General features: G+C 33.8%; 3 protein-coding genes across 3 annotated transcripts; 2 read left to right on the top strand and 1 right to left on the bottom strand.

The window, feature by feature from the left end:
• Positions 1-6,105: 6,105 nt before the first annotated feature.
• Positions 6,106-7,628, top strand: LOC123562414 (uncharacterized). Its single transcript, XM_045355052.2, has one exon. The coding sequence runs from the start codon at positions 6,347-6,349 to the stop codon at positions 7,070-7,072; it is 726 nt and encodes a 241-aa protein (XP_045210987.2). The 5' UTR covers positions 6,106-6,346; the 3' UTR covers positions 7,073-7,628.
• A 7,649-nt stretch (positions 7,629-15,277) lies between these two features.
• On the bottom strand, positions 15,278-23,240 carry LOC123556608 (abasic site processing protein HMCES-like). Its single transcript, XM_053525400.1, has 5 exons — positions 23,158-23,240; positions 20,852-20,932; positions 20,578-20,643; positions 19,632-19,741; positions 15,278-18,005 (listed from the first exon to the last, which is right to left on the bottom strand). Exons 1-5 carry the CDS (start codon positions 23,191-23,193, stop codon positions 17,897-17,899), a joined length of 402 nt encoding a protein of 133 aa, XP_053381375.1. The 5' UTR covers positions 23,194-23,240; the 3' UTR covers positions 15,278-17,896.
• Positions 23,241-32,906: 9,666 nt separating this feature from the next.
• LOC123562358 (trichohyalin-like) lies at positions 32,907-67,338 on the top strand. The gene is made up of 10 exons (XM_053525399.1): positions 32,907-33,009; positions 38,405-38,473; positions 41,397-41,497; positions 42,240-42,339; positions 43,903-43,944; positions 45,613-45,663; positions 47,048-47,086; positions 55,720-55,752; positions 58,207-58,231; positions 59,513-67,338. The coding sequence occupies exons 1-10, from the start codon at positions 32,950-32,952 to the stop codon at positions 59,527-59,529; spliced, it is 537 nt and encodes a 178-aa protein (XP_053381374.1). The 5' UTR covers positions 32,907-32,949; the 3' UTR covers positions 59,530-67,338.
• The last annotated feature ends 4,751 nt before the right edge of the window (positions 67,339-72,089 follow it).

Below are 72,089 nucleotides of genomic sequence, written 5' to 3'. Positions count from 1 at the left end.
TGGTCGTAATCAAAGCACCCAAAATAGCAGTATAAATGGTGGTAACTAAAGCACCAGGAATAGAGGTGCAAATGGTGGTAATCAAAGCACTAAAAATAGCGGCGCAAATGGTACCTTTCAAAGCATCCAAAAAAGTAGTGCAAATAGTGGTAATCAAAGCACCAAAAATAGTGGTGCAAATGGTGGTGATCAAAGCACCGAAAAAAGCGCTAAAAGTCGTGGTAATCAAAGCACCCAAAATAGCGGTAAAAATGGAGGAAATCAATGCACCCAAAATAGCTGTGCTAATAGTGGTAATCAAAGCACCCAAAATAATTGTGCAAACAATGGTAATCAAAGCACAAAAAATAATGGTGCAAATAGTGACAATCAAAGCAACCAAAATAGTGATGAAAATGGTTGTAATCAAAGCACCCAAAATAGTGGTGCAAATGGTGGTAATCAAAGCACCAGAAATAGTGGTGGTAATAGTGGTAATCAAAGTACCCAAAATCGCGGCAAAAATTGGTGGAAATCAAATCACCCAAAATAGCGGTGCAAATGTTGGTAATAAAATTACCCAAAATAGCGGTGCAAATGGTGGTAATCAAAGCACCCAAAATAGCGGTGCAAATGTTGGTAATCTAAACACCCAAAATAGCGTTGCAAATGGTGGTTATCAAAGCACCCAAAGTAGCGGTGCAAATGGTGTTTATCAAAGCACCCAAAATAGCGGTGCAAATTGTGGTAATCAAAGCTGCCAAAATAGCGGTGAAAATGGTGGTAATCAAAGCACCCAAAATAGCGGTGCAAATGGTGGTAACCAAAACACCCAAAATAGCGGTGAAAATAAGAGTAATCAAAGCACCAAAAATAGCAGTGCAAATGTTGGTAAGCAAAGCACCCAAAATAGCGATAAAAATGGTGGTAATCAAAGCACCCAAAATAGCGTCGCAAATGGTGGTAATCAAAGCACCCAAAATAACGGTGCAATTGGTTGTAATCAAATCTTCCGAAATAGTGGTGCTAATGCTGGCAATCAAAGCACCCAAATTTGCGATTAAAATGGTGGTAATAAAATCACCTAAAATAGCGGTGAAAATGGTGGGAATCAATGCACCCAAAATAGCGGTGCAAATGGTGGAAATCAAAGCACCCAAAATAGTGGTGCAAATTGTTGTAATCAAAGCACCCGAAATAGCAGTGCAAATGGTGGTAATTAAAGCACCCAAAATAGCGATGCAAATGCCGGCAATCAAAGTACCCAAAATAGCGGTGAAAATGGTGGTAATCAAAGCACCCAAAATAGTAGTGAAAATGGTGGTAATAAAAGCACCCAAAATAATGGTGCAAATGGTGATAACCAAAGCACCCAAAATAGCGGTGAAAATGGTGTTATTCACAGCACCCAAAATAGCGGTGAAAATGGTGGTAATCAAAGAACCAAAAATAGCGGTGCAAATGGTGGTAATTAAAGCACCCAAAACAGTGGTGCAAATGGTGGTAATAGTGGCGCCTAAAATGATGCTGCAAATGGGGTTATCATTGTAACAAAACTAGTGGTTCAAATATTGGATATAGTTGCATTGGATAAGAAACAAATAGGAATATTCGTCTTAGAACAAATTGATAGAATTTGTCGAAAATTTGCTTTGAACATTATATGTATATCAGCAATTGTTTAGAAAATGTCTTAGTTGCACAATTAATTTTAAAGCAGTTTTAAAAAATTCCTTTTGGTTCAGATTTTTCAAATATCTCAATATCTATCAAACGTAAGTCTAAAACTGGAAATTCTACTGAAAAAATAAACATATACAGCTTCTTGATGATTTTCACTTTAAAGGGTGGTAATTACTGAAATAAAGACAATAAAGCGTACGTTTCTAATAGGGGTCTATCTCTATGTCATAGACTCATAGACATTTTTGTTCCGTAAATAAATCCCTATCGGAACATAGAAACGGGAAAACAAACCATAAACTGTTTATTATATGAGTTCGACCACCTTAACAGTTAAAAGTGTGACTAAGACGATCTGATATACTACAGCTTTACAAAAAATTTATATGGTGACAAACTTCTAATTTTAACTGATTGTAATACTGGCATGCAAGTAGTCCCCGGACAGAAATCGCATATATTTCGTCCCCAAAAGCTTAAACAATGTCAAAAATAAAAACGATTAACATATATAAATACCTTAGCTCCGGTATTACCAGTTTAGGGGTTTTCCTGTGAAATGACGTCACGTTCGCGGGGAATAAGCGAGGCCCGAAAAGGGGTCTGTAGAACGTCAAATTTTAACATGCTCAATAGTAATGCCCGGACACTATTTTTTCATGAATATATTTATTGGGAATTGCCCATATGAGCTGGAATTATGAAAAAGACAAATGATATTTTATATAACTGTAAAAAGATCGAACGTTTGAGTCAAATTTATTTGTCCGAGCCACACGGAAAATTGCGACAATAAAAATAGAATAATCATGCTTAAGTCACGGGCAATAACTGATTAATCGAACAAATTATGAAATATTTTAGCATATTAGTATTGTTGTCACAAAGAAAATAAGTTTTTTTTAGTTGAACGTGTATGTATCGTCTGCTAGTCGTGAAGTAAAGACATGTAGCCTTAATTTTAAAACCCTCCAGACGGGCCTTTTTTGCGCATGCGCAATAAAAACGGAAGCCCCGCCAGTGAAAATGTAAACAAGTAACCATGCGGAAGGATTTCCACGATTATTATATGCATATGATTACCTATGAAAAAATAAACTTGATAAACTTCTCCAAAACAAACGTCTATATGATTAGGCATAAAAATATGTAGACGAATCGCGAAATTAGAGCGTTGCGGGAACGTGTCCGGTGACTACTGCTGTCCGGGGACTACTCGCGTGCCAGTATATGTGTTTAAAATGGTCGCAATACTATTAAAAATAATTTTACAATTGTTTCAGCAAATGGTAGACTACTACATGGACACTTTTAGCGAATTTAGTATCATGAGAAATATTGAATTCTCTTCATTTTAAAACTGAATTCACAGCATCCTCGATACATGACCATTTTTACAGGTATGGGCATTTTATCTGTCAATGTTTGTTGTACTTATAATCAGTTACAGTTTAGTATATCTTAAATGATAACTTTGATATGAGATATATAGATCTACCACTCTATGAGAATACTTCAAAGTGACTGTACAGACATTTGTACCGTATAATAATATATATATATATATATATATATATATATATATATATATATATATATATATATATATATATATATATTAAACTGATTTAAGAAACTGATCCGTATGGTATTTGTAATAAAAAGTGAAAGCTTTGATAACCCTATCCGACCTATTGAATGCCATCTGTGCAGCTGATATAAATTGGTTAAAATGTTATGAAATGTCTATCAAAAAGCTCTTCAAATTGATTTTAAAGATAGGAAAAGACTTTGACCATGAAACTCAAAGTAAAAGATTCTATTGGATTTCTTTACAGGCCTAATTGATTAAAGACTATGATATGGACATGTGTTTTGGAAACTATAGGTATAGGGTTGGTAAATGTGTCCATACCTACTGAGGTAGTCTGTGAACACGGCTCAGTATCCTGTTACATCTACACTTTACTTAGTAAATGAAACAAACTAATTTCAGTAGTGTATTTAATAATCGACAAAAGTATACTTCAAATTTCCGTACAGGTGTACAATATAAGGAATAAATACTATTAGACATGGTAATGCTCCTAACTGCACATCTGCTAATGAGAATATTGCTATATGGGAAGTTTGGAAAGCCATATAAATATCTCATACCAGATTTATATAGCGACCTTTTCATGGTAAACACGTTCAAAGGCGCTTCACGTATTACAATGTCTGCCATACAGAGTAAGATTCATCCACTGCTAGAAAAGACACAGAGCGATCTGACCATACGGACCCCTGATAATACAGAGAGGGAGAATTCCATCAGACACAGACATGTCCGGCTAACTTAACATTTACAGTCTGGTTTTTTGACGCACCAGGTGAGTAGCTAAGATACACGCAAAGCCGGACCAGTACTGTCGTCTATATAAGGTGGGAGGCACAAGAACATCTAAGAAATTTCCGATGCTTGGAACGGGACTCGAACGCCGGGCCTCTGGACAGACAGTCAACTGTGTTACCACTAGACCACTGGGCCAACTGTGTGCATAGCCAAAGTAGGAAAGGCTAGATGCAACTCCAGTTAATAGTTAAAATAATGATAATTGTATATTCTTCTTACCGTATAATGCATATTTGACACTTTTGTTATTGCAACAGATTGAGGAAACCTTATTTACGCCCTTAAGATTCTGTACCATATCACGGTATTGCTATGTAATAATATGTAGATGGAATATGAGTTCTGCACGAGTTGAAAAATGATATGTTAGAGGATTAGCAAATTGAGTTTATGAAACTAGAAAGTATATACCGTTGTTCACATTTCTTCAATATTTAATCAATATTATTATATACTACAGTGAAGGGGTGTACTTTTTGCGCATTTTCAGATTTTAAAAAGTCTGGAGATTTTGTAAACAGAAGTACTAACAACCAATTGTGTAAGCAGAGCTGCATTTACAAGTATCTTGTAGACTAGTATTAGTCATTTGTTAAAAAAAGGTTATACTGTGGTTAGTTATACATTTACCTACGCAGGTAATAGTGTGCTTTGTGAGCTCATTTACATTCTGAAATGTCTTTTATAGCGAGCTCGAAGAGCAGACCCAAACGGCCGGCTCGAGAATCGAGCTTTACGGTAACATAAGTATACTTTCACTGGCAGTGGATTTAAAAACTTTCGCGCCGGAAGCTTACAAGGCGCCCCTAGCGGACAGGAAGTAGTTCTCTCCGCAGTGAATACAGGACGTAGTTCTCTCCGCAGTGAATACAGAACTTTATTCACCACTCAAAAATCATGATTTCGAGCTCGCTATTATAATTTGACCATCAACCCTTTGAGTGCTAAAGACACTTATTGTCACTGTGTATAGCAGGCCCGGAAAATTCTTTAAAATGATACAAGTTTGAAATGGTGGCCTCTGGAGCACGTTTATGTCTTTATTTTGAGGTAAGAGAGGGTGCCACCTTCATTAGGAGGGAGGTCAAAAAAGTGTGAAATATATGTATTAAATGGTGGTCTCTGGTGCATTTTTGGGTCAGAATTTTGAGAAAATATGCCTTTGTGAATATAGCAATTTTGACGAGTATTGGCCACTTTTCAGTCAACTGAGGGTGGTTGGGATACGGGCCCCCTCGATCCGGCCCTGGATTCGGGCCAGGTGCCTGTCTCCAAAAATTATTATTCACAAAATGTATGGATCTAGATGTAGCCAAATCTTCTATAGCCATTTATAGCTACATGCATGTTCACACTGAAACTGTCAGTAATAAAAACATTAATATTAATACACTTTGAAAAAGGTATCCCAAATATCTAAAAAAAATCGGCGGGGCCATATATCGAAACTTCTTCCCTGCCAACTGAATTATAGTGGTAGAATGTTTGTATAAATTCTATACAGACACACTAATGAAAGCACTCGTTAGTTCTGGTTATCGATAGTTCATATACGTTGCTATTTTATGGTGTTGTTTTTTTGTTTCATCAAACATGTGACTTTAATATGTAAGGGAAAGCTGTGCAAAAATAAAAGTCTACATGGAATAAGTGTTTGAAAAAAAAACAGGCGATGTTGCCTCAGTATACCCAGACGAAACATAGTTATTCAGACGTAATCTTTGGGGGGGGGGGGCGGAAATACCGCAGTAAATCGTTATTTCATCAGAACTGTTCTTGTGAATTCAGGGAACGACTTTTTCTAAACTTTCTCACAGTACAATTAAAACCGAATTCTACATTAAACAATGCATCTACAATTATAGCAGTGGTATCTTTCCGATTTGTTACAGCGAATTTAGGGTTTCTTTTGTGGCAATAATGTAATCTTGAAAATAAAAGATTTAGAATTACTGTTTCAGAATTTGTTTATACAGTCAAAATTACTTAAGAACGTGAACATATTTTATTTTAAATTGATCTAATTTAGACCTTAATCTAACATCTCAAGAAAAACAATTTTAAACATTACTACCCTCATAGTCTGGAACTTAGCTTTGCGCAAACAAGTAATAAGAAATTTCAAGTGAAAACAATTCATATAGTTTTAAATTTTGAAGGCATTCTGTTCTATTTCACTCGATTATATAACATGCTGAGCTTGAATTGAATGCACAAAAACACAAGAAGAAAACAATTTCTGAACTCGAATTAAGTCAATCATTGTTAAAGTGTATAGAACAAGGAGCGATGAAGAAAGGAACTTTGCGTTTCATCCTATTTGCCGTGGTAAATGTGAATATAAATTGTGCTACGTCTTTGGTGGAAAGTAACGGAACCGCCGCCAAAGATATTGACGGGGAAATGTTGTTGAATATTGGGAGAAAGCTTAATAAGCCGATGATAACATTGCTTGGAATGGCGATACGGAATCTTGAAAACCTTCATCCTTGCGATGACTGGACACAGTGGTCAGATTGTGGAACGGTTACAGAAGGATATATTGCTACCAGAAAACGTACGAGAATGTGTGGAAGAAATCCGTCCGCATTGCAACACGGAAATAAAACAACGGAAACGGACATAAGTATCTGTGAGGGATTTTGTCCACAGGACTATAACGTTACGGCGAATGGATTCTGTGTTAAACTGTATGTGAGTGCAAAAACATTTGATGACGCGCAGAAGCAATGCAGAGAGGACGGGGGCCATTTGATCAACATTGATACCGACTTGAAATACGGGGATGTCAAGGCTGTCCTGAAGGGATTTAGCAAGTATGTTTTTATCGATGGTCGTCGTAAGGATTCGAGCTCGCCATGGTTGGTAGAAAACGGCTCAAAGAAAATTTTCTTCCGCTGGGCATCAGGAGAACCGGGCACCTCCTTATGTATGCTTATACACTATTCCAATCAATTGTTTTATGATTATACCTGCACAAGCGTTTTGCCGTTCTTGTGCGAAAAAGTACAGTGAGTTAATGAACTCTACGTCTTATAAGCTACATTTCAAGGGAGCAAACATTGTTTCTCTGAGTTTGGCCGGAGACTTAAAAAAAAACACCTATGGACATAAAAATCAAACAAATTAATTGAAATGTTTTGTTCTTAGACAGAACATGCTTTCTAATGTACGTGTTATTCTATAATATGTGAATATGGTACGCAATATTTAATGGCATATACCTTAGACCACATGTTCACTGTTTTCATTTTAGCGGTATCGTGACTTTTTGCTCTCGGGCTATTTTAAGGAAACGCGTTTCAATTACCAACGCTGCTTGACTTTGGATGTGCCAGACAGTTCTATATTCCACACATTGGAATTATCTATTATTTAGGCTAGCCTACTGGTCGAACAGATCAATATTAACATTATATTCTATTCAGGTGAACTGTGATGCGTGATCTATGGTATAATACACTCAAAATTATTATATAAATCGCCGGTCTATAGTTTCTGCCATATAACTGGTATATATGAAATATATGCTAGGTGGGATGATAAGTCGAAAATATAAATATAACATATATTGATGTGCCATTGATCTTTCGTCATGTATGTGCCAATTTATGATTTGAACCTTGAATTGTCTATAGAACTGTATATAAATAATAAGTTTTTTTTTTTTTTCTGATTGCAAAAGTTATTTTTATATCTTTAGTTTTTTCTTGAAAATAGATCTTATTGTGACACCATTTTAGATACATCACGGCTATATCAAATAGTTTTCCTGTATATTGAATAATTTATCTAATCATTTTGACTAGCCGGTGTTATACAATGAAATAGTTACATCTATATACTAAAAAAAACCAGTTTTCGAAGTAAATATAAGTTGAAGTTATGAAATTTAAATTAGTAATGTATTACAGCTAGTGTTTTGTTGTTGTTGTTGTTTCTTTCTTTTTTTGTATTTTCTTCTTGCTACATCAATCCAGGTGTAAAATTAGCAACGAATTTTGTTCAATAGTACGGAATACTTATTCAAATGACACGCGACTTTTTTTGTTTAAACAATATTTTATTAATATAATTGCAATTGTTACAAAATTAAAAATATCAACATAGGGGATTGGGTAGAAAGCTAGAGGCTTTTCTTTTTCAAAAAAGTTTTTCCCTATATATATTAATGTAATTTTATTGACCAGTGTCAAAATGAATGATTTTTCGTATATCTTCTGCTTGCAGTTTCTTCGTTTATCCATTTGGTTTACGACAAAAAAATGCATTTTCGGACACAAAATTTGACCTGTTTAAATAGAGGATATTACATGAGAGTCTTTTCATATTGAATTTATTAAACGAGTTGAATAAAATGATAAAATGCGAGGCTCTGACGAGCATTTTATCAATTTTATTCAACGAGTTTAATAAATTCAATGTGGAAAATCACAAATGTAATATTCATTTTATCACATGTTAGCCAATTCTACTTTCGTTTACTATATAAACAAGTCAATTTGACCAACGTCTCCTATACTATAAACGACGTCGACGTCTATAAGATTCTTTCACTGGTTGTAGGTGCAGATGGGAATATCCGGCCTCGAGGGTAACTGTTTAGGCGGTAACGAGGCTCCCAGCCGAGTTACCGTCTAAACAGTTACCCGAGAGCCGGATATTCCCATCTGCACCTACAACCAGTGAAAGAATCTTATATTCTTGCATACCAGACGGGGATTTCCGGTATCTTTACCGGTGCTGGAAAAATCCATCTTACACCCCAGTGTGTAAGATGACTCTCGTGCTGTAAATGCTTTATTACACTAGTGTATTATCATTTTTATTTAATGGCTTTATTACACTCCCGCGACGTCAAACATGTGATAAATAAACATAAATCTGAACTGTAACGACTTTTTTATGATATATTAATATCTACAACGATGGGATAAGAAAGAGAGCGAAATAGAAGAAATGAGCTTATGTGTCAGAAATGTCACATTGGACATATGGAGTTTTAAGGACTTTTGCTAAAGCTAAGGACTATTTTCACAGTGGCTTTTTCGGATATAACCTCTCAACTGACAGCAAAACCACATAAAAATCGTGCTCCTTTAAATGTGTGCAGTTAACAATATCTAATTATCTACGCAATGGAGAATAGCATGGAACCTTTTAGCGCCTTGATTGAAAGGAAAGTAATACTTCATCTGAGATATTTTCTTGTAAACGAGATAACTCACTGCTTTCGTAACATGATATTTTTCAAAACACATAAAATAGCAAATAATTCAAAACATATAATTAAAATTCAATTTTCAAAAAAATCCTTCTTGTGTTTGTTTACATTATGACCAATACGAACGGATAAACATTACCTTAAATTATTCCGAGGAATACGATCACCTCATTCCCAGTAAATTCTTTGTACTGTTTTGAATTGTTGGTCTCTGACCATGTAGCTTCAAACGTTAAATAAACGAAATAAAACGGTCATGATGGCACTAGATCGAGTTTCATGGATCAAATAGGTACCATTTCTCAACAAATTAATTTGAAGTGCACAGGAGACGACTTTCAAAGTTTTCTAAAGAACCAAACAAACAAACCCAGCTCCCGTCCCCTGCAGTCATGTCTTTAAACAATTTTTTTTAAAAATCACTCATTTGATAAGGGATTTCTGTGAAATTATATTAAAACAACGCGGAGCAATATACGCCTGAAGGTATGCCCTTTGAGTTAATGCTGATTTGCGATGAAAACTTTAACTTTATTTGAACTACTGTAGAGTCCGCTTCCTGGAAAAAAAACCAGTACTGGTGTCATAATGATATGAAAAGTCATGGTCGTAACTCCAGTGGGGTTCGAACCCAAGACCCTCAGGTTGAGCGACCGACACATTAACCACTAGACTATCGCTTCCCTTTGAACCCTAACTGTGACCTCAGCCTTGAACTTTGAAGCGAGCCATCCGAAACATGCGCTCTGTACGTTGTCTCGATGTGGTGAACATTTGTGTCAAGTTTCTTCGAAATCCTTCATGGGGTTCAAGAGTTACAGCGCAGACACGAAATTATAAACGGACGGGCGGTCACCGACGTCATAACTTCAGCCGAATAATAATGAGGAAATAGCAGCTTCAGCTCTTGCAGTCATGTTTCTTTTCCAAATCAAAATAACTTTTAAAGTATCGGAAGACGATCATCGACAAACATTTCTACATAATAATTTCAAATTCAGACTAACGTGTTGAGGAGCTGATACTATTGGAATGTTTTTTCTATTTTTAGCTCAGGACCCAGTTGTTCGAAACCTTAACAGCCGGTTGAGCTAACGGTTGATTAACTTTTAAAGTTACATTATGACATTTTAGAAGACTCGGAAAATGAAATGTATGAGTGGAAGATAATGAACACTAAAAAGTCTTTTTGCAGTAAAAGCAAAATATCATGCAAATTATTCCCACATAGTTTAATATTCTGAATCAAAATTTAACAGGCGGTTAGTTTAACAGCCAGTTAAAGTTTCGAACAACTGGACCCTGGTCTCCATGTTTTTTGGTTTTTTTTGTTGTTTTTTTTGACGAATATGAAATGTTTCAGCAATCTTGATAAAGGGTCATTCAGATTCCCAGTGGCGGCATGATTGTACTGTTTATACACACAAATATGTTAATTAATTTTCATATTAACATAGATACTATGAAGTAATTTTTCAAATCTTCAAATATGAATCTGGATTTGATATACTATAGTACTAAATTTCATATTTGAAAATATGTACAATTACTACATACAGTTCCTGTAAACATAAAACTAACAACTTTACGTGTATTAACAGTACTATGCATATATGTAATAGGTTAAAGAGAGAACGTACTTAAAATATGTATTAACAATATCTCAGTGACAAATGTCTATAGGCGTACACCAACGTCTTGTGTTAAGATTAGCTTTCGGATAACCACACAAAGTCAAAATTTTTTGTTCTGTAGATCTTTATCAAATCATGATTTTGTAAAAACCAGTCACAAAACACATTAGATATCTAGTTACAAATGTACAAATACTGTTACATATACAGTCTCCCCGAGATCTACTCCGGCACGATAATTTAAACGACAGCATAACGGTTGATATTACCGTTTGATTGTTATGGTTTTCATGCATCGTTGAAATGAAAAAAGGTTGTCAATGATAGTAAAGTGCATAATGTAATGTTATACAAAAATAGTTTCTGTATTGAAACGTTTTAATGAAGAAAAATCATAATTATCAAACATGTTATCGTTTGAGTAACCGTGTTGGATTTATCTAGTTTAAGTGTATATTTGCAGGGCTGTAAGTAAACAAAGAAGTATAAAATAAAATTCATTTTTATAGCTCTTTGAAATAAACAACTAGAATCACCAGTTCTGTATAACATGTGTGTTAGAGGTTTGAAACCTTGTGTCACCTTCGAAACTGACGTAATGTGTTGTGTTCCGGCGTTTCTAAGAGAACCGCCTACAAAAGATTTTTAACCACTCGACCTTCGCGGCCGGGATCGAACCGCTACAGTAATGAGATTTATGGCATATATACTCATCAAGTAAACACAACCAACATTCTTATTAACAGTTGCAAAAAAGTTAAAAATATGAGATAATATGACGAATTATTAGTAAATTATCAAAAAAATACATTATTACAATTTATCGATCCAACTGAAAAAAGAAAAAAGATCAACTTATCAAAAAACATCTAATAAAGGGAGAAAATTGAAACAAAGCTTTGGTTATTAGAGCTGGATTTGTTTCCCTTGAAGAGTGAAAGATAGTCATTTATAAACTTTACAGACAGAGGAGACCGGTTACTTTTGTCCTACAAAAGATCCTAAAATTCGCTACGTGATTGAATTATAATTTGTTTTATCAAACTGCATGTGGAGCGCTGCAAGAAATCCGGCATAATAAAACACTGTTCAAGCAAAGAGCTAAAAAGTACTGTACTGTATGTAAATTTGGTACCTGGTAAAGGTTGTTAGAATCTAATCTTTTCTTTTAAAACAAGTAAGGGATTTGGTCGAAAGTTTAATAAATCATCCTTTACACGTATAAATAATTTGCGTTCAGTGTCTGCTTCATTCATGTTAGAAATTCACTTAAGTTACTTTTAAAATTTGGATGCCAAACCAGGAACAAACGTAGGCCTATTAGACCGTCCTGGCCAAACCAAGACAGAAATATTAGTGACAAATACTTCTTTGTTTAGCATATGTATAACTATAATAAACTGAACAGTATATACTTTTCCTAAGATCACGTGAATATATAAAAGAACATTTTACATTTTGTCATTTAGCCTATTTACACTTCTTTACAATTCATTTATTAAATAGATCTAAATCTATATGTTCCATTATAGACTAGCCACTAGACTGATAATAACTGTATTTCTGTATTTTTTCTTTTTTTGACGAATTCAATTCCATAGAGACAAAAGCCAGTCTATTTTAGAGATTTTCACACAGGACTGATGTTGAAATTATATTATATATTATATGATATTGCACATAGGATATAGACTGGCTCAGTTAACTACATTTAATCATAAAAATGTAAAAAAAAAAGATATATCATAGTCTAGGAGCTAGTCAAGTTCCATTAGAAATGCAAGATTACCTCCTTTCCTCTATCTTACTTGCAAAATCGGTATAGACTTCAAAGCTTCACTTGCTATTATTTTCTGATTGTTGAAATATTCCAGTATCTATCGAATACAAATGTAAAATTTCAAATTCGTTTGAAAACAAAAGCAATTGATATAGTCCACTATTAGATCCATAATACTTTCGTTTTAAAGGGAAGTAATTACAAAATTCTATAAAAAATAATTAAACAATGTTTGTTTGTTTTGGGTTTAAGGCCGTTTTTCAACAGTATTTCAGTTATGTAACGGTAGGCAGTTAACCTAACCGGTGTCCCTGGATTCTGTACCAGTACAAACCATGTAGATCTACTCCACAATTAACTGCCAACTTCCCCACATGAATCGGCGGTGGGGAACGAATGATGTCAAACTACGTATTTTATCAAATTGTCATTTAGAACATACGCCCCGCCTGGGGATCGAACTCGCGACAGATCTGTAGATCTGCGTTCTCCCTATTAAGCTAAGTAGGTGGGCATAATAAAACAATGGTTTGAAAACTGATGAACATGGCAGAAAATTGTATTGAATCTATTGTAATTGTTTACCTCCCTTGGCGGCTCTTAATGTAGTATGTGCTAATGCTTTTTGACTTTTTATAATTATATCTATTTATATGTGTTCTTACCCTCTATAGATTGTTTGTATGTATGTTAAAGGATAGTCTTGTTTTGTCAGAAATTAGCTTATATTAGCTAGTGTTAAACTGTTTGGTAAAACCAAAGTTAAATAAATATTATTTTATCTTACACTAAAAGTTCATGTGGAGCTTTTCTGGCCATGAACATGTAGTCATGCTATTTTGACAGATTTTTCTTCTGTTTTTAACATAAAATTTAAAGCCTTATGAGACTTTGACCAATTAACATTTGAGAAAGACAAAGTTTTCTGATAAAATACCTTGCAGATCTGGTAGAAAATGTGCCTCTGCAAAGTTAGTTAATGTTTTCTATAAATGCTTCAAAAAGTGAATAAGGGGTTGAACTCACCAAATTCCTCCACTATGGCCAATTTTATGAAATTAAAAAAGGGCCATAAATCAAGAAAAAAATGTTACAGAAAAAGTCCATTATTTACATGATTTATGGTCATCTCGCATCAATGTCCTTCATCTGTGAAACTTTCAATAGTAATTGAGGAGTTATACACTCAAGATTTTTCTCTGTAATATTCTATATAGCAAAACTAAATAAAGGGCCATAACTGCAGTAAAATAGTCACAGCAAGAGTTCCTTCCCTAATGGTCATCTGCACATCAAGCTTGATCCTCTGTGAAAGTTTAAAGCAAATCTAGATTATAGTGTGGTACTGTGGGAGGAGAATGACACAAGATTTTATGACAGACAGCAGCAACGCTACATGTCCCCCTCCTCCCCCAACCCCCATAAATGTGGAGACATATAAAGTTTTGTATGATTTGATCCATTGTTAATGTGACCTAATTTCAATTTTGACCCAAATTTTATTGTGGTATTCTCACCTGGTTTTATGTAAATTGGAAACAGTGTGGCCTCCGATTTGATCCAGTGACCAAGTTTTTTCAATCTATATGACCCAGTTTTTAACTTTACCTAAATTTTATCTTAGACAAACATTCCGAGTTTCATTTACATAAAGTTGAAAATGTGGCCTCTGAAGACATCAATATATTTCAAAGACAAATTACGATGTTTAGTTCATGTTTCAGCATAGTTATGTATTTTTCATAAAATGTTTTTGAATTGAGAAATACTATATGGAACAATGATCATATTATTATTATTATTATACCAGATTTATATTCATGATCAATTTCACGTTCAAATGGGCTTTACGTAGTACAAATGCAGCCACACAGGACACATAATTCATCCGACACAGAGCAATCTGACCAAAGTGAGACAAAGCCCCCAAGACAGAGAGATCAGAAATCAGATACAGGCTTATCCGGCTAACTTAGCCTAGCTCGTTGCGAATAGACAGCCTGGTTCTTTAATGTACCTAGTGTATAGCACTGATACATGCAAGGACTGCCTGGGTTCCTGACCAGTACACCTCTAGTTGGGTGGGAAACACTGAAAGGCGTTTCTGAAAATTCCCGAGTAACTGCCGGGGATCGAACCCCCGACCTCAGGACTGGAAGGCCAGTGTGCAAACCACTGAGCAATCCATCCACCTATGAGATACTACAGAGTGTTAGATTTTTATCTTGTTTTATACAATAAAATATAAACTTCTATTTTCTACAAAGGTGTAGCTCTTTAAATGTCATACGTCATTTAAAGCACAAGAGTCATCTTACACCCCGGGGTATTAGATGGAGTTTTTAAGCAACGGTGAAATCACTGGAAACCTAAATCGGGTATGCAAGAAACCTAGTTTCTTAACCCAGATGATGAAGTATTGAACTTGTCCTAAATTTTATAAAGGCAAACACTTCCTACAAATTTTCACTAAAATTTTGCCAAAATTTCGACTTCAGCTTAATGACAGACACAGTGTGGTAACAATGAATAGCTCATCTTGAGCACCTTGTCCTACTGAATTAAAAATTGCACAACATCAGGACTTTTTTTTATATTTTATTTTCTTCAAGAAAAAAAGCTTTCAACAATCTGTAAAATATTTTTTCAGATACAGCTGCAGGGGTACTCTGACTTCGAAAAGTTCACCAAACATCTACATGTATGCATTAAAAACCCAACTTAACAAGCACAAGCGTTAAATGGTGTTGACTGTCCTATACTGTCAACTTTCGCATATAGAAAAGGAACATTAAAATGGTCAGACTGGATTCTCAGACTAATGTTTAAAATTGGAAATTATGTTGAAAACATAAGTCATTTGGTAAAAAAGAAAAGTCTATTTCAAAGCTCAATTTTAAACTTTGACCATTTTAATAATTTCTTTGATTTATTGTTGTTGCAATAGAACCAACACAGATTAATTACAGTTGCAATAGGACAGACACAGATTTATTGTGTAAGCTGTAATACAACTGAAACACAGCGGATGCAGGACCAGTACTTTCCTAGAACACCTCGCTTTTAACTAGTAAAATGTGCCCAAAGGATAAAACTGTCCACTAAAGAATAATAGTCTGTCCTTTCGAAATGTACAAAGAGCAATAAATCTTGTAATCATAATCAGTTGCCCTTTTTATGTTTTCATTTAAATCGTACACACCATGGGATATCAGTTAAGAATATAATTATAGATATGAAACAAAGTCACATAACAAGAGCTGTCCGTAAGACAGCGCGCTCCACTATTCGGCGATTTGACAATAAAATGAATATATGTCTCAATATTTATTTAGTTGGGTTTTACAGCGCACCAACACAGTATAGGTTATATTGCGCCAAACAGGACTACAAATAGAGACCTCTACTTTTAAAAGGAAGATACAGCACGGGGCATAATTCTGTCAAGAACACAAATTAAAGTAATTGGGATTGTTACCACACATGCAGATGATGATAGTAAAGATATATTTTGAGTTTCAAGTCATTATCTTATATAGTACCAAAGTTATGTCCAGAAAACGAAGTTTGTTAAAAAATTTAAGTATGAAAGGGGCATAATTTGGTAAATAATACAAATCAGAGTTATGGGAATCGTTACCACACATGCAGATGATGATGATAAAGATACATTTTAATTTCAAGTCTTTATCTTATATTGTACTAAAGTTGTATCCAGAAAGCGAAGATTGCCAAAAAACATTAAGTATGAAAGGGGCATAATTCTGTCAAAAATACAATAAGAGTCATGGGGATTGTAACCACACATGCAGATTATGATTAAAAAGAAATGTTTTTAATTTCAAGTCATTATCTTTTAAAGTACCAAAGATATGTCTATAAACAAAGTTTTCGAAAAAATTTAACATGAAAATAATTCCAAGTATAACAACTTTGTGACCTTGACCTTGGGTACAATGGGCCCAGCCCCTGCACATACTTTGTCTGTATGTTGGACAATGTTTATGTGAGCTTACAGTAATATATAAGCAATAGTAACAAAGATATGACAGAAAAGCAAAGGTTGCCAAAAAACTTCAAACCTCATAACCCAAGTATAACACTTTGGTGACCTTGACCTTGGGTATAATGGGCCCAGCCCCTGTATATACTTTGTTTGTATGCTGGACAACGTTTACGTGTACTTACAGTAAGATATAAGCAATAGTAACAAAGATATGACAGAAAAACAAAGGTTGCCGAAAAACTTTAACCTTAAAAATAACCTAAGTATAACACCATGGTGACCTTGACCTTATGTATAATGGGCCAAGCCCTTATACATACTTTGTTCGTATGCTGGACAATGTTTATGTGAAGTTGCAGTAAGATATATGCAATAGTAACAAAGATAAGATAGAAAAACAAAGGTTACCGAAAAACTTTAACCAAGAAAGCTCATGCCGACGCCGGGGTGAGTAGAATAGCCCCCCCTATTCTCCGAAAAGTGGGAGCTAAAAAGAACACATTTGAAAACTAAAGCTTTCAGAACAGACAAGCGTAAGACTCTATGTCATCAAATGGATAAAGCATTTTTCATAGGGCAGACAGGTTATACTAGTCCATTCAAATCTTCTACATTTGTATATCAACGCTGAACCGTCGACCCATCTAGACTGGTCCATAGTATGATATGATATTTCAAATTGCTTGAAAACAACAGAAAAGAAAAGATCAAAACTTTCAAATACAATGAAGGTATCAGCAACTGGAAAGAACCAGTTAACCCATTGCAACTGAATGAAAGAGACTTTTTTCTTAATGTTGGTATGCCATGGCAGATGTGCCACGGCAGATGTGCTACACCATATGTGTTTGAACATGAATTACAGTTACAAGTCAATGAAACTTCATTCTAAAATGGGCTAGATCTGCAAAAACTATAGGGAACAAGCTTATAAGGTCATAGCTGCAGATATTTTAGCATCTTATGTTGAACAGTAGCATAATATACAGATTAGCTTCTATGAAAGCTGACATTGTCGATATATCATTCTAATCTACTGTAACGTATCACAAACATCCTTTAACAATCAACTCTCCAAGAAGGAGGTTTTTTAACTCTTCAACAAGAAGGTGTATAAACTCTTCATCAAGAAGATGCACAAACTCGTCAACAGTAAGTTGTATAACTCTTCACAATAAGGAGGTGAACCAACTCTTCATGATATCTTAGGTTTTTTCTCTGGTGGCTCTGCTTCAGATTTCACTTTTGCTCCTTTGGATAGCCAAGCTGACATGAAAGCACTACCAGCAGATTTCTTTGGTTTGCTGAAAAAGAGGTGAAAAGATGGATAAATTGACTGTATAGTCTCATATTCATACATGTATTTGTTTTGTTCCAAAGGCAGCTGATGGATGACAATCAATTCAAACACTACACACTACACACTTCCCTCATGTGTTTATAACTGGATGGAAAAATACACACTGGTGGAGGCTTAGAATGTTTTGGAAGGTCTTTTCATATTAGTTTTCTGCATCCAACTATTCATGAGAAGAAGTAAATTCAATTTATTTTTATGTTTAGCTCTAGCTGCCCCTACAAGGGGCCAGGTGCCTGCATTTACTTTTAGGAGTCTTGCGATGATGGTACAAATCACATTTAAAAGAGATCAAGCAGCTCACAAGAAGTTTTGTTTAAATGTATTTCTCTGCCCCTACAAGGTTCAAAGAGCCTCATTTGGTCCTTATAACGATACTACCGACAAAGTTTGATGAAGATTCATCAAGTAGTTCATAAGAAGAAGTTTGTCAAAGGTATTTCTGTTTTAAGCTCTAGTGGCCCCTAGGAGGAGCCAAGTGACCCCATTTGAACAACTTTTGGTGATGCTACAAAGATCACGAGTTGTTTAAAGATTTTTTCTACTTTAAGTTCTAGTGACCCCTAAAAGGGGTGAAGACCTCCAATCTAAAATCAAAGTACTGATAGTATTTTTTAATGGAAGGTGATTTATGTTAGCATGTGTATGAAAAGAATGCATTCCAAAAATGGCACAATTTGATAGCTAGAAACCCAAAAGGATTTAATTCTGCTAACCATATCATGAATATGATACTGCACTTTGGTGATATATACAGTTATGCATTCAAACCCCTTGTAAAGTAAAAAGATGTGAAGTATGGTTTGCAACAGACAGTTATTCGTAGTGAATTATTGCACCATTCGTATATATTCAAAGTATTGTACTGGGCATGAGTACTTGTAACTTTGTGATCATGTCTAAGGCTGCTTCAAATGTGGTAATAGAGTAGGCCAAATTTTCCAGTCTGTAACGATATTGACGTCAGAGGTGGTAAATTATTCAGCATTGAACTACATTGTCAGCAGATAGAATGTCGAAATAGTTGTGAGACAGTCTATTCATGATTAAATTCTGCATGGTTACATTGAGGTGATTTTGATAAATCACCTCCCAAAAGATAGACATTACAATGATGCCACAGACCAAGTTTGATGAAGATCCATCAAGCGAACAAGAGGAGAAGTCATTTACAGGTATTTCTAATTTTAGCTCTAACCTATCAAATGGGTGAGGCTTTCCCACTTTGGCGGAGGAATAAAATATAATGGTTCAGTTCGTGTTGAACGAAGTTCCATCAAGCGGTTCATGAGAAGAAGTTGTTTAAATGTATTTCTAGTTTTAGCTTTAACTACCCCATGAACATTCCAAAGTAAACAGTTTCAACAAAACTGGGATAACACCTCACAATGATGCTACAGGCCAAACTCCGAATAAATTTTAACGGAAATTTAACACTAAAATATAAATGAATTTTGCAATGTAGAGGACACGAAATTTTAAACAGGCTTTGTAGATAAAATTAATACTTATTATACAGTTTGGACAACCTTTATATATATTTTTAATATAGCGTATATTTGCAACCACTTACCTAGGGTCAATTTTTTTCACACACTCTGGAGAATTATGCCTTGAATTATTAACCACACTGGAAACTGGATGAGACTGAATACAAGTAACTGGCTGTATCAGCTTGGAGGCCTAAAACAGAGCATAAACCTTGGGTGACACTGAATACAAGTAAATGGTTCTGTCAGCTCTGAGGCCTAGAATAGAATTTAAAATTTGCAGTGAGACTGAATACAAATAACTGATTCTTTTTAAAGGTATATTAGATCCAAATTTCGTACTGGAAAATAGCAACAATTATTACATAATTATAGTTTATGTGAATAAAAAAACTAGCAATTTTATGTGTTTACACTATATACATGTACATCTAAATATGGTATAAAGTGTAAAACCGCTAAAAAGCATGAAGTTTAACAAATGACTGTCACTTATGATACAGTCAAACCTGTCTATAAAGACCACCCTTGGGAGAGCCAAACTGTGGTCCTTTTTGGGAGGTGGTCTTTATACACAGGTTAAAATATACTGTAAATAATGAAATTGGAAACGAAACATGTGGTCTTTAGAGCCAGGTGGTCTCTGTTCAGAGGTGGTCTTTAACACAGGTTTGACTGTATCTAATAATGAATGCAGCTCTACATACAGAATGGATTTATATTTTCAGTAAAGTTGAATACATAATTTTATGATGAGGATTCTCTTCATTTGGAGTAAATACCTAAAGATAAAATATTTTAGTCAATGATGGAAATTAGGTGTCTAAAAGCCTGGAGGCCTAGAACAAATTATAAAGTTAACCTGCAGTGACACTGAATACAAGTAACTGACTTTTTCAGCCTCGAAGCCTATAACAGAATAAAAACCTGCAGTGACACTGGATGTTGAAACCATATAGAGCTTAATATAAGTGAGAAACTTCTTTTTATATATGTATAAATCTGATACAAATTAAAAACTGCAAATACCTTATTGAGAGGTGTTTCTCCAAAGTTCAGCCATTCTTCTATTTCCTCATCGGATGTTAAAATGGCCTGTAAAATTAAATTTTTATTCTTCTAGAGTTAATGCCACTTATTTAAAGGTATACTATGTCCAAATTTATATCTGAAAACATACAGAAATTTTCTTTGTTCACTGAGTTTCAGATTCGTGTTTTTAAGCCACAAAGAAGTCCATGAAAATCTGCTGAAACGAGCTTAATTCTGGCTAAAGTTTCTTACAAAAACAAATCAAAATTACCGGCATTCTATGATGTATCCATGACATTGATGGGGAACTCTCTACTGTTATAACACTGTATGAATACAATGGCTCACTCTCCTGAAATGCATTTCAATACACAATGTAATGAGGCTCAATTAACACAAACTACTAACAACACATCAAATGACAAATACTGAAAATATGCATAGGCAATAGATCATTTACTGACCTTTAAATAAAAATTAAGTTTGTTCTAACGTAAAACAGCAGAGTGAAAGCATAACTTAATTCATAAGAAAGTCAATTGTAGTTACCGGTAAAACACCTTATTTTTTCTTTTCTACTTTCTTCTCATTTTTCTCTTATCTTTATTTTATGGAGAAAGTGTCAAAAGGTGAATATAACAACAAACTTATTATGAATAAATTTTAACAAGACTTTCATATTATGAAAATGTCACTAAAATTAACTGACACCAACAAACAGAATATATTTTTTTTTAAAATTCAAGCCCCATTTCAGGGTTGGCCAGGAAACACCATATACAGGTGTCGTTTTTTTTTTTTTTCTGAACTTAAAGTCTGTTAACAGTTCATATCTGCAATGATTACGCATTGATACTGTGATAAATGCAGAGAGTAAAATATCGTACAGCTCTTGATTTGTTTTTGTTTGCTCTAATATCACCCAAATACAAATCTAAGTCATATGGCCACTTTCAGGCTTTTCATGGTGCAGGAAGACTCTAAGTGTCCACCTTGGCATTATTTCATCACAGTCAGGCACGTGAGTAGAACTGCCAACCTATGCCCTAAGTAAAGCTTGAACTCCTAGAGGCAAGTTATTTGAAGTCAACAACCTTAACCATTTGAACATGAATGCCTCTTGTACAGCCAGGGTTGCCAGCACTCTGGGTGAATAAAATTCCCTGACTATTCCCTGATTTTTCCCTGACCAATTCATGTTTTTCACTGACCAAAACCCCCAAACATTTAAACGGCCTCCTGACCTCCCCTATAGCCGTCCAATCCTCCCATTATTTTATTTCCAATTGTTTTGTATTTATTTTCCAATATATTAAACATAAACATCAAACACAATGATAATAAACATGGTTTTCTTTCTTGTATGACTGTTTGGTGGTCAAGTCAATGAAACATAATTGTGACTATTGGTCAGTGAAACCTAATTATTAAGAGATACATATCAAAAGCATCTTTGCAAGACATGTAACTATCAAAAATCTAACATCTTTTAAGGTACACTTTCCTCATGGTAAAAACAATAAAGTATGGTTAATAACAAGACCATTGGAACCCTGCTAGTATTAGCAAAATATCATTCTCAAAAATCCAAGATCTGTTATCATACAGTTTCCTAGAGGCAAAAACAATAAAACACCATGACTAATAGCAAGACCATTGGAATCATATTGACAAAGCATCACTCTCAAAATCCAAGATCTCTTAATATACAGTGTCCCAGTCACTGTGGCAAAAACAATAAAGCATCATGACCAATACTGTAGTAGCAAGACTACTGGAATCCTATTGGCAAAACATCTCTCTCAAAACCCAAGATCTCTCAATAGTTTCCTAGTGGCATAACAATAAAGCATTGATAATAACAAGATCATTTGAAGCATATCTGCAAGGCATAATTCTTAAGGCACACTTTCTTTGTTGCAAAAAAAATAAATAAAGCATAGTTAATAACAAAAAGAGTTTTCACAATATTCATGACTAGAAAATATTGTGTTAGTAATGGAAAACTATTCATCTCTACATTATAAGACATACACAGAAATGGCAAGACTGACAAACTGACATTTCACATTTTCTATCATGTGAAGATGAACTGAAGGCATTACTGCCAAGATGTATGGCACAAAAGTTTAAAATGATTAACTTCTTCGAGCTTTGAAATTATTTTTCCCTGACTTTTCCCTGACTTTCCAGGATTTTCATTTTTCACTGACCAAATTTTAAAATTCCCTGACAATTCCCTGACCTTGAAAAAGAAACCAATTTCCCTGACTTTTCAAGACTGCTGGCAACCCTGACAGCTCTTGAATCATTCTTGGTAGGACTGTTTTTTAATTAACTGAGGAAAGAACCAATTCAGGCACATTCTTTTGACAGAGGCAAGCACATGGGTAGAACTACCAATTTTACTAAAGCCAACTGGATAACATCTTCAAATAAAAACTGTGACCCTTCTGCCTCAAATCCCACTCTGCTGTTCAGTGCAATAACTGCAAACAAAGTATCATCCCTGTTGGTCCAAGTCTTTCATCTGGCAAGCAAGTTTAAATACAAATAAAGTGTAACAAATCAATATACCCCTGGAGGTTTCCATACATCAAAAACACCTGCCATAGTCAACAGCCTTGGCAATGACGAGTTCCCTGAAATGAAACATTTAACCATTTTGTTGTTGTTGTTGTTAACCTTGTTACCGTTTCTGTTTAAACCTTACCCTGCTAAATTTCTATAATGAACTTGTCAATCCTCTAATTTGGACATTACCAATAACTGTCAAAAAGGGTGCTTACCAAAAGGGTACTGATTGAATGGCGATCAGTGCAGATCATGATCAGACTGCATGGATGTGCAGACTGATCAAGATCTACACTGGTACCAAAGGCAAATCATCCATGGTTTATTATTTGGTCTAATTGTTGGTATGTGTAATCGGGAAAGCCTTAAAAATTTCTCTGTAAATTTTTGACAAGCTGTATTAATATTACTATCTTGGAAGAGCAGATATGTGTGCCAGTCAAATGCTTCAATTAATCTGTTTAATTCGTCAAAATCAGCGTGTTTATATAGCCAAACTTCTCTTTTATATGTGGTAGATAATGAAATTGGTATATCAACATGTGCTAAACATGCATAATGGTCACTTAAGCTTAAGTTTGTTTTTACAGCAGAAGCTTCATTACATAAGCATTAATCAATTAACAAAATAGAATCTAACAATTTACTACGAGTATTACAGACACGTGTAGGTTAAGTAATAACATTTTGTTAATTATATCGTAACATGATATCAGTAAGAATATAAAATCTTGGAAAATCTAACACAAGCTTTCTTACATAAGCATTAATCAGTTAACAAAATAGGATCTAAGAAACTGTTACGAGTATTACAGGCACGTGTAGGTTAAGTAATAACATTTTGTTAATGATATAGTAACATGATATCAGTAAGAATATGAAATCTTGGAAAATCTAATAAATCAAAATTGATATCACCAACCACAACTATATTGCTACTAACATCTAATTATACTAGAAGTTATCTGGAAAAATTGACATAAGATTTAAGGGCCAAGGGTTAGTTTCAATATACATGTGATGATTATTTATATTATAAAAGGAAAATCGGGTTTTTGAGTTTGCTGAAATAACAAGTAGACAAGAGATATGCTTATTTCTATGACTTAATAGTTTCTCTCGAGGAAACCACTACAATATGCTGTGCAATAAAATTGACCGATTGCAACAAGATGGCACATAGCAAATTCAAACATTTAGATAAATATTAACCATTCGCAAATACAAAGCCATAGTTCACCGAGAATTTGTGCATCGGCGTTCCATTGAATCGTACATCGTTAAAACATCCAAGTTAAAAAATTCAAATGTTTGTCAACAACAATAAAGACAAAAAGATGAAAATGTACGTACATGACCAATACTACTTTTTTTCCGATTGAAATTTTAGGTTGAAAACATAATTTGATAAAAAGTAATATGTACATTAAAACAGCGTATTACAAGCTATCTACAGTCTTTAACATGTGATCGTTAGCAGGTAATACAAAACGCTGACAACAATAGTTATAGTACTAATGAAGTCCAGAAGCAGGTAGCTGTGTTTCTCTCTTTCCAATCAAATAATTATCATAATCGAAAAGAAACAAATAGAAACAAAAGAAAACTAAAATACAAAAGTGTGTGAACAAATGCAGCAATAATATTGTTATACATTATAGTACTTTAGTCGAAATGTACAATACACTTTGGGTTAAAGCTAAGAGTAGATGGGAATGCATTAAAAGCTTTTGGAACATTTATATTTATTCATACGATACATTTGAATCAAACCTAAGTTTGAATTACATTCGTAGGTTGGAATCAAACACTTCGAAACGTTTACAAGAAATCATAGTACTCATACATTTCAGTACGAGCAGATGTTCTAAAATGATCATAGACTGCTTCTCCATATGAATAAATATTTAGATTATTAGGCTATACTTCATGTGCATAACACACGAAAACAAAATTACTACATTCAGTTTGATTTGATTTTGCAGCTTTGTAATACATTATTATGGTCGCAGTATCGTTAAAATATCTCTCGTAAATTATTCACAATTTTCCCGAAAATTAAAGGTCGTTATGGGTTGTATTTCTACACCGAAAGTGGCATAGCTGCTTTTTCTCTACAATTATGACATTGTCGCATATTTAGTACAGTTTAGGAAGATTACTGATGAACTAAGCAAGTTTACAAAATTATCGACGATATGCATTCTTAAAATATAAGCATTATGCCAATACTGAACTTAAGTGTTATATGCGAACTGAATATTATCTAGAGCGTTTTGTTCCATAACATATATATATTAAGAACGCACAGCTATGCAACATGCAATAATTGCTAACTGTAACCGTAGTGGACATATTATTTACGTCTTTGAAACATATTTGAATGTGTAGCACTATTATGTTATTTGGTTATTTACGATTGTTCTGTAGCGGCTCGTCCAATATGGTCTTCTCAGCTGAGTACTCGTCCAAATATATATCGTATTGTACAGTTCAATGTTAAATAACCATTTTTATTCTATATCTATTTTATTTTAGTTTAAATTAAAAATGAATCACTGAATACCGTAGCTATATCTGCCTTTGATTGATATATAATCCTGATTTCAAGACGCATAATATAATCAAACTTTGTACACAGAACGCCTACTTCACCCGATTTACATTCGTAAATTTTTACGTGTTCGGGCTTAATCGTATGTTTAACATGGGACTGTTAAAACGTCCGAATACGAAAAAAAGAACAGGTTATTTTGTACGCACGTGCGTCCAATACAGTAATATATTGTACAGTCACGTGTTGTAAAGAAACGTTTTCAATATAAACTTTACATGGTAAGAAATTTCAACATTGTTAAATATCTGCAATGTATGAAATGCATTTGATCAGGTGATCATAATTATGTATAGAAGGATGTTTTTAAATATGAGTAGTATAGAGCAAAATAATATTACATATTTATAACAGCGAAATCCTTATACGTGGTAATAAAAGTGAAATGTCATGACTAGCAAACACCTGTACTGTCAATACTTTATATATGCTTCTATCAGTCCAATGAAATGACTTGTTTATTTATCCCATGTCAACGACAGTTTTTCGCAATATCTTCAGAAGAATATTCTACCATCTATGATCCAGTATGAATCAATTTTACCAGTCTTTCTGAGGACTTTGACAATATCTTGTCTGTATTTTGCAAACTTTTCTGAGATATACACATTGTATGTGTCAGTTGTAACAGATTTCATAACATTTTTGTTAAGACAAACATTGTTTTTCAGCTTCCAATTTTTGAAGTGTGAGTTTGTGAGCCACTGAGGACTTCTGTTTTAAACAGTGAAAACAAGCAGCAACGGATTCTAGAATAATTATGAACTTTATATTCACATTCGAAATATTAGGAATCACTCCTCTCTAGAGTTATGATTAAGGTTGAAATTGACTCGACCCTGGGGTAAACTTAGTTTCACAAAGAGATGTAAAGGGAGTACATTTACAAGTCTTCTTGTCTTGAGCCACAATGCACAGAGCTTAGATAGTTAGCATGTAGCATTGTCTAGTGAACCTCTACCAACATTGTTCAAATAATGACCTGTCTATGCACAATGACATATTAATTCTTTAAGTGTATCGGTTGAAATATCGCTCAGTAAGCACTAACTATCAGTCCTTTCAGGGCTTTGATTTTTTATACATTTATAGCAGATTTAGAGTCTGTTTCTTTGCCTATCTGTCTGTCTGTCCTTTAGTAACCAACGGAATACGATGCATTTTGTTATAGCTTTAAAGTATATATTTGGTTCTTTCACGTAAACAGGGGTATCTGAAAAGTACGCACCAGACACCTGTCTGTTCATTCTTGAGTCACAAATATAGATCATGCGGGTTTTTTTTACAAATATAAGAAACCTGATTTATAGCAATTATGTGGTTTTAAGAGAATGAAAGTCATTTTGTTAATTTTCAATATGATAAATGTTTGTAAGGCAATAAATCTTCCTGGGAGGTCTTGAATCAGCAGTCTTGGCCATACACTGTATATGTATACTCAAAGTTCTCACATGTCTGTTATTAAAAGCTGATTGATATTTCTGTTTGGAACTTACACGTTTATACCGTCTTGACGAACACTATCTAAAATTGAGTGGTACAGAGATGTAATATGTATTAAGTGTACGAGATCTAGGTGTTTCATGATTTCATGATTTCTTCTTTGCAGTAATGTAACACAATAGTATGATATTTGACTCTCATGAGTGCTCTCAAAGCAGGTGATAATTGTCAAACCACGGATTTTTTCCCTAAAGTTACGTAAACGGTTTTTCGATCTCTACATTTATTTGCTTATATTCTTTACAATTAAAAAGCTTTAGTGTAATATGTTTAAACAACGGCTCTCCTTCTGTGATTCACTGTTAAGAGTAAGGTATCTAACAGTCAGAGAAATAATTCAAAAAGAGCAGAGCATATCATATTTAATTTATGTGATGACTTCAAAAGACAAGTTACACAACTCTATCTTAAAGGCTTAAATGTCTAGCCTTTAATAAAATCAGTTGGCGATAAGATTACACACTTTCAAGTATTTGACATTTAGTACTATCTATAAAGTTGTTAAATGTGTACATTTTGTTTTGCAATATTTCGGGGATGACAAGTCCAGTGGCAGGAAGTGGTGAAACTAGTGTCCTATTGTTGCACACATCTGGTTAAATATTGTCAAGATATTGAGATATTTCTACGCATTTATACCCCGAGCAATGAAGTTGGTCTACTAAGTCGGGTTCGTCTTAAACTGTAGAGACAAACTATTTGACATTCTTTATAATGCTGGAGAGACCATTATATCTTATGTATAAGACTTTTTCTGATTTTCCAATAGGAATAAAAAAAACCTCCAGGATCGGACACATAACTGATTGTTTCAAACCAAACAAATTGCATCAAAACAATTTTGTGTTTCTAAACCTCCTGTACGGTAGACAGGCAGTTCCTTGTCTTGATAAAATCACTTTCAGAGAGGATCATTAAATAATAAACCACACGTTCAATTGTATGATGCATACATTTCGCCCAAATACATCTGAATCTTTCTCAAAGCTAGAAGACAAACGTGTGAATGTCTCAGAACCTTTGCCAGACTATTACATCTCTGACCACTGCTTTGTAAGTTGTAACATTGAACAGTGTCGCCCTCCCTTGATCAGGAAAGAAATCAAATCTCGCAATTGGAAATCTGTATCAAGTGACATATTACAATCAGAATTCGGTCAATTAAATGAAATTGTAGTGAACACTTCCAATGTCAATGATCTTGTGTCTGAGTTCACTAGAATCACGTCCGACATTGTTCAGAAACATGCCCCCCTAAAGGAAAGAACTATTCTCTGTAGACCGACAGTTCCTTGGTACTCTGGATACCTAAAACAGCTGAAACAATACAAACGATCAATAGAAAAAATCTTTATGAATGACAAATCTGACCTTTCAAAGAAAGTGTATAGTGGTGTAAGAAATGTATATAGCGCTGAGCTTTCTAGGGCCAAGGATGAGTATTACCAGAACAAGATTTGAGAAGCAGAAGGAAACATCAAAAAGCTGTATGCCGTAACATCCGATTTACTGAGAATGTCGAAAGACAATCCGCTCCCATTACACACAAGTGCAGTATCTTTGGCAAATGACTTTCTACGATACTTTGCTGATAAAATAATCAAGTTGAGAAATGATCTTGACAACATATCAACTGAAACACCCAATGGTAATTCTTCCTACTCAAATCCACCTGTGACTATGAATACATTTACTGCGTTCAAACCACTTTCCGAAAACGATATTTTGAAACTTGTATATGCATCAAAATCTACAACTTGTGAACTTGATGTGATACCAACTAAGAAATTAAAGGAGCATTTTTCACAACTTGTTCCCGTTGTGACAGAAATTGTAAATCGATCACTGCTATCTGGTGTGTTCCCTGATGAATGGAAAAGTGCTGTGATAAAACCTTTGTTGAAGAAGAAAGGTCTCCCGCTTGAACTGCAAAACTATCGCCCAGTGTCAAATTTAACATTCCTCTCCAAAATTCTTGAAAAAGCTGCACTAAATCAAATCAACAAGCATATTGAAGCTAACAATCTCCTCCCAGCTTACCAAAGTGCCTATAGAACTTATCATGGGGTTGAAACAGCAATGGTCAAAATGTATAATGATCTTTTGGAAACCATAGATGAAAATCAAATAACAATCGTGGTCATGATCGACATGAGTGCAGCGTTCGATACCATCGATATCCCGATACTGATTCAAATCCTTCAAGACGACTTTGGTATACATAGCACTCCCTTGAAATGGATAGAATCTTATCTCACGAACAGAACAATGAAAGTTTTAGTCGAACAGTCAGCATCTGACACGGAGCCACTAAGGTTTGGTGTCCCGCAGGGTTCTTGTGCCGGACCTGTGATCTTTACCCTGTATATATCGGCTCTTAACCGAGTGGTGCAGAAATATCCAGCTGATCTCTATGGATACGCGGACGACCACAAGATTGCGTTAAAAATTCAAGCGGGAAATTCTCAAAATGAGACAACTGTTCTTCAACAACTCGACAGTTGTCTAAATGAAATCATAAAATGGATGACAACCTTCAAACTGAAAATGAATCAGTCTAAAACTGAAATTATTATGTATGGAACAAGACAACAGTTAGCGAAATTGGACATCACAAGTGTAAACGTTGGTGGGTGTGACGTAAAATGCGTCGATCACGTCAGAGACCTAGGTGTAACTATGACCAAAACACTCAACTTTGACCATCACATTCAGAAAAAGTGTCAGATAGCTCATGTACAGTTACGAAACCTTAGGGCTATACGGAAACATCTCACACAGAAGTCAACTGAATCATTAGTGCATGGATTGGTTCATTCTCACATTGACTTCTGCAACAGTTTATTTACAGAAATTCCAGCCTACCAAATCAATAAACTACAGCGAGTCCAAAATCATGCCGCTAGAGTAGTCAAGAATGCTTCCTATGAAAAACCAAGTACCGAACTTCTGAAAGAATTACACTGGCTTCCAGTTAAGGCTAGAGTCATGTTCAAAGTTTTAGTAATAGTCTTCCGTGTCATCAATGGTACAGCTCCAGTATATCTGAGGGAAATGTTTGTACCTACTCGACAACGATACAGACTTCGCTCACAAAGTGACACTAACTTTAACATCCCTAGACGGCGAACAAAACTAGCAGACAGATCTATGGCGGTCGCTGGTCCCAAATGGTGGAACGATCTGCCTAGCTATCTGAAAAACATTCAGTCTGAAGCCAGCTTTAGATCAAAACTGAAAACACATTTATTTAGGCAGTTTTATGAACAATGAGTGTAGTCTTGTTAAAATACAAAATATTCAGAAGTGGTGTAAAATAGTATTTATATATGTCCAAATCTTTAAATGTTAAATGTGTGTTATGTAATTGTAAAGCGCAATAGAATATTTTATAATTTTTGCGCTATATAAATGCCATGTATTTGTATTTGTATTTGTATTTACGAACCACTTGACCCCTTAACCGTACTTATAGTTAATGCGCCTTGATCGCTTGGATGAAGCTTATTTCAGATACTCTCTTTGCATAATAACTATCCAGTCTTTTGGTACGAATATTAAACGTGTCCGAACCAAATTGTACAAACCTGTTGACAAGAACCTCTTTTCATGTTGTAAGAAAATTGATCGTTAAACCCTACATAATGAGTATATGCATATCCTAAACGTACCTAGGTCGAAAGCTAGATTCAAAAATATTAAACACTACAATTTTAAATCTGAAACTTATTCTGCGAACCCAACATATGTAACATAGACCTTGCAAGTATGAGGCGAAGTCAGAAATGTCCTTAGCAAAACAGATTAGCCGCCACTTGTTGTTTGTCAATGTCTTAGATAGTGCTTTAAGTATCGTTTTGATTAACAGCTGTCTGTGCAATCTGTTGTTGAAAACTTTCAAAATTTTAATATATTCTAAATATGCCTTCAAATGAATCTATTTAGTTTTGACTACAGTACAAAAATGCACTATACTGTCTAGAAATACAAACAAGCAAAAATGAAGCTAAGGGAAAAATGTAAAACGGCAAAATCATTTCGTTGTCGTGTCGTATCAAAAAAGTAACATTAATATTTGTGTGATGTAACACATCAAAACTGAAAATCTACACCTTTGTATTTTTTTATTCAGTTTCTTAAACGATTTGTATGTCCTTGACTTTTAATATATTGGGATGTATCAGTAAAATGCATGTAAATATTCCTTTTGCAAAATGTGCTGTTTTTGATGTGTTATTAGCAACACATTGAGATAAACTTCTGCTTCATTTTAGGAAGATGTCTTCAGTATTGTAATTGTAAAGATAATGTCAAACTAGCAAATGGCTTCGTTCAGTATATTGGAGAAACTCGCCAACCGTACCAAATTCAAATCAATATGACTTGATTACTTTGTTTTCCTACATATTACCTATATATATTGATTTTGTCTTTTCTGTATGTCTGACTGTTTGTCTGCTTATAATGTCTGCTCTGAAATAAATATTAAATAACTTAAGCTAGTTATGCAAATTTTCAGCATTTTCCTGTTCTTATTTAAATGGAGAAATTTCCCCTGACTCTGATGCTAATCATTGGCCTGAAGAAACGTCGCCCAAAATAATTTTTAAGGGGTCTTCACCCATTAGACCTCTTAAAATAACTTTGTTTGATCAATCGATGACCCATATTATTTTGAGTATGAAAGGTCAAGGTTTCTTGATACTTGAATGGAGTTCGCTCCATAACTGAATAACCATTAGGCTTACAAAAAGACTTTTGGCCTCTATTGCTTTAGAGGTCATTAAATCTCACAGGACTGCCGTTGGGAATGAAAACATTTTTATATCAATTCCTGCTATTTTTTCCAAAACAATGGATTTGTATCGCAAACATAGTATTGTTTAACATTTGTTGTTGTTGTTGTTTTTTGTCCATCCCAAGCACATGTTTGTGCTTCTGGCGGATATTGCATATCAATTCACCTTTCAGTTTTAATGAAGCGTGGTAGGAAAATTTGTTCTTTTTAAATTAGCAATATCTAGTTTTCCACTAATCCTTTCTGCGATCTGAGGACGGTCTACTCGATAATGATACGCACTGAATATTTATTCGTTTCCGACTAGCAAAAATGAAGCTAGAAAACGCGTTTATAGGTTTTTTTTATCGAGCTTCTACCCTTAGTATATAATCTACATGCTTTAAATTAGATTAAATTATGGTGATATGTTATATAGTCTAATAAAACAACTGCTTTTCTACAGGTTTAATCGTTTAATCGTATTTGGAAATTAGTTCTCCCACAGACAGTGCAATACTCTCTGTTTCAGTTAACATAACTCCACATGAAACATGGAATGGAATTATTTCAATTAAACACTTAAAACTTTAACTAGAAAGAAGGTATATAATGAAGCGTACAGGCTTTAGCCACTACCTGCGCTACTATATCACTTTTCAGTATGTATCCAAAATGGATTATACATTGTAATGAAACGTTTTATATGTATATCCGATTATCACTAAATATATGTCAGTTTGACTGAAAAACAAGTGTTTAAACAAGCAAAAATATTGTGTTAAGTATGCTAAAAAGAATATTCTACATTAAGAATTAGTAGATAGAAGAAATGTTTTTATCTCATAGTTCATTCATCTAACTTTATTTATTTCTTAAGAAGAAACAACAACATGAAAAAATGAAGAAAAAAGAAGAACGACGACAAGCTCAGTTGCAAGAATTACAAACGAACATTGCAGTAAGTAATTGTTAAGTCTTACGTTGTGATATAGAAATATGTTTGTCATGAGTACTTGTCATTTTTACGGACAGTAGTCACCACGAACATATAATTTGAGTGAAGGATTTTCAAGTTACTTGTTACAAATGTTTGTCATGAAGAGTCAACGTCCAGAGCCGCTTATTTGGTCATTTGGCTTCAAACCACCGACCTTCCGTAAGCCAGCTGGATGACTTCCTCACATGAAGAATTCAAGGCCCCGAGTGAGACTCGAACCCACATCGATGGGGGGCAAGTGATTTGAAGTCAGCGACCTTAATGGAGGCCCCCGAGGCTCATGTTCTCCGTGACCATTTGATAAAAGACATTGTGTCGGAAATCATCCGACCTCCACATCTGATAATGTTTGTGGGGAAGTTGGCACTTACATGCGGAGAACAGGTTTTTACTAGTACAGAATCCAGGAACACTGTTACATGAATGAAATACTGTTTCAAAACGGCGTTAAATACAACACAAACAAACACACGAACAATCATGATTGTAAAGGAAACATGGTAAGATAGAAACGCAGCAGTGATTAAGATTTAGTGTTAGCATTGTGATTTGTCCGGACAAGTCGTTTTGTGCTTTGACCAGATACTCTTTATCATTTTCAAATTATACACTTTGTTGCTAATGACGTCAGCTTTTTTTACAAGCAACCTGAATCTTTTATTATTTTGATGCTTTACAGATGGTCATTTTTGAATTAAAGTACACATTTATAGTATATGAAACGTATTTGTACCGGAAACGTCCTACGTACGATTTTAATTTAACATTTTCACAAACAATTTCTTATTATACCTTTCATCAAAAGCAAGAAGTTATTGATACTATGGATACGAGTGCACAAAGGGTATGTATCTTATGTTATGATCCATATGTCATAGCTGAGAAGTGTCTATGAAAATGTATACACAAAACAACTATGAGCGGACATTGTAATCTTTAATAATTTGCTTTTGATAATTATTCCCCTACCTTAGTTTTAATGCAAGGGAACTTTTTATCTGTGCTTTCGTTAGTCAGAAAGAGAGACCCTGAGTTAGCTTGAAAAGTACAAAATATATTCAAAAACACTTACTTTAAAAGTTGTTTTGGCTAATATGAAGTTCTTTTATTGAATTTCAATGTTACAAGTATTCTTATGACAACATTAGGTTAAGATATATGAAATCCCCTTATGGAAGGTAGGAACTGGAGGCCATTAATCAGTACCTAGTTGTTTGTAACTTTAGCAGACGATTTAGCTAACGGTTGGTTAAATAGGACTACTTTTCAACATTTTAGAAGACATAGAAAAACAAATGTATCAGTTAAAAGATTGTGAACGCTAAAAAGTCTTCAATGTAAAATCAAAATATCAAATTAGTGTTTCCCACCAAGACTTATATTTTGAATTGAAATTTAACCAGTCATTAGTTTCACAGCCGGTTAAAGCTTCGAACAACTCAACCCTTGTTCATGAACTGTATATTGTATAAGCAAAATACTTATATTTCTATAGATTATAAGGTTAATGTTACTTTTTCCTATAATACAGTATTTTCGTCAGTCGGCTAGTTTCTGCAAGTCCCCTGGGTTTTTTTTATTATATGACCTAGAAATAAGGCAAAATTTCATCTACTAAAGTCATATTTACGTTCATTTTAGGACCGTTAGTAACGCTTTCTACCGTATGTCAAACAAACATCTATTACTTATGACATTTTTCAAGACTGTTTCAGAATCGACTTTTTAATATTAATTTTACAATGATATTTTGAGTTATGTTTCTAAAACAATAAAAGTTTGTTCACATATTCACGATTTCTACCTTATTCTAGGGGTCAGAATATCCCCACTAACCACAGCCACATTTTCAACGGTTTTTATAACTAACAGAATTATCTAAACTAGACTTTCTGATAAGATATTATCAACTCAACAAATTGTGTTAAGATACAAAATTTCATTTAGTTTTATGAGAAACTTTTTACAATCATTTATGATTATATACAATAACATTTCAAAACTTTAACATATCTCATCAAATGCATTCATTAATTTGCATCTCTATCCTGAAAATACACTACAATATCCAGAAAGAATTAACCACAGAAAACAAAATGAGGGAACAAAACACAATAACGTCGATTCTAGGGGAATGTGTGCGATATTGAAGTTATCAAAATCAACACCTCTTACATTCTTAAAAATGGCATCAATTGTTTTTCTTTTTCTAAAAAGACAACTTTTATGTGTGTTTTTTACCTCCATCACTCAATGGAGAGAGCATATAAATTTGGTATTGTTCGTGTGTTCGTCCGTCTGTTCGTGCTTGCGTCCGTCCGCCAAAAATTGTGACGCGCCTAACTCAAAGAGAATTTGATATAGATTTATGACACCATGCACGAGTCTTTTTCATGATATGAACTCAGTTTAAACTCTTAGTGTTTGCCTGGCTCCGTCCCCTGTTTCAATAATTATGCATCCTGAAATAGTCAAAAATGCCCATTTTTACCTTGTGGCGTACCTAGCACAGAAGTATTTGAAATTAATTGCTGAAACGTTGCATGAGTGTCTAGCATGGAATGGACTTGCGCAATTCCTAGTTTTCGTTTGGCCTCCCCCTGTTTCTAGATTTTTCGCTTAGCACAGAAAGTATTTCGTATAAACTGATGAAACCTTGCATGAGTTTTTTTTAATGATTTGGCGTTGCACACTCGGCGTTCTTCTTGACATTTTGGTGCTAATTACAGAATAACGGCCCTTAAAATAGCTAGAAAAGTAGATTGTTTGTTTGTGATGCTCATAGGTTAAAAAGTATATGGCCTAGAATAACGAATCCTTTATAAAAGAAAAATGCGTAGCCTACTTCCCCTTATGACCGCAAACAGTTGAATTATTACCACTGATTTCTAATGATAAATGTATCAGTGGGAGAACACCCTGTGTCCGTATAGAATATGTATTTTAGCTACTAAATTTTCGCTAAATATCTTCGGAGTCATTTGTACTAAAACAAACACAACAGGCAAATTTCTCATGGGCAATATGTTACCCAAACAAATTCAGTGGCTAGTAGGTCAAAGGTTAACTTAATCTATTAGAAGCATAGACTGCAACCAAAAATACATAAAATAAGATTTTTGAATAAATAAATTCATGAAATGTGCAAGCCCCTATCAACGACTTAAATGAACACTATTATCCATAGAATTAAATCGACTTGACATAATTCATTTCCGTTCAATATCTTGGGGATACGTTCACAGGTAAGTATGATACACAACTGTGATTAAGGAACGTAGCATTACCATTTGAGTATTTATCCTTGTTCTACTTTCCCCTTCAACCTCTCCCCCCTCTCCTACCTCATTCCCCTTCCTCTCCCTTTTTTCTATATTATACATAAAATTAGAATTTACTTGTTGGATTTTTGAAGCAACCCGTCAGTGATATTCTTATGTTACAGCTTCTTTTTGTTGTGGACCCACTTTGCAAATGCGTGGCTCTGAGGCTGTTTTTTTTTTTTTTGGTGCTCTGCGCTTCCGAGAAATCTGTCCTTATAAATTATTTAGGGCAGTCACATTGCTCATGGGCGAAATATGACATTGAATAATAGAGTACAAACTTCTGATCCAACGCACTTTGTATATATTGGCACTAGAACTAAAACTACAAACTTTAAGTGGGTACTACCTATTTTATATATGTGTGTACCTAACTGTATCAAAGTACACAGTCTAAAAAATGTTTCAAATATCATTTTGAAAAGAAAAAGTTATGTGAACAGAAAATATGATCCTGGATAAAATATTGTGAAAAAAAAATGGAGAGAACTCCGCTTAAACATAATTGTAGGCGTAGATGCCTATGTACATAAAAGCTCATGCAAACCATGCACTTGTTACCTCTAGGCATGAAAATTCATGAAAATTATTTAATGGTGAGCAATTTGTAAAGAAAATGAGTGAAGATCAAATCATTTTATACTCTATGGGAAAGTGTAACAAATTTGTGGTGAAATATGTCAATAAATGGATGATTGTTGAAAAATGTTCAGAAAGCAACTTCTGGAGAGAATATGATCTCTGCTACCCATATATATGTGTCAAAGTATTAGAAAAATATTTAAAAATATGAGAAAACTAAAGACAACAATTTCTGCACAGTTATATGCATCATTGTGTTATACTGTATGACAGGAAACATAGATAGTATATTTTTCCATTGCACTGATATATCATGGACAGGATTTAGAATGCCATAGGGTGTTCACACACCAATTTTACTCTAAACAGATTTTTTTTTCTTGATTAGGGTAAATATCTGAATAGTACATGTTTAGTTCATGCATTAGGTCAAGAGATGCAGATTCTAATTTCGAATGTTCAGTCATTTAGCTAATAAACATTTATCACTTTACAATAAGCATTAAAGTCTTGACAATATGAGGAGTGTTCAAAATGTTCAAAAAGATGCCACCTTTTGTATCTATTGCAATGAGAGAATATGACTGAAATTCTTAAACTTTATTTCATTCAGTCATACAGTTTTGTAATTTTTGTTGACATTCGAAGCACGTAGAACACTTTTATCGCCGTAGATAGACGAAACGGTGCCGTCGCTTTTCCATCTGTCATGATTAGTATTTGACCTCTAATGTTCGCACTGGAAGTTTTTTCCTGCAATAAACGTTTTATGTACATATAATTTATAAATAACTAAATATTTATAATAAAATGCTATTTTATTATTCTTATTTTCATTTACCTAACTTATATAATTCTACAGACAAAAGATCAGCATGAAGCAATGAGAGAAAAAGAACGAAAAACAATTCAATTGAAGGAATTAGAAGAGACCGCTGCAGTAACTCGCTGTTAATTCTTAGAATTTGTACATCTTCACACATTTGTTGTGATATAGCCAGATACTGATTATCAATTCATCCCCCTTTTCAAATTAAACCTTTTGTGGAAAAACTTGCTGGTTCAGAAAGTAACTTTAACTTCCAGCTTTTTGTATTTTTATATGTGTGTTTGGTCTCATGTGATTAAATCTACTAATTTAAGAGTTAGAGTTTTGAATGAATGTGTTTTGTTAACTTTTTTCTCACTTTTAGCTTATCATGCAAAATGGATACATTTTTTACATACAAAACAATTTTATATACAGATAAGAACGGGAAATAATGCAAAATGATTCATGTATCTCAAAGATATTATTTCTCTTTTGTTCTTATTTGATAGGTGGTTAGAATTATACAAAACATGTGAAACAAACAGTACAAAAACTGATATAATGTTGTTGTTTTTTTTTGTTTTTTTTTTGTTGTTTTTTTTTTTTGTTGTTGATTTATTTTTCATTTATCTTACTTCAGACGAAAAAACAACATCAAAAAATGAGAGAAGAACGACAACAAGGACAATTCCAAAAATTAAAAACTGTGGTAAGTAGCTGTTAATTTTTAATTCTTTAATATAGAAATGGATACATATTTGATCAAGTTAAAGAAATTAATAAGTGTTCTTCTGGCTTGATGACGGGAAACGGAAAATATCTACTAAGGTTGTTCATGTATATCTGTTTTGATATATAATGTATATAAGTCATGTAACGAAAAGAGCATTTTAAAATATGTAGTTGATACTTGCAGGTGGCGGGTTTTATTGAAGACTGCTATGATATTAATATGTGTCGTGTGACAACGTGGCAACATGTTTCACAGTTCCTCCATGTATTTTTAGTAATTTTCAAAACCACAGGGCGTAGGGCTTTGATAATCGGTATATAGCATCATCTAGTGGTTCTCTACCAAGAGTCTTCAAAATATCTTCCTAGGATCAAATATGAACCCGCCCTTGGGGTAGTATGGTTTATTTAGACTTACGTAGGAACATCGTCTTGTACAAAACAACATAATCTAGGGCTTTAATTTTTGGTCTGTAGCATAAGGTGAATATCGAATTCGAAAATATGTCATGTTTGTTCATTAATTAGATCATCAGACAACATATTATATATAAACATCACTTTAACTCTAGGGACTACATTCTTTTCCCCATTTATATAAAATGAAGGCAAAATGTGTGCCTTAATGAAATATGACAAATTTGGAATTGTAAACAATACGATGCGACTAGGTCAAAGCATCATCTGGCATCATATACGGTGGGACTGCAACAAATCAATGCTCAAATACGAAATGCCATAATATTATATTATCTGACTGACATGAAATTTGGACAGAATTTACGTCTTTGTAAAATCTAGTACAAGTTTTCATCTGGAATGAGCTTAGTATCAAACGTAAAAGTAGAAAAAAAACATTGTTCAAGTAGATACAGACCAGATTGTCTAATTGATATTTTTGAAATCTTATGGTAAAATACAGGCAAAGTTCGGGCCTGGTTAAACCGGGTTGAAAACTAGGTCGTTATGTCTTTTATTTCTGACCAGGTTTCATTTAGAGAAATAAGAAAATGTGACCTCTTAAGATTTAATCAGTTTTCTTCTCTGATTTGACCTTTGATCATTTTTTTGTATTGCGGATAACCAAGTTCTAACTTTAGCTAGAGTTTGCAAACTTAAGACAAAGAGTATGATCAAGCTTCTTTTAGAACATATCAAAACTGTAGCATCTAAAGTGTTTAAAATGTTCAATATAATCTGACCAAGTGACTGGTGTTTACTTCAGCAGCATACTAATGAAAATACATGTACTGGGTTTTGCGCAAACAAACTTGAAAATGCTGCCTCTTCAGTGTTTACATGTTTCTTCTATGATATTACCTAGTAACCTAGATTTGACAAAAGATAATCAGTTTTCAAATTTTCAAACACTGTATAATGCTCTGGTCAGGTTTTGTGCAGATCAAGCCAAAAATGTGTCATCTAGAAGTATTTATACAGACTTTATAATAAAACAACCATCCAGAACTGCTCTCGTGTATATCTTGTAAACATGTTGCCTGAAAAGGTTTACTAATGTTTCTCGAGGGGTTGACGTTGTGACCTATCTTTTCACTCAAGATAATGTAATATCTAACTTGTCCCGGATTATATTTTAGCAAACAGTCACTTAATCTGGACCAAACTTTGTACAATTGTTCACACTGGCAGACGGTAACAAGACAACAGTGAACAAGGAAAAAGCCCACCCGATTAGCTCAATAGAAAGAGCGCAGATCTACGGATTTCAGGGTCGTGAGTTCGAACCCTAGGCGAGGCTTATATTTTCCGTAACGCTTTGATAAAAGACATTGTGTTTGAAATCATTTGTCGTCTATCACTGATTAATGTGGAGAAGTTGGCAGTTACTTGCGGAGAATAGGTTTGTACTAGAAGAGAACCAAGGAACACTGGTTCGTTTAAGTGCCCGCCGTTTAATAGCTGAAAAACTGTTGAAGAAACGGCGTTAAACCCAAAACAAACAAACAAACGAAATAAAAGAACTAACAATGCGAAAAAAAAAACGTTTAAGATTTATAAAACACTTTTGAGAAGCCCAGTCCCCCATTCTTGATCGCTTATCCAAGGTTCATCTTCATTTCTGTATATCACGTGTACATTTTTATTATTGGGATTTTTATCTAAATATTATACTTATTGTCCCTTATACTATTACAACTTCATCAGATCATTGTGTATGTAACGCTTTATACACTTTCCCTGCAACTGAAATTAATAAAACTTGTACACGTCATCAACATCTTGCTAAACCAGGAGCCAACCCATGGCTGTTATAATGTCTACATGAAACAACTAGGTTCTTCCTTCGCCATTTAACATTGCCTAAATTGTGTTTAGGCGACTTGAACTCAACAAAGGAAATAAAGAAACATAAAACCTTTTATCTTTTACAATCGTGATTAAATCAAAACATTTTGTCTTTCCATGCCCCGATGCCAAACACCTGGAAGGCATATAGGGTTTGAAAGGTGCCTCCGTCCCTCAATTGCATTTTCAGACTGTGTTACACGAATCCTACAGTCTCCATCAAATTTGAATGAAATTTGATTTATGACATAAACATGAAGCGGGAATGTTCATAGCAACGGCCATTTTAAGTCCAATTACCTTTTTATAAGTTTGGCTCCTTTATGTCTCTCCACGACGAAAGCCGTCAGAGCTTATTACGATATCTTCGGCGTCTGCGTTTAACTTATCAAAGATTCTCAGAAAGATCATGTCTCTGTTATTACCCATCAAAACTGAATGAAACTTCATACATTGCATCCACATGATAATGCGAATGATTGACGACATAGGCTTGAGAAAATATCTATTCTACTATTTGTCAAACAATAGTGTCCAGATAAACTCTCTTTATGTAGGAGGTGGACAGAGTTTTCTGACTTCTTCTTTTATAGAAGGACTATCTGAACCCAATGTCTAAAATGTCCTTGTCCTCAAAAGAAGAACTTCAGACAAACTATAGGGACACACTTGAACATAAGGCATCAGAAAACAGGTATGTATTATTTCATTTACGTAAAGTTTTCATAAGGTTTTTAGAAAAGTATTCAAACAAATGTGAACAAGATTCGTTTCAAATAGTCGTTTAGAAACCTGTCAAGGGTGTAGATTTAAATAAGGCATAAGAAAGTGTTATATGTAGGAGATTTGTTGTGTAGATATTAGTGTATTATATTTCTTGAAACAGGTAAAACGACAATATTATATGAAATAGTCTGTATTTATGCATTCAAGTTTAGTGTTAGTTTAATACACATTATGAGATCAAAGAAAATGCTGTCTTAAAACATACTCTTCAAGTTTGTGAAAGCGGCCAGCAATCCTATACTGACTGAATCATTACGGTACCGATGCTTGCATGTGCTTGCTGATGCCTTCATATCATGCGATTTATAAAACATGACTTATATGAATTTTATTAATAGTGACAGAAAAGATCATGAGATAGATAGAAGTTAGTGGACGTTATTCAGACTACATGTATAGTAATTTATTATTATCTAGACAGTAGTCGCAACTCTGACAATATACCCTTAACTTTTCATATTTCGTTTTAAAAGTCAGAAGTCCCCATGATTTACGAGACTTTCACTTTTCTTTTTCTTTTGTATATAAGCAGTTTTAGATATCATGAAACGGCATCAATTCATCGAAATACTGATAAGCATATCTTGAAAATTTATTTGTTAATCATTGAACATAACTGCTTTTATTAGTTTTGAGATTGCATTATTTAGGGATGGTGATGAAAAACTACTAAGGAGGTGGATGTCTCAAGGCACGGCTTGCCAGACAGGCAGACATGAGGATATATCTTCAAAACCGTCATCGGAGGAGGTACCATACAATTAAAACCTTTTCCTTGTCACAATTATCTGCATAGCGTACACAATCATTATTAAGTGTTGTTTTTTACAGAAGGTATGTATCAGATAATCTATGATCTCAACATTTAACTCGACAGTTATGACAGTTGACAATAAATAACAAGCCCTATCGGCAATTCCTTGATTAGCTGGTGAGACAGCTACCCAAATGGTTAACCAGGAGTCCGCCCGTGGCTGTTTAATCTCTATAGAAACATTAAGGTATTGCCTTAAATCTGGCCTAAATTATGTTTGGGCGACATAAAATCGAACAAAGCAAAAAAGAAAGAAACATTTAAGTATGTGTCCACAATCGTGGTAACATCAAAACGCTTTGCTTTTTTATGCCCATGTGTCAAACACTCGGAAAGCATATAGTGCGCCCCAGCCCCAATTACACTTTCAGACTGCGTACTCGACTCTACAGCCTCCATCAAATCTAAATGAAACTTGATTTATGTCATTAACATAAGGCGGAAATGTGCATAGTATCGGAACTTTTATGTCCAAATATTATTTATGTAGGTTTAGCCCCTTCATATCTCGTCACAACAGAAGTCGTCAGAGCTTATTAGCTCGACTGTACGAAGTATGGAGAGCTGTCCTATCCGACCCGGCGCCGGCGTCCTTCACTTCCACACCTCGGTGTATGTTTTAAAACATTATTGAAGCATTTTCTCTTTATCTCTGTAATTACTTGATGATGCGTTTTAAACTAAAAATAGATATTTCTAACCATCACCCACATCATATGGCATACTGGCCATAACTCTTACACCAAAATGTCATGAAATATCCCCTTTTACTTAGAATTACAGGTTAAAATTTTGATGCACGTTCACTCTATCTCAGTTAATTCTTAGATATGCACCGTTTTGATATCCAGCCTCGAAATAGTCGAGAGCAGTGTTTCCTGTGACAGCTCTTTTTAAGATATCCTCGCCGTCAAATATGATTTTACGAAATAATATATATAACATATAGAAATTTCAAAAAAACGACAAATTATGTAAGTATATATTTTTGTTTGTTTTTCATTTTACTACATTAAATCATTTTCAAACGTTATGAAATACACGTGCCAGTAAATCTATATAGTCATTTAACGAGCAAATTTCTTTATAAGGAAGGAAACTCAAAATACTCAGGAACTGACATATATATGAATATAAACTTTTTTGTTATTTGATATTTGACATTTTAAGAGTGAGAATTTTGAATGAATTTTTATAAAACATTATACCCTTACTGAGACATTTTCTCATACACAAGACTTGGACCTCTAGCTAAAGATCAAGTTCACGTTTAAAGATAACATATTTCATGTATTTTGCTTATACGGTCATTGAATTTGCCTTACACGGATTGATATCCAAATAACTCGCAAACAGAACAATGTTTCGTCCGCCACTTCGACTACATATTTTATCCGCTAGAGGCGTTTTTGAAAGTATTGGTTGTTTCCTTTTGCGGTTACGGATAAGTACCTTATCTGCGAAAATTTTACTTATAACTTATGTTTATCTTATTCTAGAAAGAATCAGACAAATTGGAATCGCTCAGAAAAAGACGTGAGGTAAGTGTAGGATGCTTTTTATACGCCCGTTTGAAAAACGGTACGTAATATGGGAACGCCCCTGGCGGGCGGATGGGAGGGCGGGCGGCGTCCACAGACCTTGTCCGGAGCATATCTTCTACATGCATGGAAGGATTTTGATGAAGCTTAGCACACTTTTTCACCATCATGTGACTGAGTGTCATGCGCAAGAACCAGGTCCTTAGGTCTTATGTCAAGGTCACACTTAGAGGTCAAATGTCAAATTCAAGAACGACTTTGTCCGGAGCATATCTCTTTATGCATGCAGGGATTTTAATGAAAGTTGACACAATTGTTCATCATCATGAGACGGAGTGTCATGCGCAAAAGACAGGTACCTAGGTCTAAGGTCAAGGTCATACTTACAGGCCAAAGGATACAAGAATGAAAAATTCAAGAATGACTTTGTCCGGAGCATATCTTCTTCATGCATGGAATGATTTTGATGTAGCTTGGCACAGTTGTTCACCGTCATGAGAGTGAGTGTCATGCGCAAGAACCTGGTCCCTAGGTCTAAGGTTAAGGTCACACTTAGAGGTCAAAGGATACAAGAATTAAAACTTTGTCCGGAGCATATCTTCTTCATGCATGAAAGGACTTTGATGTAGCTTGGCACAATTGTTTACCACTATGAGACGGAGTGTCATGCGCAAGAACCGGGTCCCTAGGGGTAAGGTCAAGGTCACACTTAGAGGTCAGGGATACAAGAATAAAAACTTTGTCCGGAGCATTTCTTCTTTATGCATTGAGGGATTTTGATACAACTTGGCACAAATTTTTACAAGCATAAGACGGAGTGCCATGCGCAAGAACCAGGTCCCTAGGTCTAAGGTCAAGATCACACTTAGAGGCCAAAGGTCAGATACAAGAATGACTTTGTCCGGAACATTTCTACTTCATGCATGGAGGGATTTTGCTGTGACTTAGCACAAGTGTACACCATCATGAGACGAAGTGTAATGCGCTGGTCCCTTCTTTTGAAATACTTCGCTTTGCTGTTACTATAATTAGCTTATATTCCATTTGCAAATACAGGTGCTAGTGTAAAGAAATTTGCTGTGACGGGCGTATATTGTGACATTCTGGCACTCTTGTTTTTTTTTTGTTTTTTTTTCTAAGTAATATATCCCAAGTTCCTTCAAATATGAAAAATAATCATATTGTCTCGTTCCATTTTGGTACCAAGTCATGAAATACTTATACTCAACTCAAAAAGAAATACCAGAAGAAAATTTGTTATTTTTTACATGTTCACTGTATAAGTACCTTTAATGTGAAATTAACGAATATCCTCTTTTGATTGTTTTCCAACGAACTACTACGTGAAAGACGGGAAGGTGTCTTTCAAATGCCTGTCGTCCTTACAGCTGTAAGTAATATATCCTAAGTTCCTTCAAATATAAAAATAATCATATTGTCTCGTTCCATTTTGGTACAAAGTCATGAAATACTTACATGTATACTCAACTCAAAAGAAATACCAACAGAAAATTTGTTATTTTTTACAAAATCATTGTAATGAGTGACAAATGTATATTTTCACTTGCGGTACTCGTTTGTAAAAGTATTTGTTGTTTCCCTTTGAAATGATGGGTAAGTACCTTTAATGTGAAATTAACGAATATCTTCTTTTGATTGTTTTCCAAGGAACTACAAAAACCGGAAGATGTCATTCATGTTCCTCTCTTCACAAAAGCTGTAAGTATTTCAAATTCCATGTATGCCTTTTCAACTATTAAAGGAGAAGAAAATCCTGACAGTAAGTTAATTCAATATGAAAGCCATACTCGAGCCGCCTTTCGTAACGCTGAAAGATTTTTTTAAAATCGGACCACTATTGAGAAAAAAATACGTGACAGATTGAAACTTATGAAAATTACTGATCATGACGGGAACAATTTCGTGTGTTTATGACGTCATTTACACACTGCTGAATTTTTTATTTAGCAAAAATCTTTTTAACAGATTGATTTTATATGTTTGAGTGTAAGATGTAATACATGGTTTTTTTTTATTATAATTTGAAAAGGTAGAGAAATTATTTACAGATATAAGTAGATATGTACAAATCTGCCGCTTTGTTTAGTTGCTAGGGAAACATAATGATCAATATTTTGATCAAATGTTTAAATGATCATAACTTTCTCATTTGTTAGTCGAATATGAAAATTCTTTCACTTTTTCAAATGATAAAAGAAATCCTAGTAGATGGAATCAACATCTAAACAACATTACATTTCCTTCTCTGCAAGGACTAAACAATTAAAGAAGGTCAAAGGTCAGTAATTCAAATCATTCTTTGTTTTATATAAAAAAAAACGACAACTTCATGTCGTCTTCACGTATCTTTAGAGAACATTACTTTTCCCTACACATATTACAAAATCAAAAAAATTAAAAGAAAATAGTGGGGTTATGTAGTTCCTAGTGAAATGCCAGTCAGTTGTGGTCTGTTACCCTAAAAAATGGAGCATGTTTGCTCTCGTCCGCGCAGTAAACACCTACTTCCGGTTTAGATCTGCAAAACTTGCCATGCGGGGCGTATGAACATGAAAACCGTCTCATTTCATGCAGAATGTATTCTAGTAGTGAAAAATGGTGATTAAAGCACTCGTTCTATACGAAATTGCGCAAAAAAATGGAAAATTAGGATCTATTTATTATGGACTTCTTTCGACTACACCAAGAAAACACATTTTCGACCGAATTACTGACCTTATTCCAGAAGCGGTCGAAAACTCAGTCTCAAAACTGTTTCATATTTACACCATTTTTATTGTTCAAGCCATATATGAAAAATTCTAAGCGAAAAGATACTCATCAGCTCTGATTACCAAGTTGACAGGAATATTTTATATTTTGCAAAAAGCGAAACTTTCCTTCACACATTTTACTCTTTAAATCTTAAAAAGAAAACAAATTTTCACCATTGCTTGAAATACATTCCTTAATCACATCAGTGAAAATATTTCTTGTTCCGTTGTTCCGTTCCGCAAATTATCCCTCATTTTCAGTGATGGTAATGTACCATAATTTTAGAAATTGATTAATATAAATTTACTCTTTATGTTCCTATTTTCAGTGTATAGCCCAAGAACGCACACGTAAAGAGTGTAAGGAGGTAAGTGATTAAAAAATTAATGCATCTCATACATTTTCAATATGAAAATATTATTAAATTGTCACTTTCCATTCTTATTCCCCAATACGGTGCTATCTTGTTTAAGTACATACGCACTACAATGTATTACTATTATGTACATACGGATATGCTTAACGTATACCGGTACAAAGCTTTTACGTTTTATAAAACATCAGTACTGACGACTTATAGAATTTTTTAAAACATTCGTAAAACAAAATTTTTCATATCGTTATTGATTTCGTAAATATTCAGCAAGGTTTCATCACACCCTGCTACATGTATAAAATGTTTGACTTGGAAACAAATAACTTTCATGACAATAAAGGAATAATTCGATCTATACAACAAATTTCGTTGTTTTATTGTGTCAGTGACGAAATGAAATTCTGTCAGAAGTCTTTGTTCTATAGTTTATACAGTTGTAAATACATTGAAATACATTTTAAAGATCGGAATATACTTGCCACTACCGTTACTACATACACGTTATCAGTTTGACGTTTAATTATTTTACTGTAAATAGAAATTGAGGCGAAGAAAATATACAAGTTGACGTTATTTTAATCAATGTATCAGCTCAGTGAGGCATATTAATGAAACCAAGTCTGCAATTTTTACTGTTTGCATTGTTTCCGGCGCTTCTACTTTTCAGATTTTATATTTAGGCTCCGGTTTCGAAGGTTAATGTCACATGTGTCAAAAGTTATTTTCTAGTTTGCCGGTCTGTACATTTGACATGCATCATTTTGTTCCCAACCGTTAAGACATATGTGTTGCATTTAAAATTGTCTATGACCTTACGCCAGTCCGACCAATTGTACGCTTTAACTGTGTCGTGCATATGTCAAATAGTCTTTGCTTAGAGAAATCTTATGCCATAAGATTGCTAATCAGCAAATGAATGAGTGCATCTGGGAGTTCATTTAATAAAGCGAGAGTTATACATCTTCACTTAGAAAAAAATGCAAAAAAAAAAAAAAGAACTGAAGGTTTTATCACAACGTAATTTTCGTAATGTCAAGAACTAGTATAGGATTTTAGTCAGCATCTGTAGTTGTTAACCTGGAATTTTATTTGGGATTTCAGTATTCTACACCAAAGTGGTTCTTAACATTGAGATTTCACTCAACATGACCAGGGTTATCTAAAGTATTGCATAAAGGTACTAAAAGATATTGTCGCATGTATCTGAAAACGTATTTTACATCGAACCAGAAAACGTTTGGAATGTTATTGAGCATGTGACGTTTTGCACATTAATTTAGGATTTACCAACAACCCGCCCCCACCCCGCCCCCACGGAATGTGAATTCAATAACACTCCTTTCCAGATCCAGTATTACGTATATCTAGTTCTGAATAAAAGTTGTTATGCGTAGGTTGGGCATCTAATAACAGGATACAAATAAATGGTTTTAGGACTGTTATGATACCTTGTTGCAATAAGAAAGTGTTAATTCCCTAATTCTAATATGCTTGCCTCTGTAAAAACACTCTTACGCTAGAATGACGTCACATTTACTTGCGGTAACGTCAACGCTTTTGTTGCGACCAAGAAAGAGCGCTCCTATATTTTATCTACTGTTTTAGATTAAGGGCATATTAGAATCGTAATAATTTATAGCAAGCGTGTTTTAACACTATTTATACACTCGGGTGGTGATACGTCGTTCAAATAATTTCGCCCGACGTATAACCACCCATCGTGCATAAATAGTGTTAAAGCACTCTTTTGCGATAAATTATTTCTTAAATGAAACTTTATCAGTCTTTTAAGCTAAAAGTATATATTTATGCAAATTACTGTTTTCACAATGCAAAATAACCGTTCAACAAGCCGCTTAATAGAATAGTTCATGCTATTTACCAAATCCAGGAATAGCTACATACCGTTATGGATGTCTGGGGAAGGCACGCTATATAGTTAAAATCAACTAAAATAGCTAATTAATCGTTTTACTCTTCAGTTTAAACAAGGTAAGAGGTAACCATACGAATGCCAATCAAGTGGCAAGGACATAAAAATTAGATTATCAAAATGTATACATAATTTTGTATAGTTCTTATATAGAAATGATCTGGTTTAATGGAATATAAAGTACGTTGCTAAGCTGGGCTGTGGTTTATACAGTGCAAATATCCATTTGCAAGATAGTGTTCAAAGGAAAAAAATAATTTATTTATAAAAGTTCCCGATTCTTGTTGATGCTCACGTGTCAGTTGTCAGGAATACTGTCTTTTAAAATGTATACAACCCCTTGTATTAATTCCAGGGATCAAAAGATAATTGATTCGTCGATTGTTTAGATTCGTAATTTGCCCACTTGCACAAGATATTGGCCCAAGTTCAAAACTCTGTTTTGTCATGTAAAAGTACCATAGCGGGTTATTTCTGCGGTCAAAATATTCTGCGTTTTGGCCCCAAAAAATGTGAAACAAATTTCTGCGTCTTTAATTTCTGCGTTTTCGCATAAAAGCAACAAAAGCAACAAAATTTTTTACGTTTTTGATGCCAAAGAGGAGGTAATTCCTCGCATGATCCATGTGATCGGGCGTTGTGAGAATGATAGCGTATGAAAAAAATAAACTAAATTACCGGTAATTGTTGTAAAATAACTTTGCATTTAATTAATACATTATAGGATATAATAACATGTGAATTGAAAAAAATATAAATCCAACAACAATTGCACAAACAACAACTGCAAACTACGGTATATCGGCATAACGGCTACACTTTTAATAGTAATAAAGGTTATTAAGGTATAGTTCGGAAGATCTTCACAAGATATTAGTAAGAACAACACAAGTAAAATTCTCTCCGTTTATTTCATTCACAGAAGAAACATGTTTTCTGAGGGATAAACAGTTAGGACTTAGATTGACCATCACACCTAATTATACCATTATCGATAAATGTCAAGTGGCGACGGTAATTTCCAGTAATTAAACCATGCTATTGTGTCCTCCGGATTACCTAGGGAAACATAGCGTGAAACAACGTTGGTGAAAAAAAATGCAGATTTTTTTGCGTTTTAAATTTTTGTTGGATGAATATTCTGCTGGAAATATTTTTGCGATTCTACCACGAGACCGCAGAAACGCAGAAATATTGCCCCCATAGAAATAACCCGCTATACGGTAATTCAGTTTCAACTGAAAGTTGGTCATTATGCTATTTTCATTTAACACAAACTAAAATAATGTATTATAAACTTGTCTGACGAGAAATGTTGTATATTTAAAACAAGTAGAGATTTACCCTAAGCCCTCTTTACTCAAGGGCAACAATCTTTTTATAGTGAAATTGTTTAGTGAACACCGTTTGTTAATCCTAACCCTGTCCATGTTATACCAGTGCAATGGAAAAGTAATCTGTTTATGTTAAGTACTATGCATGATAAGACAGTCATGCATCGAACAGTCCTGAAATTGATTTCTTTAATTTTCTTATATTTCTAGTACCTTGGCGCATATATATTGATGTTAAGGATTGTTTTCTTTCCAGCAGTAACCTTTTCAATATATTTTACTTTGTTAAATTCTGTGGATTTTGACTTTATCAAAATAATCGTCTGTTTGTTAAAAAAAGTTCACCTAAGAAAATGTCACACTTTCCCAAAGGCGTTAACTTATTTGATCTTTATATAATTTTCTATTCAGATTATTAATCCTTATGGCAATTATGCATAATTATGCATGGTTTTTTCCTGCTTAATTGTAATAAGTGCATAGTTTGCATGGGGTACTAGTTCAATAGCCACCTAAGCCTACAGTAAAGTCATAGCCGAGTTGTATCCATTTCTTCCAATTATTTTACCCGGGATTAATTTTGTCAGCTGTAATACCTCTTTACCCGAAAAGGATATCTGAAATATATTATTCAATCTACATATTTTGATATGTTAGCGACACATATTTAAAATAGATAGTTTCGTCTTGAAGTTTGTATTTTTGTTTAAGTGCATGAACCAAGCACAGAAACCTATGTCCAGTTATTTTGGAAATATATCTTTGTAACAAACATCTGGAAAAGCCTTTCTAAAACATTTCTGATGTGAAAGATATAATATAGCACATGTACGTTTTGCAAACGAAGGAGACCGCAATAAAAGATTCAATACACATACAGTTATGTTTCAGTTTTCACCCTTGTCAGCTTTCCTCTTTCAGACAAGTCAAAGACATTAAAGCGAATTATTTGTTTCATATACATCACATCGATTTATTTTGCTGTAGTTAGAAAGAATATAGATACATCCCTTTATTTGAAACATAATTGTTATGATAGTTTTGCACAGTTGTATATTTTTTCATGTTTTATTGTAAGGTTGGTAGATATTATCAGGATACGAGTTATATGACCCAGGGAAGTGCCTACGCCTTTAGTATCTTGAACAATGGTTTGGGTCCAATCGCTAAGGTGACTATGTCTTAGACTAGCTGACAAACGATGTAGAATGTTAAAACGTAGAGCTGGTGAGACCAAATATCTCGTATATAGAATTTTCCTCTGGCTACCTTGCCTAAATGATTTGTGTACCAGTGATTCGTAAATGATTTCTTATTATGAGCTAGACAATTTCAGGGATCAGGCAAATCACTAAATATTTCAAACTAATAATCTTCAATTAAAAATGATCAGCTCAAACTCCTATAGGTTGGAGACTCTATACTTGTCTAGTCTTTTTGTTGAAGTTCCCGTCAGACAATGTCTTTGAATCAATAACATCCGAGTCCTATCGCATAGATGCTCGGCCTCTGTCCTCTCAAACTCTATATGATTACCCTGACTCCTGGATGCTAAGCGCCTATATGCTATCATATGTAGCATTCAGCTACCATATAGGTACATCTCCGATGCCTTGGCTGTACTTCGCCATAATGCTGAACCGTCTATAAGCTGGAACTTTCCTACTATCTCAGTAGATTACCAAATTCTGGGTCTCTGTCTCAGCTTCCTGATGCTCAGCCTATATATGCTATCGTATATACCATTCACCTACCCTTAAGGTAAAACTCCTATGCGCTGGCCCTATAGCTCGAAACCTTGTTGAAATTCTGCAACTCTTCTTTAGTCTTTGAACTCCAAACCTTCTTCTTTTTAATAATTTATCCGCCCTGATAGGGTAACTGCAATAGTCTCCTTATCAAGGTGCTGGGATAAATTATTATTTGAATCCTCGATGTGTCTTCTTTAACAGCAGGATACCGAATGAGCTCTCTGTCATCCATCTACCCCAGCAGACGTGCTATTTTAGAACTTGTTTCTGATTGGTCCAAATTTAAACATAACGTTTTACAATGAGTATTTGCTCTATCAAATATGAACTGTATCAGGTCATGCAAAATTAATGAAAGTAGTCTTGCAACATATAATACAAAGGTACAGTACGGATTTTTTTCTGCCTTTTCATATTAAATTGTAAAATATATGCCGTATTATTTCAGACTCTATACAGGTATATAATAAATGTATTTACCTGTGGTAGTTTTGAATTAATTCCTATCCTTCGGTCTTAGCACCTATTAATCCAGAATATAGCAACTGCTTCTGAACGATTTCAAATTAGTAACAATCTATTCCAGAACCAGCTTACGATAATGCTGAAAGCGGAATTCCTGACACAAGCTATCTGAATGATAAAGCAGCTCGATTAAAAAAGAATAGAAAACGCTTCAAAATCAAAATTACATTTGAATTGAGAGGCATTAGTGCATATAATCATTCTAAATTTCTTTGCATAACTTTATCTGGCACACTAAAAGATCCATGTTTTCTTGTGAATTGTTGGACATACTTTGACAGATGTAATAAACATATGTACCTGTTCGTGAAAATATGGGTCATCTCCTTTTCCAGTGATGGTAATGTACCGTTATATTGGAAATTAATTAAAAGAAATCTCCACAATACGGTGCTATCTCGTTGAAGTATATATACATTACAGATGTATAACTTTGATGTACACACGGATAAGCTTAACTTATGCTTAATTTCTACATTTTATAAAACATCAGGTTTGACCTTTTAGAAAGTTTCTAAAACATGCGTTAAGCAGAATTTATGATTTCGTTATTGATTTCGTAAATATTCAGCAAGGTTTTATTACACCCCGGTATAACGTGTTTGACTTCCATCGAAATTACGAGGAACGTTTGGAAAAAGTGCTTACAGGTAATGTTGATGGTAGTATTTCATAACTGTTACATTTATTCATTTCTATTGAACGATATAAGAAATACTATAATAAAACATATTTGATGAGCCAAATCCTTTTATTGTACAGATTTTGTTCAAACACCAAACACTCTGTGCAGGTCATTAAGTTTGTACACAAGGTTGTCCAGTCAATCATTCAAGTTAACGATAATTCAGTGCAATTTTGAATATTAAAAAAGTAATACTGATCAATTATTGTCCAGCTCAAAACTTCTCACTTATATGGTCTTGAGGCAAAAACAATAATTACAACATATTTTAAATTAATTAGTCAAAAACATGAACATAAACTTTACGAGTTCTCAGCTCCTGGGATCAAATTTCTTTTAAATTAAGTTTCTACTGCGGAGATCAAAAAATAAATTTATCTAAAAACCTAACATTAAAATAGATGAGATAACGTTTCTTAATGTCAAAAAAAAATCTTCAGAAAAATTTCTCTATTATTTTATTTTATTTTGATGCACCAAATAACTTTTTAGCAGGGCCGCAGCAGAACTTGTAAAAATATTGTGTTAACCATGAGAAAAATACTCATGTTGTATATTATGAAAGAAAACAAAGACTTTTTCACAAATTAAGGTCATGTTTTGTCTGCCTGATCAGTTGTCTGGAAACGGACCTGTTTATTGTTTCCTTCACTTATAATAGTATGAATGTTAGCTTCTGTATATTAATCAAATCAGTGTTGTTCCCCCTAGCTTTTCTTGGGCAGGTACAATCTCTATTTTATCGAACTGAATTTCAATGTATATCCGTGTTGAAATAGAACTGAGTGAAGTTTGTATGTGCGCTATTTGTAGAATTGTACATGTACCAGGTAATAAAAAATTAATGAAAGTTGTCCGGCAACATATGATGCAAATGTACAGAACGGACTTTTTTTCTGCCTATTCACATTAACTTGTAACATGCATTCCGTATCTTTACAGAATTTATACAAGTATATATATGTAATAAATGTATTTACAGCGATAGTTTTAGACTAATTCGTATCCTTCGGTCTTAGCGCCGTGTTTTATGTTAGCTTCAATTTATTAGTCAAATCAGAGTTCTTTCCCCTACAGTTTCTTAAATAAGTATCATCTCTATGTTATCAGACGGAGTTGTCAGTGTCTATCCATGTTGAAATAGAATTCAGTAAAGTTTTTATGTGCGCAAGCGTAAAGAACGTATGGTAAATATTTGAAAAAAAGTAATGTATCGCACACATTTTCATATCACTTTCCTTTCACATTCTGCAACACAGTGCTATCTCGTGAAATATATATGCTTTATGAAATATATATATGCTTTACAAATATAAAACTATTATAAATACACGGAAAAGCTTAATTTATACCAAGTATTTATATTTTATAAAAAATCAGGTTTGACTTTATAAAAAGTTTTTAAAACATTTGTAAAACAGAATATATCAAATAATTATTGATTTCATGAATATTCAGCAGATTTTATCACACCAACCCCACGGTATAACATGACTAGGACAGAAATTACGAGGAAAGTTTAGAGAAAGTCTTAACAGATAATGTTGATGATAGTATTTCATCAGTGTTACACTTATTCTATTGAATGATACAAGATTTATTTTAATACACCATATTTGTTGAACAGAATCCTTTTATTGAACAGATTTTGTTCATGGAATAAACACTTTATGAAGAACATCAAGTTTGTACACAAAGTTGTCTAGTTTTATAGCATGAACAGAAATAACTGAAGTTTAGGTTATTAACGGAGTGCAATTTGAATAAATGTTTATACTGACAACTATTATCCAACTTGCCATTTTCATTGAATTGAAGCAAACATGAGAATTACAACATATTTCAAATTAATTAGAGACGAACATACAAATTAACTATACGAGTTTTCAGACGTTTAAAACAAATGCATTTTCATTTATATAAGGGACTAAATATCGCTTGTTATCACACTTTCAGGACAATAAAGGAATAAAACAAACTATACAATAAATTTTGTTGTTTTATTTTGACAAAAATAAAACTCTGTCAGATCTCTTTGTTCTGACGTAGTTTATACAGTTGTAATTACATTGAAATACGTTTTCAAGATCGGAATATATCAAACACAATTGCTACTGTACACATCTCATCAGTTTAACGTTTAATTACTTTGCTGTATATAGAAACTGAGGCGAAGAAAATATGCAAGTTGACGTTCCTTTCAAAAATGATTCTTTTTTGTTTTGGAGTCTTATAGTTTTAAAGCTACTTTCAGATATCCTTCTTTTTTCCTGTTCCTTTACCTCTTTTGTACCTGTTCGTGAAAGTATGGGTCATCTTCCTTTTTAGTGATGGTAATGTACTGTAATTTTGGAAATTAATTAATAGAAATTTATTTTCTAATTTCCTATTTTCAGTTTGAAGAAATAAAAGGAAGCATACATACAACGGTAGGTATTCTAAAAAAGTAATGTATCTCATACATTTTGAAATTTTAAAAAATTGCCAATTTCTTTTCACATTCCACAATACGGTGCTATCTCGTTGAGGTATATATACATTACAAGTGTATTACTTTGATGTACACACGGATAAGCTTAACTTATGCTAAGTTTTACATTTTATAAAACATCAGGTTTGACTTTTTAGAAAGTTTTTAAAATATGCGTTAAACAGAATTGATGATATCGTTATTGATTACGTAAATATTCAGCAAGGTTTTATCACACCACGGTATAACTTGTTTGACTTGGATCGAAATTACAAGGAACGTTTGGAAAAAGTGCTTACAGGTAATGTTGATGATAGTATTTCATAACTGTTACACTTATTCTATTCTTGTGAACGATTTAAGAAATAATAATACAACATATTTGATGAACCAAATCCTTTTATTGTACAGATTTTGTTCAAAGACCAAACACTGTGTGCAGGACATTAAGTTTGTACACAAGCTTGTCCAGTCTTGAAGTATTAACAGAAATCAATCAAGTTAACGATAATTCAGTGCAATTTTGAATAAAAAAAATAATTCTGATCAATTATTGTCCAGCTCAAAACTTCCCACTTATATGGTCTTGAGGCAAACACAATGATTGCAACATATTTTAAATTAATTATTACTCATAAACATGCACAAAAACTTTACGAGTTCCCAGATCCTGGGATCAATTTTTTTAAATTAAGTTTCTACTGCGGAGATCAAAAAATAAATTTATCTAAAAACCTAACATTAAAATAGATGAGATAACGTTTCTTAATGTCAAAAAAAAATCTTCAGAAAAATTTCTCTATTATTTTATTTTATTTTGATGCACCAATTAACTTTTTAGCAGGGCCGCAGCAGAACTTATAACAATATTGTGTTAACCATGAGAAAAATATTAATGTTATATATTATGAAAGCAGAGACCTCTACACGAATTAAAGTCATGTTTTGTCTGCCTAATCAGTTGTCTGGAAAAGGACTGATTATTTTTTACTTCACTTTTAAAAGTATTAATGGGGCCTCCGTGGCCGAATTGTTAAGGTCGCTGACTTCAAATCACTTGCCCCTCATCGATGTAGGTTCGGGCCTCACTCGGAGCGTTGAATTCTTCATGTGAGGAAGCCATCCAGCTGGCTTACGGAAGGTCGGTGGTTCTACCCAGGTGCCCGGTCGTGATGGTTTTATTAAATACAGTTGTCAAAGACTTAAACTATTGTCCAATAGCATGATCCTCATTGAAGACTAATAGCTCCAACCTCTGATGTGCCCAATTTCACAATCTAAAAGTCATGCGCGCTAACTCATGTGACATCTATTGTATTTAGCCGAAAGCGACTGGATCTATATTCAAACTTTGGACACAGATTAAACTTTCTCATTTTCTAATGTAATTTATTTATGTTCTCGTAACCTTTGAGGCTCCAATATATTTGAAAGGAACTTTGACATGTTCTTTGACGAATAGGAATGCTTTTTAATAAACGTTATAAATCAAAACATTTCACGGAATATACATAACGATAATCAAATTATCCCGATTTATCAAAACAGTGGAAGTGAGTATGGTTGCTTTTATCTATATGTATTTAATGGAAACTGCAAATAAATGCTGGCTTAACTTTCAAATATTTGTACTCAACTGTTCCTTTTGTGACATTCTACCAAGATCGTTCCAGTTATTTGGATATGTCAAAAATGCATGACAACCAGAGCTTAAAAAAAGAAAAGGGGCCTCCGTGGCCGAGTGGTTAAGGTCGCTGACTTCAAATCACTTGCCCCTCATCAATGTGTGTTCGAGTGTTCGGGGCGTTGAAGTCTTCATGCGAGAAAGCCTTTCAGCTGGCTTATGGAAGGTCGGTGGTTCTACAAAGGTGCCCGCTCGTGATGAAATAATGCACGGAGGGGCACCTAGGGTCTTCCTCCACCATTAAAGCTGGGAAGCCGCCATATGACCTATCATGTGTCGGTGCGACGTTAAAGCCCCCCCCCCCCCCCCCCCCCCCCCCACACCACAAAAAATATGAAAAAAAAATGTGTCAAACAAAGTCTCATTCGAAACCAATTCTTAAATATTTATACAGAAAAGATTTTTGCATGACCCTCTCCTAAGTTTGTGCAGATTATTATGCTTTGTCTAAACCACTTGGGAGCTGATAAACTTTCCCTGTACGTTCATAGTGGGCCATTAAAAATGTTCTGTTAATTACCTGACGCAATCTCAGGGTGAACCTACTGGTAAATGGTAAAAGCATATTCATTGAAAGTAGTTGCCATAGGAAAATAACATTGTGAACAGTACATATTGTCAAATAATAACGAAAGCATTATCATTTGCGAACACTTTACCTGAAAGGTAAATGTGAATCCTACTGTACTCAATAATGGTTCAGTATTTTTCCGTTCTATTTACATGCAGGCCTCGTATGATGGCAGTACTTCATGTAAGTATAGGTCTTGTACAATTGTGCCGAGTCAAAGACTTCAATGTTAAGAATAATTTCTTTCATTATATTTACTTATGCAACTTTTATTTTCTAAAGAATGTTTTTGTTTATTAGAAGCTTTTTTAAGTCACATCATATTACACCTTGTTAACAAAGCAGCTCTTCCTTTCAAAGATCATTATGATTGCCATTTTCTAACTTGTCTGGGTTTTAACGCGTAAAGCAAACGAAGCATAATTACTTTAGATAATTAGATAATACAGTGTTTGGTTTACATACAGTGTATCCTTTATGTAAGTTTACTCAGATGTGTTTTAAAGAATTCGTTTTAATTTTTTCTACTTTCTGATTTATTTCATTTCAACGGCGGCTCTATACTAGTTTGAAAAATCTCGCGTTTATGAGAAGATCCTAAGACTTGCATTTGTTAATAAACCTATTTGACGACATTATTCTTTACATCAATATATAGCCTATGGTTGGCCTTCACAATTGACTTAATTGGAGTATGAGTTTTCACAACTATAAGAAAATCCATTAGAAACAAAGAGCACAACGAAATCTGTTATGAGGCAATGGGCAACACATCTCATTTTTCTTAGGACCGGTTTTATTAGACTCTTTCATAAAAATATAACTCATTTTAATCATAAGACCAGAAATTTTAACAAAACAGTGTTCAAGAACGTGGTTTCGTTTACGGTCATGTCTATGTAGATATTATAATTATTTGAAATACCTTTTTAATCATCGAATGCAATCTAAATAATATGATAATTTTTTTGGAGAGGTAGTGAAATGTACAACACTGATGTAAGCAAAACTTTTTTTATTTCTTTAGAATATTTAAGCGTAGTTTTTTTTTAAATATAGATTACTTCATTTATACAGACAAAGCGTGGCAAAGATTCAAATGCACATTTTTGTTAACAATATTAATTCTTTTGAAATGATTTCAAATATGCCTACCTACTTATATGTCCTGAATCAAATGATCAGTTATCTGTCTCTTTTTTAAGAAAATGGTTCCAGTTACTGTACCATTTTTATATAGACTTATATCTATATTACATTGATACTATATTTTGCATTTTTTTATTTCTGAAATACGTTCGATTTGTTTCCGGAAACAAATCCAAGGTGCCGTATTTGATCTTTATGTTATAGTATTTGCGTAAAAAGTCTTAATAATTGTTTTTTGTATAATATCTAAATGCGTATTCCATACCATTTATTTTAGCATAATTTTAACATAATTTATATCATTTTTAATTTCAGCATGTGTTCTGTCTTGAGTTTTTAACGCAATGGACATTTGTTGACGTGAATACAGATAGTCGTAGGCATTTTACCACTTTGGGTTGCGGTACAAATCGAGTTTAAATCATGTTACAAGTTTTAAAAACAAATATGTGTTAATCTAAAGCATATCATTTTACTACTTCCAATCTAAAACGAAGGAAACATGAATCAGTCGTGATATTAACTAAGAAATTTCATTGTAAACATGTGGTGATAGAATCTGTAAAATATTTCTTCCCAAATCGATTTTACCTGATTACGAAATGACAGATGATTTAAGTGTGTATGTAGAAATGTCCATATGGTAAATGGTCTAATGCATGACGTGTTTATTAAAACAATCAACTGGTGTTTTAAAATTTTCACTTAATAATGTTGTTTTAGTTTTGATTTAGTTTTGAAATATGTTTTCGTTTCTATATGCCGTTTTTGTTGTACATCATCTATAATATTAAAATTTATGTTGTATAAGAGGGAGATAATCTTCAAATTTGGCTGATGTAGAATGTCCTTGTAAATCTTTATTTTTTTCTCATTTGAAAACTGATTTGCTTCATATATCAATATAAACCTTCATCATTATACACAAGCCGTATTATTTAATGGACTTTTCCAGTTTGAACATAAAAGAGTTAAAGGAAATTGGTTTTAACCTGCAACTCTTGGTCAAAGTCACAAACACTAAAGTTAAAGAAGGAAAATAACATCAACTGAAATGAATATTTAGAACCTACTAAGAACTAGTTGGAAAAATTGTTTATATGGACGCTTTTACACGAAAACGTGTCATAAATGAAAAGCGTTTTTACACAAAAAATAAGGCATATAAGACATGTACATTTCTCTGCCTACTTGCAATATCTTTTGTATTTCCGGATAGGGACCTATTTAGGAGCTATATACTTCCGGACAGTTTAATACATTTGATATCTCATGGTATTCGAAAAAATGTTATCCAACTTCTTTTTGATATAGTGGCATTGATGATAACATTGCACAAAACGAAGGTTTTCATAGTTTTCAGACAAATTGATTGTCAGTGCCTTTTTCTTTGAGATACCATTTGCGTTAAATATGGTGAGAAAATCTCCAGAATTGTCATTTGTATAGAGTCTGAGGTATTGGGGTACAATCTGTTGTCTAGGAAATCCTTAATTTGTCACTCGACCAAGCATTAGACACAATGTATAGGTCTACGAGTCCGATCATCGAAATCCTAACCAATATTTTTGACGTAAGTTGATGAGTAACTGGATGCGCTATACTGATAGAGCCTTACGTTCCCAGTTAAAAGTACAATGTTGTTTTATTTATCAATGTTTGAATTTTTTGTAAGACGCAATTTTTAAAAGGTTTTCAATTCAATTTCTCTGCTCACTGATCGCATTTCATATTCTCTAAACATCAAAAAGCATAAATTTGATTTTCCCAGCGTAGCTCCTTTTTTTAATTACAGCAACTTCCAAAGACAAATTGACAGTCAGATTGGTTAAAAGCAATAAAACATTTGTTACATGAAATTTTGTTGCCTGGATATTATTGCAAATGCATCTAAAAAAAACGGTGAGGTGTTTATGGCGTTGGACTGTCCAGAATTGTAACCTCTGTACAAGTCCCTATTCCAGAGTAAGTAGTGCATGACAAAATAATGCATGGTATTCATTTTATCGCCATATTCACAATATTGTGTGTTATGGTCAATAATGTTTACAAAATATTACAAATTACAAAAGAGCTCTTTTTTCATGATTATAATGATACCGGCAGTAAGGCGACAATGTTTATCAAGCCTATATAAAAAAAAAATGTACATGGTCTTTTTTGTCTCGTGGAATGAAAAACGAGTTGCTAAAGGTAGTATTTTTTCATTGTTAGGCTGTTGCACTGAGAAAAGTGCTTCCTTGGCATATTGAATACTTGTTATAAAAAGCATTCATGTTGAAAAAGATATTACTGTACTCGTAGACAAATGTGTCAACTTAAAAGTACTATTTTTTCTGTTCTAACACATTTGAGTGAAACAAGGCCAAATGACATTATTGATCTTTTTTCTATTTTTAGTTCTTTTTTGTTGTTCTTGTTTTTTTTTGTACTTCAAACCATTTATCATTTGAAGTGCCATTGTGTTTTATATGATATAATAATTTATATATTTATTTTCGTATTCAAATTAAATTTCAAAACGTATTTTGTTAAGGAAAATATGTTCAAGGGAATTCCTATAGTTTTTATGCGCATCTTTCTGCGCAGCCGACACTTTCTATGGAAAACTGAACTGAAGTCAACATTTGTTGAAGCATGTGACAGACAATCTTGAATATGAGGAATCTTGAATGAAATAACAATTTTGATAAGTTTTATCAGTAATCAAATGTTGATACTGGTTTATGTTGTATTGACAAGTATCGTGCCTGACAGGTATCTTGCTATTTTTGTGGTTGTGTTTTCACATCGCATTTTAGTAAAAAGACAGTGGTGTTCATATAATGTAAGATAATTGACTTAGTACTGATAAAACAATATCACCATTCAGATTATTATGTATTCAAGTATAAAAATAATTAAGATTTTTTCAATTTTTTAACTTCTAGCAGACATACATGTAATCAATTTGACCAGGTTCGCGCCATTTAGCCATTTTATGCTCACAATACAATTATCTATACACAAGAAAAACAGGAAAAAATTGAAAAAAAAAATTCTTCACTATGGGTATTTTTCATTTAAAAAGGTTCACAAAAGTGAATATGAAACTCTTTTTTTTCATTTGTACCCTCTATTGTAAGGATAGAGTATTAATAATATGACTATGATATCAAATAAATATATAATAAAATCTGTAAAAAGAAAAACAATCCTTACTGTGCTGTTTTGATGTATATTTTGGTTGGTATTTATAAAAAAGCAGAAAAATATGAAAATGTTGAAAAATCGCTGGCAGTTTTAGCGACAGTGGGTGTGTTCAAAACAATTTTTCACAAAAACAAGACTGGTGACCCATTGTTTTTATTTGTTCATTGTTTTCAGCTCAAATTTTCCTATCATATAAGTGAATAAAAAAAATCTATGAAAGGAAATAAACTGTAGGAATTCTCTTTAAATGAATGACCATTGAGTATTTTAGATAACCGAGACGTTCCAAAATCTGTAGTGTCCGCAACGGTGCTTATTGTACAATACACCAGCGCGATTAGAAAGAAAATTGACAATATGTTAACCCGCTGAAACAATTTTCTTTATATACTCAGCGTCACTGGAAAGTTACCACCCTAATGGCCAATATATTTTAAAAATCGCATTGGATTGTATTAAAAGCATAACTCGACTACATTTATGACGCAACAGAGACGTGGTGTAAAGATTTGTCAAATTCGATGAGTTCCATTTGAGGCACGGGCTGCACGTGATAAAATGACTTTTTCGAGCAATGTCGACATGTACGAAAATTCTATCACAAATCATTCATCACACTTGAAAGTTAGTCGACAGACTAAAAGGAATACGTTAAAAATACAGAATATCTTTGCTAACAATGCCACGTTTAAGGCACGATCAACGCCATCACGCCATTTTCGTGGTTGACGCCGAACTTTCATGTCGTGAAATTGCACGTCGTTTGTGCTGTTCTCACCTGACAGTCATGGAATAAGCTAGGAGACATAATCAGACAGGGTCTATGAGTAACAGACCGCGCACAGGCCATGAAAAAATGACGTCGATATTGTATAAAAATAAAGAGGTATACATTAAATGGTAACTTTTCAATGACGCCCAGTATATTTCTGACACATTTTGTTTCAATATTTAACTTAGCATTCCGCAACGTTGTAGTGTCTGCAGCGCACAACGGTGCCAACCATTGTATTGTTCATTATCTTACTTTTATTAACCTTTCAACAAGAATAACTGGCTAATATTTTAAAATGTACACTAAGGCAGATTCCATTCAATCATAAAATCAATTTTTCCTAGTTTATACTTTGAAACTTAAATAAACATGTGATGTAGTTAAAGGTGGTTTGTTATCCCCCGACGAAAGTCGGAGGGATGTAGTTTTGGCGTCGTCCGTCCGTCTGTCCGTCCGTCTTTCCGTCCGTCCGTCCGTCCGTCCGGAGTCATATCTAGGAAATGGTTGGGAATATTTATTTAAAACTTCATATACATGTTCACCACAATGAGTTCTTGCGGCCCGTCAAGTTTCAGTCAGGTTGCCCAAGTAACACTAGAGTTATGGCCCTTAGAAGTTTCTAGTGTTAACTATATAGGGTACTATAAATATAGCAATTTCTGCATCATAACTTTTGATATATGTGACCTAGAACTATGAAACTTAAACAGAATTTAGATCACCATAAAGTGGTTGTGTACACACAATTTCATTCGGATTTATGTGTAAATTAAGAGTTATTGCCCTTTAATTGTATAAAAATCCACATATTTGTACATAACAAAGTTACCATTTGGTAGTATTTCATTGAATTTCTTTCATTCCTTTCCATGAACATTTATTGTAAACATGTGAAGTTGTGTACCCACACCTGGTCACCCCCTTACCTTGATCACACACCTCCACCCCCACCATCCCCCGACCCCCACCCTCCGAAAAAAAATAGAAATCTTTCCTTTTTTTAGATTTTTTTTCAAACAAACTTCATATACATGTTCACCACTATATATGAGGTTATGGGGCCCATTAAGTGTTAGACAGATTGCCCAAGTAACACCAGAGTTATGGCCCTTAGAAGTTTCTAGTGTTAACTATATAGTGTACTGTAGATCTATAGATATGGCAATTTCTGCATCATAACTTTTGATATATTTGACCTAAACTATGAAACTTTAACAGAATTTAGAACACTATAATGTGGTTGTGCACAGACAATTTTGTACGGTTTTCTTTTGTAACTTCAGAGTCATTGCCCTTTAATTGTCTAAAAATCCACATATTTGTACATAACAAACTTACCATTTGACAGAATTTCATTAAATTTCTTTCATTCTTTTCTGTGAACATTTATTATAAACATGTGAAGTTGCGCACCCAAACCTGGTCACCCACTTGCCTTGGTCACACCCCCTCCCCCTCTCAAACCCCCTCCCCCCTACCCCCGCCCCCCCCCCAAAAAAAAAAATAATAAAACAATTTCATTTCTTATTTTATATTTTATATTTTTTCAAACCTTCCAAGTTGTACCATTCCCTCACCTCACTTCTCCACCCAGTCATGCCCACCACTGATCATGCATTCTCTGCACCCCCCCCCCCCCCCCCCAACTTTACCCTTTTACCTTTTTTTTTTTTTTTTTTTCATTTTTAATTTTCAATCAATATTTATAGTTAACATATGAAATTTTGTTTCCTCTCCCGTTCCCCTGCTCCCCCACCCCCTAAAAAATAAATATATACATATATCTATGTACATACATATATTTCCATTCCTTTTTTTTAAAATGTTCAAACCTTCAACATGTTAAGTTGTGACTGCACAGACCTTGCCCTCAGCCATGTTAAAGATATCTTACCTGTGTTCTCTTAAGAACATCTGTTCTTTTAAGTTCAAATGTACATGTTAAACAGCAACACTTGGTGCCAAACCAGTCAAAGACAATATTTCGTTCCAGTTAAACTTAAAGCTCACATTTCAATTAACTGCATTTAATTTTAAAAGCTAAGCTTATTACAGTAAGCATATCCCATTCAAAAAAAATTCTTTAGTCAGGATCAAAGTATCATACATTTATTATGTGTTCTTTAATTAAACATTTGTTTTCTGTTAAATTGACTTTGACTAATGAAATTATTTGCCTCTTATTAACATCCTTAACTTTTTGCCGGATATATCTTTTTGCCATTCCTCACCACAAACCCTTTCGGCGGGGGATACCAATTCATCGAATTTGCTTGTTATTATTAGGAAGAGTCAAATGTTTTGATGATTCATCAAATAGAATTAATAACGATGGAATTTAATTTTTGCGTGTGTTACGAATACTTCTCAATATGCACTTGACAACTGTTACTACAGATCTGTAACTCTGTAGACAAAACAAACATATTGCACTTTTGTATCCACGCTGATAACCTATCTGTCAATAAGTTATTGGAAAAGGTTATCTTCTTTCAATGTTAATGGTTGTTATGATTGGCACTTTGTACTTGTTGTAGCGTTTGCATTGCATACGAGTGATCAGTTCATTTGATTTGAGCAAATTATAGGTGGAAGAAATTCACAAGGCCCACATATTTATCAATATATATTGTTTAAATGTTTTTGATTTCTTTTATGCATTATTTCTAAATCTGTTAAGTGTTTGCAAACAAATATCTTGTTTTTTAAAAATCAAAATATGTACAAAATAGGTACTTTACTGAGAGAGACTCAGATATGTGATATTTCATTTCATCCTAATAATGAATTTGTTGTTGTTGTTGTTTTGTTTTATAAGAATAATTTCTTAAAATTGCAAATGTAGTGGTTATAAATGTATTTTAACCGGGTTATTTCGTGTGTCATCCATATTATATGTATACATATTATTTTTGCATTGCGTCTTCAGATTCCATTTAAATCATTGACTTAAGAACAACGTGGTGTATATAAAGTGATTTCTTTGGTATTGGTCTTGATTGTAATTATTTAACTCATTCATAGATATCTCGAATTTTTTTATATATTGCATACAATAATAGCAACAAAATCTAAAGGAATCAACTGCTTTAAATAATCTACATTTCCTCAAATAACTGCGATGATTAATTTTAGAGTGCATTTGCTCTCATTAACTGATTTTAGATCTGATGGTAGATTCCTTTCTGCACATTATTGAAATATTACTATTGTTGGCTATGAAAGATTTTTATATTTCTTACGTGTGATAAGATCGGTCGCTCGTCAAATAAGTGTTTTTATTGATAACAGTTAAGCAATGGTAAACTGTATAAATAAAACTTAAAATAATTGATGCATGTTTGCTTAATCGATTTTCTAATGCTTTCTGAACTTTTGTGTCGTCTGTATGCAATATGTACTGATAAATTTTGATATAGCAATCTTTCTCTTTATATAAGTCTTCTCTGAAAATATGTATTCACCTCCTTTTAAACACTGTATGTTCATGTTTGTATATAACACGAATCAAATATACTCGTGTGAACACAGGAACTTGGGTGTTTGGACCAGTTGAAAATACGGACCAATCTTTTATCATTCTGTTGGTGAATAAAAGGATTGATTTTAATTAAACTGTTATCTTGGGAGGTGTTATGTTGTTTTCCAAATTGTAGAGCAGGACCGAGTCGAAGCCAGTCCAAACACAAGGTTCTGTGATACTAGTGTGCAATCTTTTGTAAAAAGCTCTAGTGACCCAGTTCTGATACTAACGCAAAGCCGTTTTACCGGTTCAGCTTATTCAGATATCATATTACACGTTGCAGGAAAGCAAATGTACTTTATTGAAACAACATTGTATATTCAAATATGATGCACATATATAAATCAGTTACATATTTCAATTGATAACGCGTGGCGTGTGTATTTGGTAGAAATGTTTCTTTTACTTTTTTATTTAATCCGTGTTTTATATTTCAAATGTTTATTCTTTAAAACGACGAAATAGTCCATTTGTCGTTGTCAGAGAAAACAGCAAATTGTAGCTAATCGAACATCTCGGGAATGTTCCGCAGTTCGGGTCAATATAATTTGCAGCAGTTTATATGCGATGTCAGATTTTGTTTTTAAAGGCTATGCATTTGGACTGTAGATATTTGATGTTAAAAGCTTTCGAATAAATTGTTTCATCATTGCTTCTTGTTAGTTGTTTAATACATGTGCTTATGGAATCATTTGTGTCCACTGATGCTTACGAGAATTTCCAGATTCAAGTGGAACTCCACCTTAAACACGTGCCTAATAATGTTTAATATAATTGATACTCCTTTAAGGCAGTTCTGCATGTTTGATAAACCGGAAGTCATGGCGTAACGTCATTTATCCGGAAAACTTAGAATAATGCCTGGATTCGGCGTACGAAAACGAAAATCATTTTATAAATAAATGACAACCAGTGAGTTAATTTATCAAAATGGCACTGTTACTATCTTTATAAAGTTACAATACGATATTAAAACATCTGACACTTTAAATAATTCAAAATAGTGTCTTCAAGTTAGCTTAGAATAGGCGGCTTACTTTAATCATAGCCAAATATCTCAAAAATAAGCACACGGACCTCTACATTTTATTTCGCCATATTATAGGTCATAAGTTTATTTACGACTGCGAGAAGTTTCATTAAAATCTACATTGTAGAAAAAATTTTATTCGCGAAAATGTTATGAAAGTTGCGATTTTCCCATACTCCCATTATGAAAACTTGCATGAGGTCGAAATTTTTCAAATCAGTCTAGCAAAACATCAAGCACACGGCCCTATCTTTATTATTTGCTGAATTTTCTTAGTATATTCCGAAGTTTTGAAAAATCAGAGGTTAATCAAATTCTACATTGTAGAAAACATTTCGATCGAAACGTGCAAAACAACCTTAGGTTGTTTAAATTTCATAAAATATCTTCTTCCGCCACGACATAGACTTACTTATTTAAACTTGAATTAGAGTCAGGAGTGATAGTAAGCCTGATGAATTACATACCACATATTACAAAAGTAGTGTAACAAGGCTTTCCTACTTTTCTACGCTTTGACACTGTGTCTCCGTGCTGTCAATGTTTGTGCAAAGTACGTTTTGTGATAAAGAATATGAGAATTCAGTGGAAAATACATTTTGATAAGTTAAAATTGGTGGAGAAGTTATTGATTAATTTTATCTGTTAGTACATTTGACCTTTCCAGAAAAGTATTTGATAAAGAATATGAGATTTCTGTTGCAAATACATTTTAATAAGTTAAAATTGGTGTTTTCTTTTCTTTATATATATAAAATTTTCATGATTCATCTATATAACTTTTCCACGTGGCAAACTACTCTATAACATATAAGCATTGCTCTGAAAAGAAAAGTCTGCTTGGTTTTGGCGTGTTATTATGACAGAGTAGTTTTTAAAATGGCTGGTTTCCGACAGGTTATTGGTATTCGTTTTTACTTCCTGTGACACCATATCATGCAATATTGATGATATAAACATGTTAATCAAGGCTTATTTATATTTTGTTACCATGATCACTGTTCTCGCCCTGGAAAGCAAAGTTAGTAACCGGTGGTGCCACGGGCGCCTACATGTGAAGATATAGGTTCAATCTGTATAATCTACAAAACATTTTCATTTCTTTTGGAACTAGCTACTAGTTATTACAATATTATACAGCGCAGAGGTCGGTGAATGACTAGATTCTACTTCGTGTAGCAAATTTGGCAAACGTTTTTAGTTATTTTAGCGTTTATTTAGTCCTACGCTGTCTCTAATGCTAAAAACCAGTCCGAAATTTTATTCCGAGAACCAGGAGGCATATCTATGTCCCATCTTGAAGAAAAATGGAGTGTAATATTTAGCTCAATGACTGTCCTGAGACTGAGAATAGTTCTCGCTTAATAAGTAAAAAAATCGCTTTTGCTCAGTCATCAAACTTCAAAGGGTGTTTATCAGTGGTCAGTAGATTACTTCTATTGTTTATGATGTTAAGGGCATGGTGACATTGAGACTGAAAGCCTGTTTCAGATGATTATTTTAACAATTTCATCGTTGAAATCTGATTTTGAAACTCTGAAATTTAAAGATGCCAATTTCTTACTCCTGTTTATATAAATTACATGATGCGACTTGATAATTACAAAACAGAATTCTTAAAATCCTTGCAAGTCAACTTTTAACTTATATGTATATTAATTGCATGTTGCAACTTGATATTTACAAATTACACAATTCATTTAGTTCATGCGTATGCCAGCTCTTTACTTTAATGAGTGCTGACTGCAGATTACTAGTACGCGTTCCCTTTTAACTTACCACAGTATTCTGTTCGAGCTCCCATTGCGGTTTTTATTCTTGCTTATGACAAAGTTTAAATATCATTCATGAAGCAGTTCATGAAACGTTATTACCTGGTCCAAGACTGTCTCTGATGACACTTGATTGATGGTAAGCTAAAAAAGTAAAAACAGAATAAATAAAATTGAAATATAAAGAAAAAAAATAGATTTGAACAAGAAAAAACGTTTACCCTATATAATTCTATGCAAAACCAATGAGTCTCAGGGCGGGGCCAGTTTAAACCCCAGGGGCATGATCAGAAAAAAGACAATGGTAAATGGCTACTATATAATGTACATGTCAAATATCTAAGCCAAGAACATTACGGTTTCAGACAATATTTAAAGTTTTACGCAAAGAAGTATATAATTTTGCTTATTCCAAGAGATTTAATTCTAACACAGTAGAACAGTACACTGTTTACCGGTTTTGTCCCTTATTCATTATGCATTTTCACAGTTTAGCTAGTTTTTATGACTTCTCGATGTCCGTCGTCAACAACTTCTAAAAAACTTCTTCTTCTAAACCGCTGGGTAGATTTACACCAAACTCCCCATGAATGATTTTTGGGTACCCCCCCCCCCCTTTAAAATTACCCAAAGAATTGGAATGCATGCAGAACTTTGGTTGCCATGGCAACCGAAAGAAAAAACTTTAAAGATCTTCTTGTCTAACATCACAGGTCATAGGGCTTGATATTTAGTATGTAGTATCATCTAGTTGTCCTCCATAAAGAATGTTCAAATTATCCCCCTAGGGTCAATTATTGCCCCGCCCTGGGGGTCCCAATTCAAGTTTAACATAGACTTATATAGGAAAAACTTTAAAAATCTTCTTTGATACTTGTTATGTAGCATTGCCTTGTGGTCCTGTACCAAGATTGTTCAAATTATTACCAAAGGATGAAAAGAGCCCTTCTTTGATATGTTTGTATGTAGCATTGCCTTGTGGTCCTCTAGCAAGATTGTTCAAATTATTACCCTGGGGTGAAAAAAGGCCCCGCCCCGGGGTCCCAAGTTTTATATAGACTTGTATAGGAAAAAATGATCTTGCCTGAAACTGCAAGGCCTAGACTTTTGATATTTGGTATGTTGCATTGCCCAGTGGTCCTCTACCAAGATTATTCAAAGTATGTATCAGAGGTGAAAAGAAGCTCCACCCAGGGGATCCCAAGTTTTACATAGACTTATATAGGAAAATTCTGTAAAAGTCTGCGAAGCCTAGGCTTTTGATATTTGATATGTTGCATTGTCGTGGTCATCTACCAAAATTGTTCAAATTATGCCCCTAGAGTGAAAAGAGGCCCTGCCCCGGGGTCCCAAGTTTTACATCAACTTATGCAGGAAAAAACTTTAAAAATCTTCTTGTCCGAAAGTTCAAGACCTAGGCCTTTGATTTTTGGTATGTAGCATTGTCTAGTGGTTCTCTAACAAAATTGTTCAAATTATGTCCCTGAGTGAAAAGAGGTCCCTCCCCGGAGGTCAATTGTTATATGAGTTATATGGGAAAATACTTTAAAACTTATCTGATAATAGTTTCTAGACTTTTATCATAATTACCAGATGACCCCAAGTAAGTAGGGGCCACTAGACTATGACCTTGACCTACTGACCTACTTTCTTGTTTTTTAAGATACAAAAATTTGGATGACATATACTAAAATTTTACACAGCAATCTTAAAACTGATGTTCAGTGACCATGTTTGTGACCTTCTGATCTACTTTCGAAATATTTTAGCATCAATTTGACATTTGAAACATGTAGCTCATATTACTCAGGTGAGCGGTCCAGGCTCATTATGACCATCATGTTTTTTTTTTCTATTTAAGCTCTAGCGGTCCCAGAAGGGCCGGGTGCCCCCGTTTGTACAACTTGGAAGAGGGCCATAAAAAAATTATAATGATGTAACAGAAAACGTTAGATGAAAATCCATCAAGCGGTTCATGACATTTGAAAGTGTTTGTTTCCTATTTTCATATCTAGCGGTCCATAAAAGGGGCCAAGTGTCCCCATTAGAACAGATTTGGGAGAGGGCCATATAATGATGCCCAAGATTATTGCAGATCGATCAAATGGTTCATGAGGAGAATGCTTTTAAAAGTATTTTTACTTTTCGCTCTAGTGGTCCCTAAAAGAGGCCAGGTGCCCCCATTTGAACAAAGTTGGGAGAGAGAAAATTTAATAATGATGCCCCAGACCATGTTTCGTGATGATCCCGAAAGCGGTTCATGAAAATAAGATTTTTAAAGGTACAGTGAAACACTGCTCGCTCGAGGTCGCAAGGGGTTGAGCAAAATGCTAGAGTTATCCATGGTTTCGAGCGACCCAAACATTGACCAACATACGAAGAAAATTGAAGTTGCCATCGGGACCATTTGCAGAGGAAACGGTGATGCATAATAATAACAAACTCCTGACATTTAAAAAAAACGTATTACAAATGTTATCTATGATGTAATAAGTAATAACATACTTTAATCTAAAACAAATAGCAATTTATCAATATTTGATCAATAAAACTTTTCTTTAACCTTTCATCAATAATTAATCTCATTATCAGATCAAATA

The sequence above is a fragment of the Mercenaria mercenaria genome, chromosome 15 (genome assembly GCF_021730395.1).
Source record: "Mercenaria mercenaria strain notata chromosome 15, MADL_Memer_1, whole genome shotgun sequence".
NCBI classification, from domain to species: domain Eukaryota; kingdom Metazoa; phylum Mollusca; class Bivalvia; order Venerida; family Veneridae; genus Mercenaria; species Mercenaria mercenaria.
The sequence above is the reverse complement of the archived record's forward strand: the minus strand, read 5'-3'. Positions and strand labels throughout refer to the sequence as shown.

What these genes read in the sequence shown, in the direction of transcription:
- LOC123562358 (XM_053525399.1), top strand. Translation starts at nt 32,950, where the DNA reads ATGAAGAAAAAAGAAGAACGACGACAAGCTCAGTTGCAAGAATTACAA. An exon ending in TCCAAAAATTAAAAACTGTG is followed by an intron (nt 38,474 to 41,396) that starts GTAAGTAGCTGT and finishes CTTCTTTTATAG; the next exon opens with AAGGACTATCTGAACCCAAT. An exon ending in CATAAGGCATCAGAAAACAG is followed by an intron (nt 41,498 to 42,239) that starts GTATGTATTATT and finishes TGCATTATTTAG; the next exon opens with GGATGGTGATGAAAAACTAC.
- LOC123562414 (XM_045355052.2), top strand. Translation starts at nt 6,347, where the DNA reads ATGAAGAAAGGAACTTTGCGTTTCATCCTATTTGCCGTGGTAAATGTG.
- LOC123556608 (XM_053525400.1), bottom strand. Translation starts at nt 23,193, where the DNA reads ATGGCAGGTGTTTTTGATGTATGGAAACCTCCAGGG. An exon ending in ATGTATGGAAACCTCCAGGG is followed by an intron (nt 20,933 to 23,157) that starts GTATATTGATTT and finishes AATGCATTTCAG; the next exon opens with GAGAGTGAGCCATTGTATTC. An exon ending in GAGAAACACCTCTCAATAAG is followed by an intron (nt 19,742 to 20,577) that starts GTATTTGCAGTT and finishes GCTCTGTTTTAG; the next exon opens with GCCTCCAAGCTGATACAGCC.